This window comes from Dermacentor andersoni, chromosome 1, assembly GCF_023375885.2.
Source record: "Dermacentor andersoni chromosome 1, qqDerAnde1_hic_scaffold, whole genome shotgun sequence".
NCBI lineage: Eukaryota > Metazoa > Arthropoda > Arachnida > Ixodida > Ixodidae > Dermacentor > Dermacentor andersoni.
In genome coordinates, this window is record NC_092814.1 from 326,745,068 (window position 1) to 326,817,156 (window position 72,089).

At 45.8% G+C, this 72,089-nt stretch overlaps 1 long non-coding RNA gene across 2 annotated transcripts; it reads left to right on the forward strand.

The window, feature by feature from the left end:
• Positions 1-3,347: 3,347 nt before the first annotated feature.
• LOC126516529 (uncharacterized) lies at positions 3,348-54,535 on the forward strand. 2 transcript variants are annotated; one of them, XR_011892303.1, is made up of 4 exons: positions 3,348-3,757; positions 25,488-25,552; positions 37,177-37,247; positions 54,282-54,535. It is a non-coding gene; the product is annotated as an uncharacterized lncRNA (long non-coding RNA). The 2 variants fall into 2 exon arrangements; XR_011892304.1 differs by having other exon boundaries at positions 54,287-54,535.
• The last annotated feature ends 17,554 nt before the right edge of the window (positions 54,536-72,089 follow it).

Consider the following 72,089-nt stretch of genomic DNA (forward strand, 5'->3'; position numbering starts at 1 on the left):
AGCTTTTAAACCGCATCAGGACCGACTCCGCGTACACCCCAGCTTGGTTATTCAAGACTGGGCTTCGCGCTTCCCCACTCTGTGGTTTCTCAGGTGACATTGGCGACATCAAACATTTCATTTGGTTATGCCCGCAGTTTGACACAGAAAGAAAAGCGATGGTCGACCCCCCCCCCCCCCCCCCCCTTCCCAAACCTACAAAAGAGCGGTCTTACGCACAGGAGCTTTGAAGACGTTGTTTTCCCCGGAGGGCCCGCGGCATTCAGGAAGAGAGCGCAACGACTACTGATAGCCTTCCTGCGCGACACGGGGCTCATCGACACCTGGTGACACACCCCTGATCTCAACTCGAAGGAGGATACGGCGGAACAATTGCTGGCTATGTATGCCAGGCTAACCCCGCCTGCTTCAACATAACCACCACCACCACCACCACCACCACCACCACCATCATTACCACCACCACCACCAATCTAGATAACTAAAAATCCGCAGGCCCAGACGACATTCCGAACATTTTCCTAAAAAAATATGAGAAATGGGTAGCTAGCTGTCTTTACATAATTGTGGGGAAAGGACACAATAGTTATTTTCATAATATTTTTTTTTTTGCTTGTACGCCGCGATTTTTGGACTGAGTGGATTTGGGAGATTCAAGAAAATGGAAACTGAAGTGAAGAAGACAAGCTGAGAGCAGGTGGCGCGCGAGCTCGAGGAAAAAAGAAAAGCAAGAAGTGGCACGTGGAGCCCGTGCGGAGGGGCTCGCACGTGGTCTGCCCGACTTTTGCCCAATACCCGTGAGTGGGTAAGCGTTAAACTCATCAAGGACATCATCATCGTCAGCTCGAGCAGCGAAGCCACGGTGTCCGCCAGACTAGTGCGCCGCTCGAGGAGAAGAGCTCCTGCCGGCACTCCTGCTACGGCCGTGCTACCAGGATTCGACTACCCGGGCCAGATGCACAGGCCTGTTCCGGAACCAAGGACGAGCCCTGCTGAGCGGCTTCTACCAGGCATCAGTTGCCGAGCGCCGTGTGTTGGTCGAGGCCTACCAAGGTACTGTCCGCCTGGGTCGTCCCTGGGTCGCAGTCCTCGTGAGTTGCGGCCCGTCATCGCAGTGGGGTCCTCAACGTAGGCAGGCACCGCGTGCGGTATAGCACAGCCATGTGTAGGCGACGGTTCCAGCCACAGCAACCGTGCCACATCTTCCTCGATTCGCCTCGACGGTGGTACCGCACAACGAGCAAACAAGCTGTCACCACCAACGAAAAGCGTAAGACGACGTTTACGGCCTTTTAAACTGTCGGCACGCCGAACGTTGGTGTGCTAGTTTTTCGTAACTCCTTGTCCCTCACTGACCTGAGGGTCGCGTCTGTCTGTCGCGTGTAGCTTGACGTGCGACACTGTTCTTGTATTTGCCTCTTCTTTGCCCATCGATATAGTGTGAAATATAAATACAAAAACGGCTTTTTTTGCCTACTAGTACTTATTTCGCAACCTTTCTCGTCCGAGAGCTCGCAAGCTTGTTAAGAACGTCCTTAAGCATCGCAATAAGATTTCAAGACTCTCTCCCCAGGCGAAATTCCTAATGACTGGATGATCAGTAAGGTTATCCCGATATTTAAATACGGGGACCGCTTGTCAGTCTCAAATTATAGGCCAAGAGCTTTGACTTCAACATCCTGTAAGATATTAGAGCACAGTATCCAGACGCATTCAACTCTTCTTATTTAACAGTATTCTTAGTAAGCATCAGCACGGGTTTCGTAAACGTATGTCGACAGTCACGCAAATGGTTGAATGTATTCGTGACTTCTATAAAGTAATTGGTAAAAAAAAAATCACCGCCCTAACACTCCCTACAGATGGTTAACCAGCGAAGCTGAAACGTGCAGCCCCGGTTCATTGAAGTCTTTCCCAATCATTGGTTACCTCTTTGTCTTTCTTAAGAAGATTATGCACACGTTCGGCTGCGATGGAGAGAACGACGTCAGTGACGGTATGCCCGCAATCCAACGTTGTCACTTGCGTTCGATGTCTCGAGTCTGCCCCGTGGCGTGGTTAGCAGCATCCGCCCGCCATTGACGCTTGCGATTCTTCAAAATTAAATTGCTTCAAAATTAAATCTGGCCGTCACGTAAGATAATGAATGGCTTTTACCCCCTTAAGCAATGGCTCCTACCACCGTAAACGCGGCCTCCCCTTTACGACGGCAGAAGTGAAATTCTACGCCGGAATGATGAGCGGCAACGGAGCCAGCTGTGGAAGAAGACGACGACGACGACGAACTCGGGAGCAGTGAGTGACACGAGCACGTTCGCGCGGTAGCGCCGAGGGGCGTCAGTGAGCTAGCTGCGGAAGAGCACGCCGACGCTCGATCCATTGCTGATGATGATAATTTTCTGTACACAGGTGCGGACAGACGCATTTTCGTTTCGCCTAGCCATATAAAGCTTTACTTTAATAAGAACGAAATCGAAGTTACTAAAAAGGACGCCTTAAGCAGCTCGTTGCAATGGCTCATACCCGAAAAAAGTGACATCTAGTGCAGTGAGACAAAAAATACCATCATCAGGAGTGGCTCATCTCCCCGTAAGCAAGCAAAGATGCAATGGCTGAATATGAATAAAGAAACGAAAGAAAGAACGAACGAAGGAAAGGAGGAACGGCAGGAGTAACGAAAGAAAGAACGAACAAAAGAAGAAAGAACAAAGAAAGGAAGAAATAAAGACGGAGAGAAAGAGAACGGAAGAAAGAACGAAAGAACCGTTGGGTAGCGCATTAGTGGCTCGCATGTGTCTTTCAGGGGGTCGACTTAAAGCGCCACACGTGTACTTCACACTGCATCTCGTTATGTCTTGCAAGAGATCTGACCCCTCCGATCGTATAACTTAATGCATTAGCACGTGTGCCCAGCAGGCTTTGACCTTCACGTGTTACAGGAGTGTAACATGCTGCCGAAAGTTTTTTTTTTTTTTAGATCTTAAGAAGGCTTTTGACAAAGTTAATCAGAATATGTACTAATAAAACTCAAAGGTATGTTAGGTGAACATATATTGGTACCTATTGTAAAAAAATTTTCTTACCAACCGTCGGCAGTTTGTAAGTATTTATGACAACATGTCTGCAGTCTGTGATGTTAAATCAGGCGTGCCACAAGGATAAGTCATTGGGCTCGTGTTATTCTTGTTATACATAAATTATTTTATTGCGGAATCTCCTGTAAATGCAAGACTGTTTGCAGACGACTGCATCATTTACACTAAGGTTAAATGCGTAAATGAGCAAGCTGTTCTGAATTATTGCTTCTCGAAAATTAACGAATGGTGTAGTCAGTGGCAGATGTGCTTAAGCCCGGCTAAAACAGTCAAGACCATTTCACGTAAGCGCATGTCATTAGAATTCGTTTACACGATTCTGGCAGCGCGGTTGCGACAGCAAGCAGACGCAATAACCAAGCTACTTTGCATCTGCAGGCTAGCAGCATCGGTCGCCCCTTTGGTTTTCTGTAGTCCCGGTTTCGTGCAGTCAAATACCACGTGCCTTGACCCTTTCCTGGAGAACACACCAAGGCACAAGTCAGCATACCTGGGCCAGTACTTCGGCCAAGTCATCTTACCTGGCCCACCGGAGGCACTGCTGCACCTGCGTCTAGCATACACCAGGAGTACATAAGCAACCACGACGACAGCGGGTGCTCATTCTGGCAGCGGTTGCGACAGCAAGCACACGCAATAACCAAGCTACTCTGCATCTGCAGGTTTGCCATAAGCTCATTATATCTTAGTACTATTGCCTGTGTCACCGCAGCTGCTGCCAGAATTCTGCGGAGCGTATTTATCTGCGCAAGAACCCATTGAATTTAGTTTTACTATTTACTGCAACTTCTTTTTTCTTGTGCCGCCTAAACCTTGGTCTGTTGTCCAGAGCGCAATTCCCTCAAAGGCAGAACTCGCAAAACAAGTGGAGCAACTTGAATCTAAGCTTGAAAATTTGAGTTCCGAGTTTCTTGATGACGTGTACGGAAAATTCTTACTAAAAATTAATACTTCGGGATTAGACGTTGTTGAAATGAAAAAAAAAAAACAAATGGATAATTTGGTGACCAATGGGGAATTCCTCAACAATCTGGTAGAGGAAATGAAGGATGAAAAGGCTACACTGGTAGCTGAAAATAACGCTCTAAAAGCTAGCAACAGTACGCTCACAAAAGAAGTGAGGGGTCTAGAACAGCACTCGAGGCTGAACAACGTCGAGGTGAAAGGTGTTCCTTGTACACAAGGAGAAGACTGCCTGGTGGTGATGCAAACCATTGGCGACAAAAGTGGTTGCCTCGTATCGCGAGATGATCTCAACGTGGTTCACCGTGTGCCTACCTAAACTGACAACAACAAAAACATCATTGCCCGTTTTATCTCGCGAACGAAAAAGTCTGAGTTCGTGACAAAAGCAAAGAAAGCGCGGCTAACTCTAGGTGACATTGGCATATCGGTAAGTAATGAAACGCCGCTGTACGTAAATGACCACCTAACACCTGAAAATAAGGCCCTCTGTTCTAAGGCTTTAACTCTAAAGAAATCTAAGAAATGGCAATTCTTATGGACTGACAACTTCCAAATAAAGGCTCGCAAAACAACTGGAAGCCGCGTTTTTCGGCTCGTCACGGAGGCAGACCTTTCTGTGATCACTTAGCAACCTTCCCCTTTGACAAATCGCATCACCAGACAAATTCACGATGTCATCATATTTTACAACTCACGAGCTAAATAATTATATGCCCAATAATCACAAATCTATCATTAATATTAACGCACGAAGCATACGCAGACACTATGATGACTTTTCAGATCTGATTGCGACACTTCAATTTTCATGCTCAATAATTGGGATCTCAGAAACTTGGCCATGTGACCACGACAAGAATTTGTTTTGCTTTCCTGACTATGAAGCAGAATACTCAAATCGTCCGTACAGCTGTCATGGCGGTGCCGCAATCTATATTTGAAGTACTCTTACGCACAAGAGAAGGCACGACCTTCTCAGCGTACGTGATTGTGAACCAGTGTGGCTCGAACTTAAAAGTGACTTTATTAATGTGGACAACAAAAATCTAATAATAGGTTGTGTATATGACTCGCCTTCATCGTCTATGAATGATTCCTGCGCCGCGCTTCATGACGTGCTAAATATCCTTGCAGACGAGAATAAAAACGTTATAATTATAGGTGATATGAACATTAACCTCGCAGACAGCTCGTCTGCCTACGCCTAACAATATTCAAATTGTTTCAATAGCTTCGGTTACGAATGCTTAACAAAAGTACCTAAGCTGTGCCCTAACTATGCAGATGGTATAATAATAGATGATGCACTTTCAAATTTGCTGTCTCCACCAGACGCAGGCGTCCTGTTACAAAATCTGACTGATCACTACCCGATATTTTTACGCTTTCAGAATAATGAAAACTCTGTCAAAGCCACTTCTACAAAGCTGACACTTGGCAAAGAAGCTTTCATTTATTCACTGAGCCAAGCTGATTGGTCTTCTATAGCAGATATAAAAGATCCACAAACGGCCTTCTCGTTCTTTATATCTGTACTAAAATCGTATTTTGACTGCCGCACCGCAAAGTCAAATGCAAAATTAAGTTTGCGTCCCCACAGAATCCTTGGCTGTCAGATAAGCTTCTAGCCTTGATGCGGAAAAATTACAATCTGTATAAGAAAACGAAACTAAGGCCATTTAACAGCAATTTGACTACGAGGTACAAAACATTTTCCAACCTGCTTGATATCGAACCAAAAAAAGCTAAAAAAACTTTATTACCAGAAAAAATTATTAGAATGCGGAAAATACATTAGTAAGAAATGGAAGATAGTAAATGATTTTTGAAATAGGCGAAACAATCGCGATATATTAAAGGAAATTATTCATAGCGACAGAGCGTACACCTCCTCACAAGACATGCTGATGCTTTTGCAGAATTTTTCTTTAGCAGCGATTCGCATATACCAACGCAATATAACCATTTAATGCGACGCCTACCTCACTGATTCTTTATTTTTTCAACCACACCACAGTAAATAGAAAACAATATAAGAAATACAAGAACAAGTCAAGGTCTTGATGATATGCATTCGAATCACATCAAGCTAATTGCGCACCTATTCTCGGATGTTTTCGCAAGTATTATTAACCTAATGTTTAAAACTGGAATCTTCCCACAGAACTAAAGCAAGGTAGAATTACTCCTGTATTTAAAAAGGGTGACCGTGCCTTGATTACTAAATATAGGCCAATATGCATTCTGCCCTTCTTTAGCAAAGTTATTGAACGGCTGGTAGAAAAGCGCCTAACTAAGTATGTATCTAAATAAATTCAGTATTCTTTCACTATTCCAATTCGGCTTCCACAAGGGCTATTCAACCAAACTTGCTCTTATCGCCCTAACTGAACAATTAAATATGGCAATCGATAAGGGCATGTATGCTAGATCAGTGTTCGTGGGTCTAACTAAAGCCTTTGATAAAATTAACCACCGCATTTTATCCTTTAAACTTGAATCTATCGGAATAACAGGTCCTGCTTTAACTTAGATACAAAATTACTTAAAAAATAGCACACAAAGAGTTAGAATTAATGGCGTTCTTTCTAAATCAATGATAACAAACATTGGTGTACCTCAGGGATCCATACTTGGCCCACTCTTGTTTTTAATATATGTTAACGACATGCCTAATTACCTGCTTTCTTCTAACTGCATTCTTTATGCAGATGACACAACTATCTTAAACTCTGACAATTGTGTTGGGAACCTAGTTTCTAAACTTAATACCGACTTCAACAAAGTGTTAAATTGGTGCAATATTAACCAGCTCAATATAAACTCGTCTAAAACTAAATTTGTTTTATTCACGTCCCACCAACGCTCATTCGCATTCATTCCTTCGCTCTACCTTGGTAATCTCATCGCGCGTAGTATTTCCTGTAACTACATGGGTGTAGAACTTGATTCTAACCTTAAATTTCATCAACACATAGCCAACGTTAGGCAGTGGGCAACATATCGAATGAGGACACTTTTAAAAGCTTGTTATGTATTTAACCAGAAAACACTACTCTTTTTACACTACTCATTTATCCAGTCACATATAAACTATTCCATTGCATGCTGGGGCAATACGTATCGTATCCACCTACAATCATTACAAGTATTACAAAACCAGGCTGTTAGAATAATTACATTTAGCCCTAACCATTTCAATTCCAAACATTTATTACATAACTATAATATTCTTACTGTGGACGAACTTCTTAACTTTAGTCTTGGTACGTTTTTATACCGACAACTAGATAACGCTCGCCGCAACAGTCTGATACCTCAATCTTGTCTAATGAATACTAATCTTACGCGATTTGCACTAAACAAAAACTTTATTTTTCCCAAGGTACGCACAAATTATGGTAAGCAGAGTACCTGTTTTTCGTCCGTTTCCTTCTGGAACACACTACCTTCTACTATTAAGTCATGTAAATCATTTCAATTTAAACTAGAACAAAAAGACCACATTTTATCATCTGCAACCACTTAGATAAGTCTTTTTTTTCCTTTCCTCCCTTCCAAATGTACATTTGGCTATGCGACACAAAGAAAAGTTCATTTGGTTATGTCTCATTATCCATTTACTTTCATAATGGCATTATAGTTCTGTAATTAATCGAGTGTAATAATAATTATTATACTTTTTTTACTAGCATGTCTGCAGCTGATTTGTATTAGTACTGCCAAACCTAAACCAATACTAAGTTTGCTTTTTTGTTAATATTGTACACTATTTGTTGCGACTGTTGCTTATATTTTTACTTATACGCTGTACAGGAGGTCCCATTACAGTCTTTGACCTCGGGACCTCCTCTTGTATAAACTTGTACTCCCTTGTACTGTATCTTGTCTATTAATAATAAAACCTCATTCATTCAAGGCAATCACTTGCGTCGAGCTCATGAACATAAGTACCTAAGCGTTACTATAACATCGAATTTGAGCTGGACTCCACATATGGACACCATTGTAGGATAGGCCAATAAAACTTTAGGATATTTAAAACTTAAGCTCAAGCTTGCTTCCCCAAAAATGAACCTACCCGATAAAAGATGCTTGTGCGTCCAATGCTGGAACACCCCTGCGATGTGTGGGACCCCTATACAAAGGAATCAGTCGCACGGCTAGAACAGGTGCAGACACGGGCACTACCGTTTTACTTCTTTTTCCCGGTACTGAAGGCGTGACTCTGCAACCCATCTTTATAAAGAAGCCAACCTGTCCCTTCTGAGTCAGAGAAGGAAAAAAAAAACTTCTCCTGTTTTTCAGTATAAGAACGAATTAGCATTGGCAGACAAGGGTCTCTACATTGATGAAGGAATGACACGAATTGCCCTTAATAGGCACGACAAACACGCGAGGGAACCACCCATTTCAAGAAACAACAGTCCCAAACATTCCCTTTTGTCGTCAACCGCACATGAATGGAAACAGGAATGGAAACAATACGAAATGCACACATTGCCAATGCTGAAACTCGCGATTTATTTTCAAGCCTTGTTCCACATCGCTTGTAAGGTTTGATTGAAGGTATTGAAGCGCTAATGTGTTACTCCCATTTCCTTTAGATGTACTACTGTGTTCTTGACGTATTGCAATGGATTGTTTTTGTATTTTTGTATAGCGTTATTGTAGTGATACGTTATGATACGCGCCTCGTTTATTGTATTAATGTCCCGAAAGGCAACTGTATTAATTTAGCGTTGTACTGACTTACGTTGACCCCTCCTATCTAGGTCCAATGCTGGACTAATAGTATCTTAAAATAAATTATAAATAAGTAAATACAAGCGCTTCTTGAAGTGTACGTTACATACGCGTCTCACTGGGTGAATCACTTCGCATTTCATTAGGATCTGCTGAGTGGTCTCCGGATTTTTGCTGCAGCATACACATCCTTCATCTTGTTGCGAATATTTCTCGGGTATGTTCTTACCCTTACAAAACCAGCTCGAGCCTCAAATAGTAAGGCACTGTCCTTTATAATATAGTACAGAATTTCCCCTCTAAATTCTTTCTTCCCATTATTGTAAATCTCCACGGTCCTGTTTTCTTTCGATTCTTTGCATCGAATTCGCTATCTCTGTCTCTGTCATTTTCTTTTTGATGACTTCTGGTTGTCTATATACAGTGTGAACTACCCTGTACTTGGTTGCCAACTTTCTTGACTTCTTCTTCCAGTCTGTGTGCACGCTTTTCAAGTACAGATAATTGTGTACCTTCTGTTCCATTACTTGCCCATTACGCAGGTTGGACAAATCAAACCATAATTCGCTATTTTCCAATCGTCTGTCTATATTCTCTTAAGATAAAGCGTGAACGACAATAGAGACCCGACCTTTGAGATGTGTTGTGTTATGAAACGACCGCACACTGCGTCTAGGCGACCCTTCTCGAATAAGCTGGCTTTCAAAACTAAGGACAGCGCAATGTACTATAGATCTGCCAGAAATTTCCGCACAATTGGCAGCATCACTTTTAGTTTAACTTACACCGTCAAACAAGCATTAAAAATAAATCTACTCAGCTTGTCTGTAACGTCTTGTTGCGCAAACCTGATATCGGTATTCGACGCTTTGGCGTCGCTGACCGTTGACTCTGAGGCGCAGCGTCCAGTCGCTCGCGGTCTTTGCTGTGCGTCGCAGAAGATCCCCTGGGCGCGAGCCGTCTGTTTCAGTTATCATTTTGAATCCCCTAGTAAGAAAAGGCGCTCGATTCTTCACTTGTCGCTGACCTTGAAACCCTTTTCCATGAATAATTAACAACACATGGAATCCATCCTATAATGCGCGAAGACACTGCCATATTGCGTAAGAACGTGAAGGCAATTATCCCTTCCTGATATAATTGCGCAATCGTCGGGTCAATTATTGGATGCGAGCTTACGCACTTTCCTTCGCTCATCCATTGAAGCGGCGGCTGCACATCATGACACTGTTACTACTTCATTCGCTGCTTTCGCACACAATATTACTCCTATATTAACTATCCGCGATGTTTCATTTGCTGTGGCGCTCTTCTGCTGTTCAGTTGTCAGTCACGGCGGTCGCTTTCCAAAAGAACGAATTGGAAACACTCGTGTGCCGAGCTTCGAAGACACATCAAGGAACTTATGGCCGTGAAAAAATTATCCGCACCCCTCCGCTGCGTCGCTTCTAAGAGAATCTTTCTTTGCCACTTCCATCGACTTTCCCACTGCTGCTGCTTCTGTGGGCTGCTATCACGCACACCGCGTCGGAGGGTGGTTTAGAGCGTGTTGATAGATGACAGCGCCAGTAAGAGAGAAAAGGCGACAGGAGAAACTCGTTTTCACCCCACCACGTTGAATGCGCACAATGCCCTCTGGAGCTCCATGGCCGTCGCCGCATTAGCCGCTTGACAGCTGTAATTATCCTTGACTCCCCTAAGAGCTCGTGCTGGTGAGCGAGTTGGTTATGCATGCTTACAACGTGGTTGTCTCGTGTCTCCTTTCCTCGTCCGTTGTTTTATTTGGCGCCTTCGCTGTAATCCCCTAAGAAGCATTGCAGAAACTGCAGCGCTTCCCTTTTTCCCACAGTGCGTGGGATCTGCATAATCTTTTCTAAGCGCTGATTCTAATCAATCAATCAATGAATCCAACAGTCTCGACGTCAATTAAGCAGAAGCTTTAGAGCGCGGGCTCCTATCTAAAGACATGAGAAAGGATCAATAATTTTTGTCGGCAACCACTGCATTAAATTTGATGAGGCTTGTTGCATTTAAAGGAACAAGTTAAAATGTAGGGACTGCTGGTAGTCAATTGTCGATTTCGGCCGTCAATATTTTAATAAAAATTGTTGAATGCCGCAAATTTTCACACAACGAAACTATGAAGTTTATAATTCTGCAACTCAGCAATGAAAAACGATATAAAAATTCTGTAAATTGTATCTAATAGTACATCTAAAGCACACAAAATTGATGCATTATATGTGGTTCTCAAATAGACCAATAATATGTTAGTAGGACTTTTGCAATACACTTGCAAACGATGCAATACATTCACGTAAGATGTAAATTGACAAATTAAATTTGCCCGCTTTGGATGCTCTAACGGACGCAATTTACAGAACTGCGATATCTGTTAGTGCAGAGGTACCAATTTGTAAAGTTCGTGCTTCCATTCTTTTCAATCTTACCAATTTTTGAAAGGTCCTTTTAAAAATTCGAGCCCTAAATATAAATTCCACTTCAACAGTCACTAGAAATTAACATTCTCTCTCAAATCCAACAAATTTAATGAAAATTGACCCAGTGGTTGTCTCAGAAAAGTGTTTCTGCGTTTGACATGTATTTGAATAGGTGGCATCGGTGTTGGGCCCGAGCTAAAATTTCTTCTTAACCGTAGTTCCCAGCGATATCGTGCCGAATTATCCGATAAGCAAGACATCTTGAATAATTCAATCAGAAAAATGCAACGTTGTAACGACAGTGATAGATAGATAGATAGATAGATAGATAGATAGATAGATAGATAGATAGATAGATAGATAGATAGATAGATAGATTGATAGATAGATAGATAGATAGAGAGAGAGAGAGAGAGAGAGAGAGAGAGAGAGAGGGGGGAACACGCAATGAACCCATGCTCACGTCATGCCAACAAGAATGGCCTGTTGCCTCTGATGATTGCGAACAGTCAAGTCATGTTTTTAACGTTTCGCTGCATGTTTCAAGGGATGCTTCAGGAATTCCTTATCTCGAGAGGTGGTAAGCAATCATATGTCAAACGGCGCATTACGAGACGATGGGTGGATCAGCTGTGGGATAAGCACAGTGGGAGATGGGAAGGACACTTGCGCCCTAGTGATGGCAACACTATACAGAGTATTTCAGCGAACACTTTCAAAAATATTTAAAGGTTGCCCGTGGCTGATAGCCCAATTCTAGCTCATGGGCTGGTCCACTCGAAGAGGCGGACATGCACAAAAAATCGAAATGCTAATGGACTAGTTAACAAAAAATAACTAATTAAGGTTTTAGGTAATTACCTTATGGCCTATATTGCAATTTACAAATTATATCCGTGGAGTAGGCAAGGCGGATCCACTTGGAACGAATTCTCTGGATTACACCAGTTTCGAGATATTGATTCGCGAACTTTGCGAGAAATTTATTGGTGTTCCAGTTATTCTTGTGCCTCTATGCATAAAACGACGTTTTGTTAAGAAATTAACTGGAACGCCAATGCATTTCTCCGCAAAGTTCGGGAAATATTATTTCTAAACTGTTGTCATCCAGAGAAATCGATCCAAGTAGATCCGCCTTGCCTACTCCACGGCTAGAATTTGTAAATTGCAATATGGGCGATAATATAATCACACAAAAATTAATTAGTGATTTTTTGTTAATTAGTAGATTATGCATTCCAATTGCTTGTGCAAGTAATGCCCGCCTCTTCGAGTAGATCAGCTCATGAACTAGAATTGTGCTATCTGCCACATGCAACCCTTAAAGAATTGTTGAAAGTATTCGCTGAAACACCCTGTATATGTGACGCATACAGGGTGTTTTTTAAAAGAAAGTACAGATTTTTTTTATAAAAAGGCTGTAAGCGCAGCGAACATGGCGTTTTAGCAGACGAGTTTCTAGAGAAGCCGGACCTACTTTGGCGCTAGTAACGTGAGCTAATAACGTGAAATTCAATAATTATCTTTTTATAGTACCTTAGGGGCAGTTTAATCTAGGAAAGAACAGCGCCAACTAAGACAATCACGAGCGGGAGAACGACCAGGACAGCGTCGTTCTCCCCCTGGTGATTGTCTTAGTTGGCGCTGTTCTTTCCTAGTTCAAGTATGCACCATCTAGCCCAAATGAATGTTTTTCTGAACCATGTTAGGAGCAGTTGCTTATTTGGTGAAATTGAAGTTAGCGCACTCTCATTTCTTTTTTAAATCTTGAAAGTTGCACCTGATTCGATATATTTGTCATCGAATTTCCGCGCTAAATATGTGATAAACCAATAAAGAATAATAAATAAATAAATAAATAAATAAATAAATACATCAAATAGAGTGCCGCCGGAGCGCATAAAAGGCGGCCCCACTGTCACACTAGACCGAAATGCACGTGACAACTAGCGAGAGGAAGTTCGAAACCGAAATGTCTCGGCCAGTCGCGGCAGCTACTGATACGACACGCTTCGGCTGGCAAGCATGTGCGGCTGTGTCGGTTCAGGATTTCGACGCCGGCATGCTTTCCTTCAAACTTCGCTCTTCGCCTCACATGCGGCGGCGTTGCCGTCTGACGCGCAACGAGAAGCGCTCAGTCCCGATATTGCCTCGATTAGGCTTTGGAATTTGAGGATGACTATCTCGGATTAGGTGCGATTCTCAAGATTTTTAAAATGTAGGTGTGCATGAAAACGGCACGGCCTCCAAATTATCCATTTCCACAATTGCCCCCTAGGCACTAATAAAAAAAAGTTATTAAATGAATGTTTCGTAATCTTCCGAAGCTCACGTGTTTAGCTGCAAGGCATGTCCGCCTCGCCTAGGAAATCGCCTGCATAAAAAACTTCGTGCTCGCTATACATGCTCATTAAATCTTTTTAATAAAAAATCCACATTGTCTAGAGAAAACATTCTGTATGTCATACGTAAACCTCTGCGGATAATCATTTCATTGCAGCACAATGACTGAATGAAAGGAATCGTTCAATAGCGTTGGCAGTAATTTATGTGCACAAGGAATAGCACACCATGGCCAAAGGTACCATGCGGTCTTCATAGGCGACACGCTGAAAAACGCTGCAAGCGAAGCTCTAGACTAGGGGCCTCGACGAACCACGTTTCCTGTCAATCCGAGGCTATCTGAGCAGCGGCATGCACTCTACCCATTTGACACTTGAATGGCCGCGTGACACCTACGTGCACGCTGAGTTTACAGTTAAGAGAACGTGCTACAGTGCTTTCCCTATTTTGTTTAAGGCGAAAGCCTTTCTAGGCTCATGGTGAAGTTTGTGTCAGCAGACCTGACCGCCGGACTGAACGCCGAAGCGTGATCACGCCATATCAAGTCTGATTAAAGACAGATTAGAGAATGAAAATTGATTGATAGGGACAGTTAGTGAACGATAACGTTATAATAGAGATTAATAGAGGTTAGCAATGACTAGTAATTACTAATAATGACTGAAATGACTTGTAATGATTAGTAATTACTATGAAATGACCAATATGTCTAAAGACGACTTGTAACAACAACAATTGATTAGAATTGACTAGAAATGCTTAGCAATGACCAGTAATGACTAATAATGACTGAAAAGACTTGTAATGACTACTGATGACCACGAAGTGACAAATATGCCTAACCACGAATTGTAACGACTACAAATGATTATAAATGACTAAACATGCGTAGTAATGGCCTGTAATGACTAATAATGACTGAAATGACTTGTATTGACTACTGATGACTAGGATATGACCAATATGTCTAACCAATGTGTCTTGTAATGACCACAAATGATTACAAATTACTAAAGATGCTTAGTAGTGAGCAGTGATGACTAATGACTGAAATGACTTGTAATGACTAGTAATGATTACGAAATAACCAATACGTCTAACAACAACTTGTAACGACTACAATTCATTAGCAATGACTAAAAATGCCTAGTATTGACCAGTAATGACTAATAATGACTGAAATGACTTGAATGATTACTAATGACTAGGATATGACCAACATGTCTAACGACGGCTTGTAATAGCCACAATTGATTTCAAATGACTAAATATGCTTAGTAGTGAGCAGTAATGACTAAAAGGAAGAAGCGAAAGAGAATAACCAAAGAGGAAGAGGCGAATGATAGAGGAGGAAGAGTAGGCTTTCGCAGTTCACCTCTTAAGAAAGATCTTAAGCGACCGTGTAATTTTTCTTTTGCTGCTACCATTGGAAGATTACGAAGCATACACGGAAGAATCCGAATGGCCAAAGCACGAAGACACTTTAGCTCACAGCCACATGAAGCATCCGCCATGCTTCGGGCTTTGGTTTATGCCGTTCCCTGCAAACGGAGGGCATGAGTGTAAAGGCGGAATGCAGAGCTCTTTTCTTGTTTGCGGGAGTAAATGAAGCCGCAGAGCAGCAAGGCGATGTTTCAAGGGAGCATGCATGACCGTTCACTTTGTTGGAAGATAGAAAGAAAATACTGCGACGAACAGCGGTTATCTTGATATATCTCGGTAGCTCTTGCGGGAAACGTGAACGAGCTCCCTTACATTCTTGAGGTGGAAAACAAACGACGATCTGTATTTCGTTTGTTTCGCAGTGCGTGAACATAATTTGAAGGCGCCTATATATTATGAACTAAATATGAGGTATGAATATATGAGGACACGAGCTGTTTTCCGTTGCGTGCAAGGCTTCGGGGGGAAGGTAGGGAAGTGGAGTGGGGGGGGGGGGGGGGGTTCTACTCTGGGCCCGGACGGCCGCGCGCGCCCGGCCTGGTAGCTGTGTCTTGAAGGACATTTGCAACGGGTACAGAGTCCGCGCTGCGCTGTGTTTTCGAGGTGTAGTTCGCATTGATGCGATAGGCAGCAAGAAAGTCAATTCGCTCACTGCTGCTGCCGCGTTGCCTCACTGCAGTGTTTTGACAGTTTCCGCGGTCGTCAAGTGATTTGTGTTCCTGTTGGCTTGTGCGCGCGTGACAACCTGCGCGTTAATTTTGCTTGCGTATGTTTACAAGTTTATAAGGCCGATAAAACTGCTATTCGCATAGCTGTCCCCTAATTTGCAGTCGCAATCTATGCTTTGCCTTTCGGGTGAAACTGCGAATTTTTTCTTTGTTATTTTAACATTTCAACTAAGAGAAGCTGACTTCCTCTATGCTTTACTTTACCTGACTTCAGTGTCTGTCTGCTTCATACACTTTAAAGGGACACTGAAGGCAAGTACTAAGTCGACGTGGACTGTTTAAATACCATTCCAGAAATCTCGCAATGCTTGTTTCGTGCCGAGAAAAGACTTAGTTTACGAGAAAATTGCATCTGAAGGTTCCGAATACTTTTTTCGAAATTCAGATCTTCCGCCACCCAACCGGAGGAATGGTGAGATTGCATACGCCATCATCCCTCTTTGCTGCCGTCAGCTTGTAAAGCGGCGCCCGACAGACGGCGGTACCGAGTCAAGACAGAGCGGTGGATTCGCCGCTGCAGCTGCTTTTTAGTCAAGTGGTGTAGACCATTCGGGCTTCCCGCAACATCACATGGAAGTTGAATTCGCTGCTACTTGCAGCTTGTGCGAGTTTCGCGAGCCAGCAAAAGCAGCGCAGCACTACACGATAACGAAACTACTGAAATGCGAAAGCGTGGGCGGCACAGAGTCGAGCGAAAACGAAACTTTTCGACCGCCCGCGTCGTTGTCAAGGGTAACCTCAATGAGTCCTTTTTTTTTTCTAAAAATAATGTAGAACTGGAAAGTAACATTTCATTTCGTCTTATAATACAATACAAGGATGTTTTTTGCAACGAGTAGTTGAGTACTAGTAACAGAATTTAACTGAGGAGTGCTTTCGCCATCGGGAAAGTGCTTGAATGTCCCGGGGGAGTCTCTAATCATGTCCTGCATTTACCTCAATTTTTCGATTATTGAGCCTCTGTTTGCGATAATATTGACGCCTTAGAGATTCCCGGGCACTAATCTATCACTTTAGCTTGACTTAGTATTTGCCTTTAGTGTACCTTTAAGCTGAGAAAGTGAACCAGAATTTTTTTAGGCTCCCCACGCAATCAGTTAACAGGAACGTAAATGGGAAGGTGGACAAAAGGAATGGTACCGGGTACACATGATAGCAAAGTTTTGTTCAGTCATTTTGCCAAGGTGGTTGCTCTGTTCCAATAGCACCATCACGTGTGTTTGACGTCATGACGACCATGTGTGCTTCCACAGTGTAAGAGCGCGAGTCCCACGGGGAGGCTTTATAACGAGCCTTTACATTAGCGCTAGCAAGCTTCCTTTGATCTGCGTTGAGAACGGTTGAGACTCCCCCTCATCACTCGCGCGAGGGACTGAGGAGTTGTCATCAGCATTCTAAGTGTCGCCCAATGGTACATCCGTTAGGTCGTCGAGGGGATAGCGTTCGTTATCCTCCACAACGGCGTTGTTTGCGGTGCTGTTTTACCTCACGCTGGTACTTCGCAGGAATCTCGGGTTTCCTTATGTACGTGGTACACATTAGCGCCCCCAACGCAAGCTCTTGGTTGCTTCAGGCACGGGGGACTTTGCCTGAGCGGCTATAGTTGACTGGACGGACGATATATCACAGAGGGTCGCGTGAGTGCCCGGTTCGCGTAAGTGGATAATTCTATTTGCCTTAAGTGGCTTCCACTGCTGTGGCCGCGCACGCACAATGGTGTAATTACGGCCTCTCGGTAGGAGAATAAAAAAAAAGAGACCTCATTTGTTACCGCCTATACTTATCCCGACAGGTGGGTTCTTACATCGCTAAGAGCGCACTGCGACATGTAAGCTGAATCAAGAGAGAACCGGTCTTCTCGTGAATTATGCAGCGATATTTTGACAAGCGTGGCTAAAGTAACTGAGTGATGGGCCGTATATACAGAGAGAGGGAGCGCATAAAATGAGAAACCCGGAGCCAGGTTGGTAATTAATGACCGCGCGCGCAAAGGGCCTTCAAGAAGTACGACATGGAGTTCGACTTCGTCTACGGGAAGAAAGGGTCATGAAAAGAAAAGTTCCGCTAAGAGGAGGCGCGATGAAGAAAAATGCTCCGTAAAAGCAACACGCAGTGGTAACCAGTTCCTTTTACAGCCTCCTTTCACAGCAGGAAGGAAAACATAACAAAAGGCAGAAGCGAAAAAAAAAAGTAAACAAGCGAGGAATGAAATGTCCACAGCATTTTCTGCTTTGCGAGGGTCTCAGTATCATCTCCCCTTCCAGCTCTAAGGTAAGCGCCCCCATTGATCCCCTTCCTGTTCTATGCAGTCTTAAAAACTCTATACATCCCTGAGGGCATAACTTTGTCTCTGTGCAACAATAATCTTCATTAGTCTTGCGTTCGTTTCCTTTCATTAAACGCCGTGCGCCCTGAACTTTCCTGTGAAGAACGCTGTGATATAGTATTAGTCTGCCATAGCGTTTCTGACAAAGTAAAGGGTGCAGAGCGTGAAAATAGAGGATATGCGCACAAGATTGATGACAATTATTATCATGGGGAAGCAATTAGATTTAAATAACCCGCCGTTGTTGCTCAGTGGCTGTGGTGTTGGGCTGCTGAGCACGAGGTCGCGGGATCGAATCCCGGCCACGGCAGTCGCATTTCGATGGGGGCAGAACGCGAAAACACCCGTGTACTTAGATTTAGGTGCACGTTAAAGAACCCCAGGTGGTCGAAATTTCCGGAGTCCTCCCCTACGGCGTGCCTCATAATCAGAAAATGGTTTCGGCATATAAAACTACATAAAAAAATAGATTTAAATAGGAGTTCAGATGACTAAGGGTGTATTTGCTTTGGGGAAACATTCAACATGGTTTTCTCCGCTAATAACAAACTTTTTTAAGTCGAAAAAACTTTTCATAAAATGCTTCGCCAGACCAAACTTATAAACGTAGTCACGCAGCAAACCCTACAGCATCACCACTGAGCAGGAGACTCACGCACAAGGCCAGGATCCTCCTTCCATCTGTTTCACGCCTCAGTCCCTCAGCCCAACGCAACGCCAGTGTTCCTTCTGTAATTACACTATCTTTTTTCCCATCATGTGCGCCACCTTATACGTGCTAGGACAGGGAAAATTATGCATACGAGTGTCCCGGGCTGGCGTGGCCCTTACACCGAGTGTCCCGAGTACGTGTAACTGGCCTTATGCTCCGTTGGATGCAACATGTCTGATCAATTCCCTTCCAGGTCATGGAATTTGCACGAACTTGCCTAGTATCGACATCGTAACGTTAACGTCTTCATTTGCAAGCTGGCCTTCGTTATAGTGGCATATTTAGATATTTGTCATTAGGTAAATGATAACGAGAACCGCAAAAATAATCGAATTCACGTACAACAGATACCTTATGCCTACACAGAAAGTGTTATAGTATATAGGAAATGTATAAAAAAAATATCGCAGTTTCGCCCGAAAGGTGAAGTATCCATTGCGATAGCGAAATGCTGCAATACAGCTATACGAAGTAAATCGGCCGCATTAGTTTTATTGGTCATATAAACTTGGAAACATTTGCTTACTAACTGAATTAACAAGCAAGGTGCCAGCGTGCACAGGCAAACGTGAACACGTCACAGACGATGACCGCGGACACTCGTTGTCAAAACGCTGGCGCGAGCAACAGTGGCAGCAGCAGTGAACAAAGTGACCTTCGTGCTGTCTATCGCTTCAGCGCAAACTGAGCGGTGAGAACACAGCACGCACAAAGGTATGATCTGTCTGCAGATCACTTTCAATCATAGAGCAAGGAAACTCAGGAGACGCCCTGACGTCACTCTTTGTGAAGCTAAAAGTGAAGCCGGAAGTTGGCGTTGCCCATGGCGTTGCTCCGCCTATCGGGCCAGCTCTCCTCTCTTGTCTACATTTCTCGCGAAACCACGCCGCGCTGCGCGCAACCGATCTGCTCAGACGCGCGCGCTCCGCAGCAATACTAAATAATCGCGATGTCTCATTGCATTACCGTTGCCGAAGTCATATTAAAAGAAGTTCATAATTAACTTCGCAAATTGGGCCGTGAGGTCGAATCGGCTACTTTTACCGGCTTTTATGAAAATAAACAAGCCTTATAAGGCCAGCCAACTGAACTGTTCTCATCAACCGCAGGTACCGGCCGCTGCCCAGTTCTTTCGGGTTTTTAAAAGAAAGGTCTCCTTTGTCGCTGCGTTCTTGCTTTTCTCTGCTTGGGCTTCCTGGGGCTCCCAGACGGTCTTGCGAGCTAGACGTCTTGCGATACGAAAAAAATGTACGCATTCTCACTCCAATGCAAGAATGCACTAGAGGCACGTACGACAAACCGGCCCATTTGGAGTTTATGAGCACAAACATATTCTCGCTTGAGGAATCGTCGTGCTTTATTGAACAAACTTTGGGTGGCCGCGCATCACTACGCCAACGTGCCGGCGAGGAAGCAGAATGTCATTTCTGACTCCGCGTTTACATTCATTGACTGCGGCCTGATGTGCCTTCTTACCACGGTAAGTGAAGCACCACGGAACCAAACTTTTGCGATAGCCGGCGCTCGGTGCAGAACAGTACGCGCGTAGAACCGGTCTACATGCGACCATGTAACAGCCGTTTGATGTGTTCGCAGGCGTACTTTCTGTGGAGCCTTGCCGATGTTTGCAGCGCATCCGCTAACCTTCACTTCCCTGCGCTTCTCGCGCGCACAGATAAGATACGCCTGCGGTAGAGAGGATTCGTTCCTTAAGTCAAAGCAGCCGCTTCTTTCCCATCTTCCAGGATGAAGCGTCGGCTGGCAGGCGCATGGTGCCGAGGGTAGCTAAATGCACATATTCTGCGTAACGCTCTATCAGCACGTGTATTGAGGTACAACTGTGCAGGTGCATGAACCTCGAACGCGCTCTGCTTAAAAGACTTTGTGCTGTCGCGAGCACTTCGAGGAACAAGCAACAGTTAAGCTACATGTGTTTTAATATGCACAAAAGCAAGTTGTTACTGAACACGAACTATGAGTTCATAACCTACGTTCTACGTGCCGCAAATGCACCATATACGCTCTCAAAAGCACGAATCACTGACCTGCATGGCGTTCATTGTACAGATTTTGCAACGCATCGGTTTCGGCCTGCGATGGCACGTTCGCACGATTCCGCCAAAGGGGGCGAAATTTCCCGAGGATATTCCTTCGTCCGTTGCCATTGCCGTGGCGCGGTACGTTGCGTACAGCGTTGCGTACAGCGTTGCGTGCGCGTTCATTTCACGAACTTTACTTCCTCCTGTCTCACCTGGCCACAGCAACATCCGGGAGAGCCCTGTCCAGAGAACGCAGCGCAACAGAACACGGAGACCAACGCAAACCTGCCCACACGGCGCCTTTACCACGGTACGAAACGCACAGAACCATAACAAAGCCGCCATTGTGGCCCGAAAGGCGTGGCCGCTACAACGAAGAAATAAAAAAAAAACAGCAAGAAAAAGGAGAAGCTGCTACGTCATTTCCTCCACACTTTTCTCCTAGCGGGCGGAGGGGGTAGGGCCTCTCCTCAGTTTCCTCTTTCAAGATACGGCGCGCGTTCCCGCGTAGCGTACGGAGTTGCTGGCGGGGGCGATCACACCGGCGATTTGGTTCGGCTGCACTGCCGAAGTCAACAGACGTGGCCATTCTTGATAACGAGAACCACAATGAAGAACATGAAATCACGGCCGCCGTGTCACTTGTTCGGTGGCACTGCTCTATAGCTTAATTGAGCTGTTACTTAAACGTATTTTTATAGTCAACCTAAAAAGAGAGTGTGGAAAAGGCCCGCGTTGAGCATGTGGGCTCATAGCCACCAATACCCCCGAGTGGCTATGTGCCACTAACTTGCCGGTTCTGCGTGTCTTCATAGTTTCCTGCAGAGTCAGCTGGAGTGTCTCTTTTAAAGAACGGATGCTTTCTAATGTCGACGGGATAATGACAATGTCGTATTGTCAACGCGACAAATGCATGGACAGCTTCGACGCGGAGTGTGGCAATAACGACTTCTTCGTCGTCGCGATGGATAACGTGATCCTTCCCTGTTGCAAGCGCGCGGTTGTGCAAGGTTGACGGGCGGAGAGCTTTGGCACCGGGCGTTGCTTGAGCAGCTATCCACGAATTGTAAAAAAAAAAAAAGAAAAGTCGAACATATGGCGCAAGCACGCACACGTATTAAAGAGGCAAATGTGGAATGACACACCAATGTTTCTCAATTGAAATGTCTCGGCTTTTCGCACTCTAGTGATGTTTATTTCCTCTGCTATAAACTTGCCTCAACACCGTCTGAGGCTGAGGTAAATCACGTCAGTGGCGTTGAAGGTGGGAAGCTTTTAACAGCGTTCGCTCACGTCCTCATGTCTCGCACGGACTCGCCCAGTTCAAGTGTTGTGAATCAATTTACCAGAGAAAGAAACGAACACGCAAGAATAAAAAAATAATGAAAGGAATAAGGACGAAGAAAAATAACGTTCAGCCTCTTGGAACTTGTATGTGTTGATTTGGAAATGCGTGGCGTTGGCGCGGACCAAAGTGTGCTGCAAGCGCCCGTTTTCTCCCCGAGTTTGGGCAACAGTTCGTCGTATATCTTCTTTTGTTCACTACCAAGGGTGCCTTCGTCGACGAAATAAAAGCTGGCGCTCAAAAGGGGCAACTTAAGTGAACGCAACAGTGCGCTCGAAAACGAACAAGAATCGCAGGATGAAATAAGCGCACAAAAAGTGACCAATGGCATTCGCTATACAAAGGGTCTTCCGGTGTTTACACGGAGACGTATCTAGACGAGTGGAAAAAAGAAATAGCGTGCGTTGTGGTGAAACGGAAAGGAGGCTACAGTGAAAACCCAACTTTCAGATTGACTTCCTCCGCCATATATATATATATATTGAATGGAACAATTTCCTGAGGCCTCCTGTAACTCTTACGTTTACTCATTTGTTTATGTATTTACTCATTATTTGTTCTTCAAGCAGCCCTCTAAGTAAAGCGAGCCGTTGCGCTATATTCAGAAGGAAAAAGTTGTGCGCTTTCGCGAACCAGTGTGTGCATGTTTGGATGCGCGCGCTTTACAGTGAAAGTCTGAGGCATTCGAATTGCTTTGACAGAGCTTACCACGCGATGTCAATGCTGAATTATGGGCCCGGTTTCACGCGTAAGCGCGCGGGCCCACGCTCGCCACAAAGGAGCGTGGAAAAGACGGAAACTCGAAGAAAATAAAAGAGGGAAGCGACTGCTTGGAGAACCGTTTCGCAATAAGAGGCTCCGCAGATTGCTTTGTAGCCGTCTCTTTTCAGTCCACTCACTCGTCGTCGTTTTCCTCGCAATGCGACTCCAATCACGCTCACGCAGTGCCTTCTCCTCGATCGCCTCTCATTTCATTCGATCTACTGTATACACGTCCAGTGGAGCTTACGGACTGTTGCCCAATGATAAGAAAAAAAAAAAAAGAAGGAAATGCCGGAACCAAGGTGGTCTTTGTTCCCACCGTGCCGCGCAGCTGCAACATTGACACGTAGCTGCACGGGAAATTCTAGAACTTTTTGTTTGTTTGCTCCTTGTACGTTAGTGCAGTCGCAAGTTCCTGCCTTTTGGGCACCAAATTGCTTCCTGGTGCTCGAATTGCTCGGATGCGAACATTTACTTTTTTTTTACGCCTTACTATTATTTTTTGCGTCGAAGCACAATAACTTCTTTTTTGTCTTTTTTTTTTTGACGATCGAGATGAACTTGATCGTACAAAGGCGGCAATGAAAAGGCGTGAAAAGCTGTTACTGGTTATCAAAACATTGGCTCTTGTTGCTTCCAGATCTCTTCATATGACCAAAGGCCCCACACCTTTTATTGAGATAGCAATTATATGTACATTCAAAGCGCATTTCTGCCATCGGCGTAGCCGTCGCCGTCGGCGTCACTGTGAGGTTCCGCATAAAGTCCAAGGACGATAAAACCGTTGCTGCGCGCCGTATGCTGTATGTGCGAGTGAAAGCTTGCAAGGGTGAGCCGGTGATCGCGGCTCAGTCTCGCGCACGAAAGGAAGGAAGCGCACCGTTTCCCATCACACGCAATGCTCAAGACAGATGTCGATGTGCGGTTCTGGAAGTGCAGCCAGTAGAAGTGGAGGTACGTTGAAACGAATTTCTTTGATGCGCGTTGTATCGTTTGTCTGTCCCACGTCGCTTTTAGGAATGATTACGGGAACGACGTACACGCAGAGTAGAAAATTTTACCAAATGCGGGTTCCACGAGAAACTCGAATGTCAGCCCTGCATTAGCTTGCAGCCGTTGACACAGTACAATAGTATATTGATCGCGTATACTAGTACACGCAGAACACTTGAAGTCCAGGCTGTGTGGCCAGGATGAGGAACTATGCTTTTTCTAAGGTCCCGCATCGTGTAAGCTTTTGATCCAACCTGTGCGTACATAAGTGTTTAGGGTTTGTGAATCTTGCGAAAGAGTATTATTTCGAGACGACAGCAAGACCTCCTCATTTGCCTCACACTCGCTAACTGAACTAGAATCCAGGCTTGCTGAACTACCTTCTGGATATGTAGTGAGGGGAGGTGGGAGATACATGCTCTCTCCTAAAAAATGTGTACAAACAAGCCACCGTTCACTGTCTGTTCAGCGTGCACAACATTCAGCTAGACGAAAAGCGTGTCCGAATGCCTTCGCATTGTTGCTCATGTGGCCATTCTTAGTACGTTATTACCCCACACAGGAATCATTATTTGCTACCTCGTGGGAAAAGTCAACAAGATACCGCTTCACTCCACCCTTCTCTCTCTTCTGCTCTATACATCCCCTGGCGCTATCGTTCTTGCCCCAATAAATGGGCTGCGCGCATATCTGGCCGCACTGTAAATAACGCCCTGAAAGCAAGAGCATACAAGGGACTTCCAAATTTGAACAAAAAAATAAGCAATGTGCTTGCACCATGTGTGAACATTTCGTATAAATTAATCGTAGTAATGAATTAATTAGAATTTAAGAGGAAGTGAAGCAATATAATCTAGAGGGAAAAGAATAGCTCCTAAGCTAAACTGTCCAAATAAAGTGGGAAAATATGTGAGAAACTTCATACGCTGACCTGGGTGTTTTAAGCACACTGTCTGTGTCTGTGTATGTTTCATCGTACGTCCTCGTACAGTCGCGCTCATACACTCTACTGCGTGTTTTGTTGCCATATAACCTTAAGAAATATTTGCCCCAGTGGTTGCTTTGTTTTTGCTAAAGATCATCTTGAAGATATAAATCTTCCTTAGACCGTCATCGATCACATTGTTAATATTAGTGCTTGGTCAAAATCGGCTGGTGTACTAACATGTGCAGTCGTATGCCCGCGGAAGCGTATCATAGGCAACTAAGAGCACCACCGCAGCCATTTCCGAATATCGTGAATTAATCTGAAAATTGAGAATGCCTCATTAACATGACAACCAACTGCACAATGTTGCGTCTTGAACCTACCGTAAGAAGCATGAGGAGATGGTTAGTTTGTCGACGTACCTAGATATGCTGTGTTTATCTGCTAACCATCACAGATAAATAAAGAAGTCGTTTTTAAAGTGCGTAACGTAGCAGTCTGTAATAAGAACCAGCTTGAGAAAAAGTAAAAACATTATTCGACTCTTACGTTCACATGAAGAGGTTTGTTATATATGCATTCGATGTTTTTATATATGCGCCTTCTCATAATATGCGCAGGTGACCTGGAGGTGACACCGGTCATCCACGGACAGGACAACTCCGAGGATGAAGCTGACCAAGAGGTGGGTGTTGACCATTTCTCACCACCGTGGCTTCTCAGCAGGTTTCCCATGCAGTGTCCGTTGTGTGCTTTTTGTCAAGGGGCCATCTTGATTTCACCACATGAGGTTTACACATCTAGAATAACTATATAAAGAACCTACTGTACATGATTTTTAGCAACAGTAAAGCTCAGGTAGTTTGTAGACAGCCTTTTATTAATAGAACGCGTTGCTGAGCTGGTTAAAAAGCGGACATTTTAGACGGGACAGCAAAATAAATAAAAAACACATGCTAACTCACAATAAAGTTATTCGAATCATATAGCGTACTTACAGGGAGAGAAGTAAGGTGCGTAGACGACATCGCTCACAAGAGGCCACGAATTTGACACTTTCTGTTCGCGCCCAAATCTGTCTCCACTCTTGCCCAGAATTCAACGGCTAGAAAGCAAATGCTCACAGGCACAGTACCGACAAGAGCGGAAACTCTCAAAATTGTTTAAGCTGGTTAGCGATTGCAAACATTTTCACATTCCATGTTTTTTAAACGTCAACATACATAAGTTGGAAGTGCCTTTCCGATTTTTGTGAGACTGCATATAGCAGGAAGACGTGAACCGATTTCTGTTGAACCCTTGAATACGTTTGGAAGACCCTTCGGACCATATACGGAACTCTACTGAAGTTGCAGTCTCCAGGACGTCGAGAATCTGGTTTCTTCAATGTGACATTGCGCTCGCTTTTGCGTTGTGCAATCATCCATTGAACAGAATGACATGGTCGCATTCCAAACCATTGCCGGAATAATCGTCGATAATTTTATGGTTTTATTGGATTCTATTTTTAGTTCAAATGATGTTTGTTTGGCTAACTAGCTGCACATTCAGCGAAAAGGCATTTGTAAATGTAACGTGTTGCTCCTTTGCTTTCTAATATTTTTGAGCACCAATTGACTTTGACGTAAATAATTTTCTTTACAATGAAAATGTCCAAGATTTTTATGATATCTAAATTATTTCTTGCGATTTTAAGTAACAAACCCTTAGGGGCGCGCACTACTGCAGTGAAATGAGTTTTAGCTATTTTTAGACAGAATGGCTGAGCTTTTATCGATGAATTCTGCAACGATGACTCTTTCAGTTCTTAGATATTAACATCCTTTTTTGGGAGTAACGCGTACGTTGGATTCAATTAAGCGCATAGTAAGATTGTTAATTGAGCTATAGCGTCTGTGTGCCTCGAATCGCTGCTAATGAAGTCTTGTGCTCATGTGATGGCAGGCCAGTTTTAATAACCAGATTTCGCGCCTTCAGTCATCTAGTTTCGCCTGCTCAATATTGGTATCTGTGTCCGAGAACCTCAATCGGAAACTGACATGAAAAAAAAAAATGGCAGAGACAGCTAAGACTGCTTACGTGCGGGAATGCGAAATGCATATATGCATACAATGCTTTCCCAATAAATCTGAGCGCCAGGTAAGCTCACGAATTTTTGGGGCTCCAAAGAAAGCCTCATTGTGGGAAAAAAGCATGGCAGGACTCATGTAACCTGCGGCGTAGACTTAGTCTACGAAACTCCACTTACAGGCCGAAGGGTCGATATCGGAGAGAGAAGCCGCTAAATCAACAATCGAGCGCGGCAATATGAACTGTGTATCTAGAATGAAGCCATATCGCACCTACCAGCGCATTGTCGGTCCTGCGCATGTGAACCTTTGCTTTTAGTTTCCTAACCCTTTGAAGGTTTTCGCCGTACATGTACGGCAGCGGTTTTCTGTCCCGCAAGGTCTTCGCCGTACGGGTACGGTTCCGACCCTCCGTTTCAAATTTCGCGCCATAATGACGATGAGCGCTCATCGGGAGGTGCTGCCACCTCTTAGCACTTACAAGATGCGTTTGAAGTTGGTGCTACCTTCTTGGGGAGGTAAACAGAGCTCATTGCTAGCTTCAGCGCGTCGCTCAGACTGCGGCAACGCCCCTTTGGCGGTTTCGGTTTCGCCGCGTGATCGCAACAGAGGCGCGCGAAACGTCATTTTTTTCTTTGTCGGCACTCTCTTGCAGGACGGTGGAAGTTGATTTCTATCTTGATTGGCGCTGCTCTTAGCTTGCTTATAGCGCCGTTCGCGAGGTATTCCCGCTCCCAGTGGCAACGCGCTTTCGCGGTTTCGGTTCCGCCGCGTGATCGCAACGGAGGCGCGCGAAACGTTGTTTTTCTCTTTGTCGGCACGCTCTCGCAGGGGCAGCGGAAGTTGATTTCTATCTTGATTGGCACTTCTCTTAGCTTGGTTATCACCACTTGCTCATCAGCGCCGTTCGCGAGGTATTCTCGCTCTCCGCGGCAACGCGCTTACGCGAGAGGGTGCCTCAGACCTCTGCCCAAGGCAGCCGCACGCAGAGATGGCATGTGTGCGCCAACACAACTCCTCGCTTCAAGAGAACAGACACGCATTTTAGGTGTGCAGACTGCGATAAGGCGCAGTGCCTAGACCCGTGTTACAAGGAGTACCACGCTCGGAAATACTATTGAACATTTTGCAGTTCTGAGTGATGCCGACACCAAAATACTGTTCCTAATCATTTTTGACTATTTATTCCCGACTTAATACATTTTGGACATTCAAGATCCGCAAAAAAGTAATTTGACCACATGGGAAAGTTTTTTTCAAAATAATTCGACCCTCAAAGAGCTAATCTACGAGTGCAGTCATGCTTGCATGTGAGCTAATGAAAACGTTTCATATCAGAAAGAACGAGAATGTGTGTATCAGTGACACTTCTGTATTTTTGCGCAGCACTGAAGAAATGTTTTCAAAAAGAATGCTGTCATTTGTAAAATTCAGTTTTTTTCTCTAAGTATTGCAAGACTAAGATATTTGTAATATCGCATGCGCAGCGCGGTCTGGGAACCTTCCTAGTTCTATAAATGTAGTACGTTGTATGCTTAGAATAATATTTATCCGCGAGTTATTTGCAAGATGAAAACAATGCCATCGAATTACCTGAAAAGTTCAGCACACCGGACTTCTTGGCCTTCTTAGCCGTCAGAGCCAGTTTAGCAGCCGAGAAACTCGAACCTATTGGCTCAGTGGGAATACGCGTTTTACTGACTTTCAACTTTGGTTTCACAGTTAGAGTAGACAAACCATGGTTCATAGCGAAAATCAAGCAGCCAACTACCTTATACATCGTCTTTTTAAAAATCACCAACAGTCAGCGCAGCGACAAGAGCTTCTGACTATATTGTCATCATCACTCAGATCAACAAAGCAGAAAGTGCACAAACTTGTCAATTTCGTTTTTTTTTTTTTTTTTTGGTGGTACCTCATGAAGCCCGTGAACTTGGATTCACTTTTAGGAATATGCATGCTCGCCGAACACTCGGACCGCGGAGTGTGACAGAATCTATATTACGCGCTGTTTCCTTAGCGGAAATGCGAAGTGATTCGATTAGGGCGCCCAGATAAACACAGATGTGCCATGGTTTGAAGGGCGAGCTAGTTTTCTGTGAGCCTTCACTTTGAACCCCACATAATGCTGGGAAATTGCTATGACATTCAAGCACCGAGAATGATCTGCCATCGACTGCTTCTATGAACAGTCGTCGGGGTGGACGCTCTTGCAGCGCGACCACCCCGACCTGCGTTAATCATCAATTGTGCCACTGGTTATTCTTGGAATGACAAAGAATTATCAGCGTATAGTCATGATAAGGCCACATGCGACATTGCATGAACGGACAGTCACTAAAAGAGGCTCTCAATGACATTTTACTAGCGAACAAGCAAGAGAGCAACATCAGTAGTCGAAGCTATACAATCGGTTCCTCAGAAGATCAGGCCTGCTACGACCGTAGCGCTGCAGTCAGTCATGCTGAAATTTACTCAGCAAATGAGAGGGCTTGACACCCGACATTAGTAAAGGAGCTGGTAAACCCGGACTTCTCATTCTTTTTTGAGGCACCAAACGAATGTGTTTACTTGGTGAAGTCGGTGGCAGGTCTACAGTACGCCCAGATGAGCGCCAACAGAAAGGTCATTGAAGTATTAATTGAAACTGATGCATCAGTTAGCATAGTTAATTCTACTGATCCCTCAAGAGCGACTATTGAGCGGCAACGTTGTTAAACTACACAGTTATGATGGAAGTTCTCGAGTACAACTAGTGACACAAGTGGGCACGCATGTCTGTAGAATTTCAAACAAGCAAAACAACTGCAGAAGCGCTACTCGTTCATGACGCCGCATCTAATGGAACACTGGCACATCTTGACTTGAAGAAATTTACGGTAAATATCAGATGACTCGATGAAGCCATTGTAGACATGTCAGTTGAGGCATACCGGCTTAATGAATGTATGTGCAGGCTCTCAAACCAATCTCGAGTTGGTCAGAGGCAATTGAGACGTGCCGGCACAGCTCCCGGAGCTGATGTCCACCGGAGCTTAGCTTCCTGCAGCGAAAGTAAGTGAGGTTCCGTTCAGGCTCAGCGACATGACAGCTGATAGCACAAATCCCTATGGGATATCATGAAAAAAAAAAAAAGCAATGGCTAAAAGGAGCGTTACAAGGCTTGCTAGATGCTGAAATTATTCGACGGTCAACATAAACCTTCGCATCTATGACTGCGGTTGTGCCCAAAGATGATGGAACTTTAAAGATATGCGCTAATTATAAGCTTGTAAATTGTCCGACTGGTCTTTCCCCATACCGATGCCAAGAATCGACAATATTATTGACAAGACGGGTGGATATACATGGTTTTCCCGCATCGACCTTTGCAAAAGGCATTGGCAGATACCGCTGCAAGGCCGCAACGAAATGATGGCTTTATTACTCTTTTCGACATTTTCAAATCCGAATGACTCCCTTTCGGTTGGAACAATTCCGACTCATGGCTTCAGATTCCGGTTCATGATTTCAGAAGATTATGACTGGCGCGCTTAGCGAATCCACCGGAATCATTTGCAACGTGTATGTGGATGACATCCTCATTTCTTCGAAACTCGTGATGACCACTGATCGCATCGGTCTCGGGTACTAGAGGCGCTTAGCAAAGCTGTTCTAAACTATAACCTAAAGACGAGCAAGTTCTAAAGTAACACCATTGCTTCCCAGGGTGAGTATCTGACAGACAGGAGAAACAATAGGCGCAAAAGAAGAGTCCGTCAGGCGCATCTCCCAGCTCACCAAACCCTATGACGTATATTCTGTTTGAGTATTCCTGGCTCTCGATGGAAATTTTAGGACTTTTATAAAAGAATAAGCTCTGTAAGCTCTGAAGACCAAATGCCTAGGTTCATGACGACATGAAAACATACTACATTTGTACGAATAATGAATGCGATCAGCAGATCTTGAGGAACTCGTAAAAAGATTACATTATCTGACCCGATGAAGAATATTCCAGGTTTCTCGAAGCCGTTCTGAAAGATAAACACCGGCACTTCCCAATATGGTACTGGCGCTGTCCTCTACCGGCGGGACGACAGTGACCTCTCGCGTTAACCGATCAAAGTGATCGGCTGTTACTCCTACACAATCAACAGGGCAGATGTTAACTTCTCAAGACGGAAAAATATGCATTCGCAGTGGTAATGTCCCTTCGTTATTTCAGGACGTACGTACCTGGAGGCAAACACTTAAGCCTATTTACTGACACCCAAGCACTGTCACACTAAAAAAAAGACTGGCCAAGTGGGTGAGCGAAATAAAGCAATCGCCTTCGATGTCACTCACACACAAGGAGAGAAATTATCAGATGCAGACACCTTGTCAAGACTGCTAATTAGAAACCAGGATGACGACAAGCATGTCACGAATACGTTGGATGAAATGATTCTCAAAAATGCTAGACTGCATGTGTCTGCAAAGAGCGTGGAGAAACACTTTAGGACTGTATCATAATTATACAGAATCCTGTGATCATGGCGGTTCCGGGAGACACATTTGGAAGACTAAACAGATTTCACGTCTACGATGAACAGAATATCTCAGAATATTTGAAGATATGCCATCAATGCAAGCTCCGCAAAGAGAACTTCAGACCCCGTGGAAGTCCAATGGCTATACCAAAACACACAGAAAAACCATTTGAGCATACAAACTTTCTTTGTGGACCTCAGAAAAAAGAGGGAGAAAGTACGAACTACGCAAGCGCTTCTACCGGCCACCCATGAGTGCACACGCATGGCGGTATGCAAGCCAAGAAACAAAGATTCCAAAAGCATTATATAAAATACAGAACGACTGCGATGATTCCCAAGAAATGGAGAGTTAACTGTGCATTTCAAGGAAACTACCGCTGCACCACTCGAGATCTTGGAAAAAGCCAAAACCGTCCATGTAATCGCGATAGCGTTCGTCTTCTACGGAGTTGGTGGCTGATGAGAGCGCCTAGTTTCTCGACACATTTCTTTCATTTAATATCTATGGCTGCTGCAAATACAGTGCAAGAACTGAATCGATTATTTTGCAATTTACCAGCCTACGTCCTGTACTACTCCTGCAGACACGGATTTTGAGAGACGGTCTGAGTGTCAAAGTTACATGAGGGGGCCGAGGACAGCGACTGAATAACGTCATAAAATTCTGCGATGAGATACAGAAGCTGTCCTTGGAGTTGATGGTTTCTAGCCCTGAATAAGTTTAAACACAATTTTCTTGCTTTTTAAAAATACGCAATAGAGGAGGTTAATTTATACTTAAAAAAAGAGCTCTATTTCAATGTCACATTCATCCGGCATAAAAGCTGCAGATTACTGTCGACAGAGAATAGAGGGCTAGGTTTCAATTATCTTTCATGGCTGAACTCCGGGAATAATAAATAAATGCAATGTCACAGCTTATGGAGTTCTTTCTGTATATTTGGGCAGTTATGGAACTGATAAAGTAGTCCACTCTATCCATTATGGTGGCGTTAGATAACAAACATGGAGGTGTTATGCGACTAAGAATAATCTGACCACTAAGAATAACGCGCCTAGTTTCTCAAAGAACTTGATTTCACTGTAAGGGCATGGATACTTCAAAACGAGACATCACCTGAATTAAAGGTATTGTGATTTGGGATAGTAGATTCCGTAACGTCCAATCAATCGTGAAGTCCGATGAATGATGATGAAACTGTCACCCGAAAATTTTGTTTCAAATGGCTGCAGAAGATGTCATGAAGACAGCCAGTTGCAACAGCTCTCATTGGAGCTCATGGTTTCCATCCCTGTGGTACGCTCAAGCGTATTTTTATTGCTTCCTTCGGAAAAAAATTTTGAGAACGGCAAGATGTGCTGTTGATATATCCGCTCCTTTCTCTATTTTCAGTCATCTGGCTAAAAAGAGGCTGTTTACTGTAGAAACGAAATGGTCAAGCTTTCAATTATCATTCATGGCTGAACTCCAACAATTTATACTTTGATCTATCCTTTCTTATCTCTATTTTCATACATTCGTGGTAAAAAATGCTGATTACTGTCGAGAGAAAGTGAAAGACAAGTTTCCAGTGATCTTTATTTGCGTAATTCCAGCTGCAGTACATAAGTGTAACGTCACAAATTTTAGATGGCGTTCTCCATATCTGGGTGATTACAACAGTAATAAAATTGTCTGCGCTCTCCTCCTGATGATGTTATACCACAAATGTGAAGGCCTTATGTCACTAAGCATTTGCGTGCAGTTAACAGTGCCTAGTTTCCCAACGAATTTGCTTTCGCTGTAAGTGCATGCATATTTCAAAACGAGGGAAGACAACACTTAAACATCTTGTAATTTGTAATAGTATATCCTGTAATATCCAATCAATCATGGACTCAGATAGAATGATGATCACTGTGGGACTTATAAAATTTTACTGCAAGCGGCTGCAAAAGATCTTACGAATGCAGTCAGTCGCAGGGTTTCCTTCCCTCTGGCGAGTTTAAACATACTTTTCTTGCTTCCTTAGGTAAATATATAGGGAATGAGATGTTGTACTGTAACCCGCCGTGGTTGCTCAGTGGCTATGGTGTTGGGCTGCTGAGCACGAGGTCGCGTGATCGAATCCCGGCCACGGCGGCCGCATTTCTTAGGGGGATGAAATGCAAAAACACCCGTGTACTTAAAGTTAGGTGCACGTTAAAGAACCCCATGTGGTCGAAATTTCCGGAGTCCTCCACTACGGCGTGCCTCATAATCACAAAGTGGTTTTGGAACGTAAAACCCCATAATTTTTTTTAAATGTTATGCTGATAATATATCCAGTGTTATGTGTTAGTTCCTTCATTTGCTATAAGAATGCTTATTACTGTCGAGAGAAAATGAAGGACAAGCTTTCAGTTGTTCGATGGCCAAACTCCAGAAATAGTACATAAAGGTAACGTCACATATTTTAGAGTCATTATCATCATCATCAGCCTGTTTTATGCCCACTGCAGGACGAAGGCCTCTCTCTGCGATGTCCAATTACCCCTGTCCTGTGCCAACCGATCCCAACTAGCACCTGCGAATTTCCTAATTTCATCACCCCACCTAGTCTTCTGCCGTACTCGACTGCGCTTCACTTCTCTTGGCGCCCTTCTGTAACCCTAATGGTCCACTGGTTATCTAACCTCCTCATTACATGACCTGCCCAGCTGCATTGTTTTTTCTCTTAAAATCAATTAGAATATAGCCCCCCCCCCCCTTACCCGTATGCACTCTGATAAAAACTGCTGTCTTTCTGTCTCTTAACGTTATGCCTATCATCGCTCTTTGCCCGGTCCTCAACTTGTTCTGAAGCTTCTTTGTCAGTCTCCAAGTTTCTGCCCCACATGTCAGCACCGGTAAAGTTCGCTGATTGTACGCCTTCCTTTTCAATGATAATGGTAAGCTTCCAGTGAGGAGCTGGCAATGTCTGCCGTATGCGCTCCAAACCATTTTTAGTCTTCTGTGAATTTTTTTCTCATGATCAGGGTTCCCTGTGAGTAATAAACCTAGGTAAACGTACTCATTCAAAGAGTTTAGAGGCTGACTGGCGATCCTGAACTCTTGTTCCCTTGCCCGGCTATTCATGATCATCTTTGACTTCTGCACATTAATCTTCAACCCCACTCTTACACTCTCTCTGTTTAGGTGCTCTATCATTTGTTGTAACTCGTCTCCAGTGTTGCTCAACAGGACAATGTCATCTGCAAACCGAAGGTTGCTGAGATATTCACCGTTGATCCTTACTCCAAAGCCTTCCCGGTTTAATGAGTTGAATACTTCTTCCAAGGATACAGTGAATAGCATTAGAGAGATTGTCTCCTTGTCTGACCCCTTTCTTTATAGGTATCTTCCTACTTTTCTTGTGTAGAATTAAGGTAGCTGTGGAATCTCTGTAGATATTTTCTAAGATATTTACGTAAGCGGCCTGTACTCCTTGATTGTGTGATGCCTCTGTGACTGCTGGTATCTCTACTTAATCAAATGCCTTTTCGTAATCTATGAAAGCCATATAGGGAGGCTGATTGTACTCTTCGGATTTCGCGATTACCTGAATAATGACATGGATGTGATCCATTGTACAGTATCCCTTCCTTAATCTAGCTTCTTCCCTTGGTTGACTAAAGTCCAGTGTTGTCCTTATTTTATTGGAAATTACCTTGGTGAATATATTATACAATACTGGAAGTAAGCTATTGGGCCTAGAATTTTACAATTATTTAACGTCTCCCTTTTGTGGATTAGCATAATGTTAGCTTCCTTCCAGTTTTTTTGGGATCCTTGAAGTCGATAGACTCTTTGTATGGAGAGCCGTCAGTTCTTCAAGCATTATTTCTCCTCCGTCTTTGATTAAATCGACTGTTACTCCGTCTCCTCCGGCCGCGTTTCCCGTTTTATGTCTTGGAAGGCCATTCTGACCTCATCGCTAGTTATGGGAGGAGTCTCTGCAACCTGTTCATTACTGCTTCGAATGGAAGTATCGTGGCTCCTCTGGGTACTGTACAGGTCACTACAGAATTCTTCCGCTGCTTTTACTATACCTTCTAGATTGATAATATTACCCTGCTTATCTTTCAGTGCATACATCTTGGTTTGTCCAATGCCAAGTTTCCTTCTCATTGATTTCATGTGCCTCCATATTTGACGGCTTCCTCAGTCATTCTCACGCTATTATTTCGAATACCCCTTATTGTCTCCCTGCTGGTCAGTTTTGGCAGTTCCGCGAATTGTATCTTGTCTCTTGTGTTGGACACTTTCATGCTTTGTTGTTTCTTTATTAGGTCCTTTGTTACTTGGGAGAGCTTGCCTACTGGTTGCCTTGGTGCCTTGCCTCCCACTTCAATTGCTGCCTCTGAAGCCAGCCTAGTTAGGGTTTCATTTATTACCTCTATGTCATCTTTATCTCTCTGTTCTAAGGTTGCATATTTGTTTGTAAGTTCCAACCTGAATATATCTGCTTTTACTCTTACTGCATCTAGGCTGGCCTGTTTCTTCTTGACCAATTTTACTCTTTCTCGCTTCAAATTGAGGTGACTCCTAGACCTATGATCACTGCACTTTAACCTGCCTAACACTTCCACATCCTGCACTATGCTGGGACCGACAGAAAGTATGAAATCAATTTCATTTCTTGTTTCCCCATTAAGGCTTTTCCAGGTCCACTTTCCCCATTAAGGCTTTCCAGGTCCACGTTCGAAGAATCGACGCCGTAGTTGCCAACTGCTTGTTCACCAACCTGCTTTTCCCCACTTTTGCATTGAAGTTGCCCATTACTACAGTATACTGAGTTTGCACTTTTATCATCGCTAAGTCAACATCTTCATAAAACTGATCTACTTCATCATCACCATTTACTGGACGTTTTAGCGTAGGCGTGTACTACCTTTTTAATCTATACTTCTTATTAGGTTTGATTACGACTACTGCAACCCTCTCATTAATGCTGTAGAATTCAAGAGTGTTGCCGCTATGTCCTTACAGATTAGGAATCCTACTCCGTATTGCTTCTTATCTGGGAGACCTCTATAGCAGAGGACATGGCCGTTAGTCAGCACTGTATAAACCTCACCAGTTCTAATGTCATTAAGGCCAATAATATCCCAAACACTGCCCGGGTGCAGAGATTCTTAGCACCGTTGTCTGCCTTACAGGTCTGACCACCGCCTTGGCCCGGTGCTCCGCAGCTGCTTGGGACTGAGGGCCGTGGGTTGATCGAATGAGCCATTTGGGAGGTCATTTTAGAGTGCTTTATCTATATTTAGGCTGTGTCTGCATTAAGAAATAGTCCACCTTATCTGTAATTTGAATTTTGTATCAACCGGCGTAAATGATGTCGATTGGTTGTCATAGAAAAGTAAGGACAAAGTTTCGATTTTATGATGCCTAAACTGCAGCAACAGTGCGTAAGTGTAACGTCAAAAATGTTGGAGTGGTTTGTCCATATTCGCACTATTAGGCTATCTGCAAAGCAGTCTACAGCCTTCAACGTGATGGAAATATGCCACTAGAGATTTCCTGGCTGATAAAAGTTCCTAGTTTCTAAACAACAGATTTGTTTTTATTTAAAGCCCATGACTGCTGCAAAATTAGGGCAAGAACAGGCTTGAACATCTTGTAATTTCTGAGCGTACATCCTGTAACATCCTCTTTATTCATTAGTTCTGATGAAATGGGGATTAACGTGTGACTAGTACTATCATTATTTTATTTGCAGGGACGGGAGGCGGTCACGAAGGCCGTGAAATGGAACAGCTCTCTTTCGAGCTCATGATTTCCATCTCTATGGTAAGTTCCAACCTACTTTTCCTGTTTTCATAGTGTTTTTCAACCACAATTCAGGTGGTTGAAAAATATTTGAGAATATACGCGCGAATGGAATAGCTCAGTGCCTGCGCAGCTGAGCGATAGCTTTTGTAAAGGAATATGTAGTGATTGTTTCTGTTCAACAGCTTAGAAATAAAAGATTAAAGTAGAACGTAGGTAAGGGGCTCAGGAATTGGTTATTAAAACGCCGAAATGAACAAGATTATGCGGCAGAAACCTGAAGAGTTGGAAGTCAGTGGTTAATATTACAAATGCAGAAATGATTGTAAAGTGGCCGTTTTCTTACCGTTGCAGTAAAATCTACTATTGCTGCGCTGGGTATCTTGGTCAGGTACCAATTCAATTTTTTTTTGTTCATATAATTTTTTTTGTATGCGGTTGTTAGCCTGACGTGTCGACAGCTTTTTTTTTTTTTCACCAGTTACATCCCAGAAGGTAAGATGACAGGAAGGGGTGTGTCTTCAGCGCTGCCGGACAGCCACACGTGACAGACCATGAAGTCACGCGTTTAATGGCGTCGTTCTTTTATGGGCCACAGATTACACGCATAAGGAGTGGAATAAGCGTAATGTAGAAACAACGCAATAAACATGCTTGTACCAACGACCCGACGGTCTAATGGATCTGGCTTGCGAGCTGTTGTGAGGATGTGCTGCTTGCTGTCATTTGCCATTATCAGATCCAAGTGGCTAGGTTTTCGTCTTGTCCGTGAAAGTGCAACAAATAAGACAAAAAATGTAAAAAATATCCGTATTTATTCCACCCTGTGAAAGTGGATGTAAAACGAAGCTGTTGCTGACGTTATACAAGCATACCGACGTCAGACGAAGTTATAGAAGCACCACCACCAGAAGCGACGTAGGTCACGCGAGCACGCACTTGTGCGGAAGTGCAGCGCAGATCCTAATTTTTCTAGGCCCCCCGCCAAGCGCAAGTGCCTAAATGAATGTTTAAAGGTAAACGGCGTCAAAAGCTGCGTAAAATACGATTTACACATTAACTGCAGAAATGATAGCTTCGGTTTGTAATTTGAATGTGCGAGAAAACAATCCAGTTAGCGGAAACTGCAGAACAAAGCCCTTTTGTAGCTGCCGTTTGAGGTTAGTCTGAGTGGCCACGGCCGCTAGGTGGCGGTCCGGCTTTTGGACACTGCTTTTCAACCTGCGTAGGACATTAGGCAGTATAATAGCAAGAGCTTGGTGGCACAACCCACCGCCCCGTTCCAAAGGGGGTGCTCATAACATACATACATACATACATACATACATACATACATACATACATACATACATACATACATACATACATACATACATACATACGTCCGTCCGTCCGTCCGTCCATCCATCCATCCATCCATCCATCCATCCATCCATCCATCCATCCATCCATCCATCCATCCAGTCGTTAGGAATGGCCTGCCGAGGTGGCAAAATTCGTTTTCTTCTCAGCCAGCTGCAGCTGCGAGCGTTGCGAGCTTCCCCGAAGAGAACCATGGAAGCCTATCACAATTGCTGCGGTGACTCATTTCGTAGGGACCTCGAGGTGCCGCTTCAACACCCCCTCAGCGCCGTTGTGACTAAACGCGATCGGCGGACCAACTATTGTTACTGAACCCGCCACCGCCGATACGGTATCTCTGCAGCAAGAAGAGCTTCCCTAACAAAAGGGTGCTTTGCGGTACGTGGGCCGCAGGATTCGTCTCAGTCTGCTGACACTCGTGGCGACTACAGGACGCAAGACAATGGACCACCGGCGGCCGCGTTGCGGGAGTCAGCTATGGGAACCAACGCGCCTTTCAAGACGTAAGCCCCGAGTTCTGCGAAGCCCGTCTCACCTCGGATGGGGCAGTGAAAACTGTGCGGAATGTGTGTGTGTAAACACCCTACCCCCTTCCCTCAAATCCGGGCCGGCCACGAGGACTTTCTACGCTGACTGGTCGAAGGTTTCCCTCACCTAGGGATCTAGGGAACACGGAGTGTTTATAAGCAGCTGTTTGTCCTGCCAGATCGTGCTCGTGAGCTGTCTGCTCGTCAGTGTGCTCTGTGCTGCGTGTTTGGAGCTTCGTGCTCGCATGCTGTAGGCTTCGTCTTGCGTGCTCCATTTGGGAGCCATGCTCGAGTGTCGAATGTATCTCTTGTTTATAATGTAAATACTGTAAATAAACCCTGTACGCCTAGTTCCTCCCAAGTTCCTCTCTACGACCTTCAACCCTTACAAATGGTGGCAGCGGCGAGATCGTCCGACAACTCTAATAACTGAGTGGCAGCGGTGAGATCGGCCTACGGCTCGTAGATCGGCCTACGACTCGTAGACAGCAACGGCAGCTCACGGACTTTGGCACATGGTGACCGACCGGTATCCTGATCAAGTTGGAGGCGACTTGAGATTGACCAGCTCTTGCAACGGACTGGATACGGCGGAGAAGGACTGGTGATATGGTGCTGCTTCAGTGGGTAAGCGTTTGGTTTTGGCTGTAAGATTTACCAGGCTTCAAATTCTCTGTGTAGATTTGATTCGCTGGGATCATTTACTTGTATTCTGATTTGCGTGGGTATCCCAGCAAGTATTGTGTGACAGCAGAGCCAAAGCTTAAAGTAGTGACCATGGCCCTGTTGTGTTTGAGGAGAGCTGACCTGTTGTGGTTGTGTGAAGAGATCGATGTAGACGTAGAGGAGGACTTGGCGGAATCAGAGATTCGTAAGACCATTCTGCAAAGTGGCAATGATTTGAAATTCATAGATCAAATTGGTAAACGAATTCTAAGTAAAAGACAGGAACGGGAATCAATTAGGCAAGAACGCCAAGCGCGTGAGCAAAAACGGCAAGAGCTAGAAAAAGAAATGGCAGCAGTGCACAAACAGATACCAGATTTGCAGCAGTTAAGCGCACGAAGTCAACAGCGGCTTGAGAAATCTGTAGGCTGGACGCAGTCAAAGGGCAGGAAGTCGATAGCATATTTCGGTGGAAAGCCGAGAGAAGTAGTAGTACCTGTGAGATTAGCAGCTCGTTCATAGGTGAACTTGAAGTGCTAGGAGCTAACGATGCCTTAGTGGCAGCAGAGGCCGGTAAAGAGCAGGGGGAGAGCGACGACGTGCTGTGCCAAAAGAGCACTGTAGAGACAGCTAGGCCAGCTGCGAATGAATTGGCACAGTTACCGCGCGTGTGCATCGCTTGTAATGTTAGCGAGGTTGCTAACGAGGTACAGAGTACTGTTGAACCAGCAGACACGAGCACCCATGTCGAGCCAGATCTGCGTGCTGAAGGGAAGTGCCAGCCAGACGATGCAGTTGAGGGCAGGTCGCAGGATTGCGAGCTGCGTAGCTCAAGGGAAAACAACTGCATTGTTCAGGGATCGGTGCAGCTCTCTGCCAGTCTAGGTTGCCAAGAGTGGGATGATTTAGTTAGGAATCATTCGGACTGTGCGCGTGAGACAGCGATCGAGACCGACGGGCTGTGTGCCGATGCACAGCGTGAGCTGCGCAATGCAGTAGAGGACAGTTCGCAGGAGTGCGAGTTGCATAGCTTGAGTAAAGGCTGCTGCATTGTTCCAGAGTCGGTTGGGCTGTCCACCAGTCGAGGCAAAGGGAGAGTTGATTTAAATGATAATCACTCAGACTGTACGGGTAGGAGAGCGATCCGGGTCGACAAGATGTGTACCGGCCAGCACGAGGCACGGGAAGGCGGCATGAGAGGGAGTTCAAAGCGAAAGCGCCGTAAAATGAAGCGCTGTAAAGACCGAAAGACGGTGACTAATGTAGCGCAGCCAAAGACGGCGAGAGACCCAAAAAGCCGGGGCGTGATGAAAAGAAAGGTGCGGTCGTCATTGACGACGTGTGCGCATCAAGCACGTTCGGGCGACCGGTCAAAAAGAGACCGAGAAGCATGTTCTGCACGGACGCGGACACAGGGCACGGGGCAGTTAAGTTCCTTGTCGTTCCGTCGTTCTTTTCGGAGTGCAGCATGTAGTGCGAAGGAGCGCAAGGTGGCAAGACGAGACAAGGTGGTAGGGAGTCGCGACGCGGTCAGTCGAGTTCGTGATGAAAGCGTGGCGCCAGGACGCAAATTGGCAGGGAACTGTAACGTCTTGAAGGAGCTGATAGTGTGTCAGCCCTTTTGTTGTTCCTGGGTAGCCAGAATAGCTTTCGAACCGCGACCACCTCCAGTACGGCTCAAAAGTATGAGTCAGATGTAAACGTTTGAAACAGGAGGCCAAGAGAGCTTCCGTAGAAGGAAAACGTGTTGTTTTGCTTTATTTTTGAGCATTTTGAAAATTTTCGCGATTTAAGGTTAGTATTTCTTTCAATAAGTAAGGTATGAGCTTTGTTTTGTTTGAGAAGCTCCGAGATTTGAAAGATGCGTTTTATGTAAACATTTAGTCTCGCGAGGTGTTAATTAATGAGTAGATAGGCTTTCTTTTCTTGTGAGTAACCTGAGTGTGAAGGTTATCGGTGAGAGGCCTATGGTAACGCGCGTGTGTATTAGTTAACCTTCTTTTTTTTATAAGTGTTTTCGAATTTTTTCAAGGTTAACAGCGTAGGTTTTCATTTAGTGCATCATTTGCACTGAGAAGAGCTCTTAGATCCATTAGCGCGTGTCCTGTGTGGACGGAAGGAAGCAGGTTTATGACTGGGTTGCTCGTGTGTATTGAGGGCGGCCGTGTTCTGACTTCCCTAATAAGCGTGCGCGTAACGAGTTATTAGCAGACGCATTTTTTAAAGGGTTCTGCGGAGTGCGTGGGTTACGCAAGTTTATTTGCTCGGTTAAGTTACGTGTCCTGTACGGACTAGAGAAAGACACGTGAGTAAGCGCGATGGAACATTTGCGTGCGACGCAAGCACGTGTTTGGAATAGGGACCACAAAGCTAGCGTGATTGTGATTACGTACCTGTGGAGTTGACCAGACTGTTCAGTGGCACCAGTAAGTGCGATAAGTACGCCACTGCGATAGGGTAAGAACAGGCTGTTCGTGAACTTCGGCTGCTTAAGTTATGTTTGGGTATTGGTGGTTGAGAGCCTTCGGTTTAGTTCTGCGTAAACCCTTACTCTTGTGCAGCGCGACGGTCTGGTTTGGTTGAACTCAAGGGGAACTTGAACGCTCGCTTTGGCGGCACGAAATTTTGGGGCAAAATTTGGGGTTCCCAGTTGAGTGGCTTGCATTGAAATTTTGTTAGGGAGCCTGATGGGTTAACAGCTGATTGCGGGCGTTTGCACGCTGAGTGGTACTGTGTTGCCGGGATCGACTCTTCTTTGCCGGTTATCGTGAGATGGTTTAAGGCATTCCAAGTGCGCAGGGGTTGTAGAGAGCAAAGCAGTATTCTTGCTCGCCAGCCATTCTCTTCCTGCCCAGCCTGCCCAGCGGTTGTCAGCACTGGCCAGGCGAGATATTCAGGGCCACGGAGGAGCTGTTAGGAATGGCCTGCCGAGGTGGCAAAATTGAAGTTTTCTCAGCCAGCTGCAGATGCGAACGTTGCGAGCTTCCCCAAAGAGAACCATGGAAGCCTATCACAATTGCTGCGGTGACTCATTTCGTAGGGACCTCGAGGTGCCGCTTCAACACCCCCTCAGCGCCGTTGTGACTAAACGCGATCGGCGGACCAACTATTGTTACTGAACCCGCCACCGCCGATACGGTATCTCTGCAGCAAGAGCTTCCCTAACAAAAGGGTGCTTTGCGGTACGTGGGCCCCAGGATTCGTCACAGTCTGCCGACACTCGTGGCGACTACAGGACGCAAGACAATGGACAACCGGCGGCCGCGCTGCGCAGGTCAGCTAGGGGTACCAACGCGCCTTTCAAGACGTAAGCCCCGAGTTCTGCGAAGCCCGTCTCACCTCGGAGGGGGCAGTGAAACCTGTGCGGAATGTGTGTGTGTAAACCCCCTACCCCCTTCCCTCAAAGGCGGGCCGGCTACGAGGACTTTCTACGCTGACTGGTTGAAGATTTCCGTCACCTAGGGATCTAGGGAACATGGAGTGTTTACAAGCAGCTGTTTGTCGCTGCTAGATCGTGCTCGTGAGCTGTCTGCTCGTCAGTGTGCTCTGTGCTGCGTGTTTGGAGCTTCGTGCTCGCATGCTGTAGGCTTCGTCTTGCGTGCTCCATTTGGGAGCCACGCTCGACTGTCGAATGTATCTCTTGTTTAAAATGTAAATGCTGTAAGTAAACCCTGTACGCCTAGTTCCTCCCAAGTTGCCCTCTACGACCTTCAACCCTTACAAATACATTGTTTGCACACGTACGTCACGCGCGCACGCACGTGCGCGCAAGTGTGGCATATATCCTCATTCTTGTAAGACCTCCATCTAGTACAACCGTGTTATTGAACTAATTGAATTCCTCTAAGTAAAATGCGTCAGAAATTTCGTAAAGTACGACTAAAACACAACCTGCAGACATGATAGCAACGTATTGTAATTCGAATATACGAGAAAATACATAAGTCTGTTACGCGGAATCTCAAACACATAGCCCTACTAGCTGCAGTGGTGGCGGTAGTGTTTTTTGGATGGGTACAGACAAAAAAATTCCAGCCAACCTGAGGCTAACAGCTTTGCTTTAAAATGAACCCGAGACAAAAAATTTCGGGCCGAACCATTCATATCGTGTTGGATTAGCCAGCGAAGCTATCGATCACAGACCGAGCAACTATGGCCAAACTCCGCGTCCAGAAACATTGTGTTGAATTTGGAACTTGCCCCAGTGAAACTCACGCTTCTGCCGCTTGACGCTTACGAGCGGGCTCCAGTGCGCGATCTTCGTCGGCAGCTTACGCTCGACGCCGACGATTAGACTCTCGCGTCTTCTCTCGCTGACGTTATTCGGAGGCAAAGTCACTGGCCGCATTCTCTATTTTGGCACGGACACGTTGTCGTTGGTTATAGCCGCGTCTCTGCTGTCGACGCCTTTCCTCGTACTCGGCTTGTTCTTCCACCGTGCTCACAATGTGTGGTCTTTCCACTTTTCCCATTTTTGTTGGCGTTGCAACTGTTCCAGTGGTGTGCCTCTGCAATGCACAATCCGGTTCTTCCACACCACGGTGGCTAGTGGCTACCGCGGTGCACATCCACGTGTTTTCCCGCCACAACTTCCGCGCCGTTGTATTGAGTTCAGACGACAGCACACGCAGCCGGCAGCAAGGGCGGCCAGCGCAGGTTCACTCCCCCACTGCGCAGATGCTGCGCGCGATGAAATCACGTGTCCTTTCTTTCTTCGGCACCGCATGCTATCGTTCGTTATCTTTTTGTTCACTTTACAGACGTTAGCTAGCCCAGATAACCACCCTACGAGACCACGCAGCGCCGCCATCTTTTTTGTTCACTTGACGGACGTACGTCAGCCAGCCCAGATACCCCCCTCCCCTACGAGACTACGCATACGGCTCATTCATAGAGGCCCGTCAGGTAAACAGCTTCGCTGTAAAACGCAGGAGGAGCGACGGGGAATCAGACCGTTCGGTGGCAACCAGACGCTACCGCTAAGCGAGCGCTGGTGCTTGCGGAATTTCTTTTTAAAGACGAAGCTTTTCGTTGCGAACATCGACGGGTTTCCTGACCGTGGGCGTTGTGGCTTGGCTGTTCCCTTGATGAAAAGGCCCAAGCAGACACAGGGGAGCACGTGCGCCACGCGCGCCGCAGGGTTGCTTGCAGCCCCGCCAGATTGCGCTTGCAGCCGCGCATCCGCTTTCTGGATAATAAGGAAGCCTAAGCCAACGTACACAGGGAATTGTTATGGGCTATTCTCAAGCACGAAGACATAGATGACGATTTCGTGGAGCTGCTGAGGGAGATATTTACAACCGAGTACGAATTGTAGGGGAAGGCTGAAAATGTAATGAAGGGGTGAAAATTCACTAAGGAGTGAAGCAAGGATGTCTTCTACAGCCATTGTTTACGTTTTATATTAAAGGGCCCCTGAAACGGTTCGGACAAATTTTGTAGACGCGTAAGTCTAAGTAGAACATTCGCACCACAATTTAAGTGAAGCGTTACGTATTAATGGAGCTACAAGCGATTACAAGTTACCCTCCTCCCTAGCCATGCTTTTCCTCCTCAACTCGTTGGCCGAGCGATCGGGGCTAAGCTCCGCCTTCACTGGTTCTGCCTGATGCGACGTCACATCGTCCACTTCCTGTTGTTTTGGAGCCCGCCCCCGCCCGCGCGAAACCTCTCCGCTAGCCGCTTGGCCGTCGACTCCAAGCGAGAGCTATCGAAGCAGCTTGCGTTGCGAGCATTCTGTCGTAGCGCCGAACGTGTCTGGTATTTCGGTAATCACACATAGCTGAACTTTTCGACGGAATGGTGGAGGCATAAACTCAAGCTGATGAAGGAACTTTAGCGTAGACGTACGTGAGCTGCCTGATCGGTCTCCACGGTCCAGCCACCCAATGGCGCAGAGCTTAACCAGCCAAAGAAAGAGCTAATATTGCTCTAACTGAATGTAAAACATTTTAAACATTTACAAAAACAACGTGTTAACGATTACGCTCCTGCGAAAAATTTACACCAGCAGCAAAGAAGAATACATTTTGTTACTACTACTGTGTGTGGTTGAGCTCTATGCCACCAGGTGGCTGCACCGTGACGACCATTCACATTTGCGCTTCTGTTCATCCCCTGAAACGACACGCAAGGGGACACGGCCAGGCCCTGTCTCCTTGCGCTTGCGTTTACCCTAATACCAGACTCGCGAAACGCTATTGCGTTAGTAATCTTCCGGTGTAAAGTGAGGCCGCAATCGTGCAAATCCTGGCGCCGGTCGGATTGCGGCAGCCCGATGCGCTGCAGCCAGTCCGCTCGTCTACTGACTTGCAGAGCGACACGATGTCGCAGCTTGACATATTGCCAGTCGCTACGTTTGCAGTCCACAACGCAACAAAGTCGAATCATAGCGCTTGCGGAAAGACAGACCGACACTTACGGCGGAGCTCTCGTCAAAGACGGAGCACATTGTAACACAAGCAGACGACACTTGCTGTGTGCCGGAAGTGCTTAAGTGTACTGAAAAATTTCTCTTGTGCATTCTCTTTATGTTACTTTCTCTTTATGAAAACAAATGAACTAACATTCCAACTATTACGAACATCATTTGTTTACCATAAAGTTGGAAAAATTATTGATCACGCACCCTGGTCAGCCAATCGGATAGCTCGCCCCACTGACGTCATATGGGTGATTTCCGTCGTATGGGTAGGGGCGGCTTAAAATTCCGCCGAGCAGTGTGCTGCGATCGGCAGCGATGTGCATTTTTAAAACATAATAGATTACACGATAATAGATGTGTCAATTAATGATCAGAAGGACCTACTCTAACGACTCAGTACGTTTGTATAAAATCGTCAAAATCGTTTCAGGGTCCCTTTAATGGCATAGAAAGACGACTGGAAAACAATGCAGTCGAATCCACGTGCGACGTAGCTTTAGACACTTCGAATTCAGAACAACCCACCTTATGTATTTTCAGAACCTATAAAATTATTCGGGCGTATTTTAGCGTCTAAAAGCGTTATAAACATGTTGCATGTTGAAACATGCTGATGAGAAGGAAATTGGCAGAAGTATAAAATGTGCTAGAACGTACAAGGAAGGTGTTATCAAATCATGATCGGCAATTTATAGCTATACTTGAAAGTGTACAATCAATACATTCTACCAGTATATGACAGTACCTTGAAGGTTAATAAAGAAGCCTGAGAAGTTAAGGAAAACGCAACCAGCGATGGAGCGAAAAATGTCAGGAATAAATAAAGGGACCCCTAAACGATTTTGACGATTTTTACAAACGCACTCTATCGTTAGGGTAGGTCCTTCTGATCATTAGGTGACGCGTCTAAGCGCTCCGTGTAAAGCGTGTAATTCATTATAAGGTTTTAAAAATGTGCATCGCTACCGATTGCAGCGGCACCGCTCCCCTGAGTTTTCAGCCGCCCCCTCCCAATTGACGTAGTTAGCCCGATTGACGTCAGTTGGGCGGGCTATCCGTAACTGCCGAGGTCGCTTCATCGATCGTTTTTCAAACTTTACGGTGAACAAATATTGTTCGTAGTGTTTGGAATGACGGTTAATTTGTTTTTATGAAGAAGTAACAGAAAGAGAATACACAACGACAGTTTATCAACACACTCAAGCACTTCCGGCACACCGCAAGTGTCGTCTGCTTGTGTTACGTTCTCCGTGTTCACACGAGCTGCTCGGTCACTGTGGGTCTCGAGCTTTCTTTCTCGAGAACCATTGAGCGCCATTGTCACGTTGTGGGCTGCAAATCTAGTGATTGGCGATATGTCAAGCTGCAACGTCTGTCCTTCTACAAGGGAACATGCAAGCGGAGTGGCTGCTGCGCATTGGGCTGTCGGTATCCGATCGGCGCCAGCATGTACGCGTTTCACTTCATGGCGAAGGATTACTACCATAATAGAGAGTTTCAGCGTGTCCAGTATTTGGATAAAAGCAAGTGCAAGCGAATTGGGCATTTTACCGGATGAGCGCAGGCGCGAACATCAATGGCCTGCACGGAGCCGCCACGCGGCGGCTGAGAGCTCAAGCAGACAAATACAAAGTGAATGGGACATTAAACAAGTGTATTCTGCTTTGCTGCCGGTGTAACTTTTCGGCAGGAGCGTAATCGTAAACGCGATGTCTTTCTAAAAGTCAGTTCGGCAGCATGTTACGCTCCTGAAACGTGTGAAGGCGAAAGCCCGCTGCACACTTAGTAAGACATTAAGTTATACGATTGGAGGGGTCAGACTTCTTGCAAGACATAACGAGCATCAGTGTGAAGTACACGTGTGGCGCTTTAGGTCGACCTCCTCAGCGTCACATGCGAGCACTTAATTCACTACCAAAACATGCAGCATGCATGCCGCCAATAAGTGTTAAAAATGCGTAACACAAGCGAGACACAATTATTTTGCATCGTCCCAGCAGGGGAAAGCAGCGCTCGCGGTCGAACGCCTTGCTGTCGCCGCTTCACACGTCGCACCTCGTTTCTCGCTTGGCGAGCATCCTCGGCCGTAGCGTACTTCCGAGGTCTACCGCGCAATCCGCCGGGCGAGCGTCCTCCATCACCGTCTCTCTCCCTTCGCAGTCGACTGTTGCCACAGCCGCCTCTCCAGCGGATGCTCGCTCGGAGAAGGTCACGTGGTGTTCTTTTGTGCCACTCGACTGGACGCCGCATTTTTTCAAGGCCATCGCACAATGAACGATTTAAAGCTTTCGCCTTAAAATGTTTTACACTTGGTTACAGCAATAGTAGGTATGTGTTTGCCTGGTTAAGCTCTGCGCCACCAGGTGGCTGCACCATGCAGGGCGCTCAGGCGGCTGACGTTTACGCTAAAGTCCCTTCATCCCAGCGGTAGTAGTATGAAGATGCTTTAGTTTGCTCCTCCGCCCATCCGTCCAAACGTCTACAAATTTTTTCCAAACTTCTTTAGGGGCCCTTTGAGAGAGAGGAAAAAAGCGGTGTGGATTAGGGTGCGAACTAGGATAACCAAATTATAGTTGACATTAAGAGCGGTAGATGCAGCTGGGCAGGCCATGTAATGCGTAGGAAAGATAATCGCGGGTATATTACAACTACAGAATGGGCGCCCAGAGAAGGAAAGTGCGGTCGAGGACGGCAGGAAATTAGGTGGTGTGATGAAATTAGGAACTCTGCAGTTCTAACTTGGAATAAACTAGCGGGAGACAAGGGTAAATGGAAATCTCTGGGAGAAGCCTTCGTCCTGCCGATGGACATCGAGATGGGCTGTTAATGATAATGATGATGAAACAGATTTTATAATTTTAACACGTAACACTGTGCACCCAAAGCGACCACTTCAAAAAATCGCAGTTTCGCCCGAAAGGCGAAGCATCGATTGCGATAGCACATTAGTGGACAATTATACGAAATAAGGATAGTTGTTCGATCGGCCATGTAAACTTGGAAATATGAGGAGTTTTTTTTTCGAAATGAGCCAAATCCACAAACCGAAACTGGGTGAGATAAAACGGTAATGACAAGAAAAACTAGGCAACTTTCTCATAGAAAAACCGTTGCAACGAAATGGGTCAAATAACGCCAGGCGAACGTGTTCGCAGATCGTATTTCGTATCGAAATTGAGCCAGATCCAGCTGTTGCACGGATCAAAATGAGCCAAATCCATTTGCCCAATAGGAGAGCGCTTTTGGCATGACGTCATTTAGCCATCGCTGCCTCCTTGTCAGTTCCCGCCAAGGAGTTGGTTCCCGCCTGACAGCTCAGAGTGTTTCGTTCGTGTTTTCGCGAGTTCTTCGTTTTTCTGATATCGTTGTTCATGGATTCGGATGGCAATGAAGAGATCGGCGAAAGATCTATCCCTAGACGTCGACGGCGAAGTGACAAAAAGCCGCATCACCACCGTAAAAGCAAGAATGCGCCGTTGCCAAAATGTAAACACGCGAAAAAGACTCTCAGGTGTGCGCTTGTGACAGAAGCATCCACTAAACGTTTCAAGGAGAAGTTTTACGAACTGTGTAGCGTGGAACAAAAGGCGTTCGTTTTGATGTACTGCACGCCAACAGCCGTAAAACGTAGGAGAGGAAAAGAAGCGGAACCTCGTCGGAGCCTTGCTGTTGTTTACAAGGTACGGATAGAAAATGGCCAAGAGATTCGTGTTTGTCGCGATATGTTTTGCGCAGTGCTTGATATTAGTCACAGCACAGTTACTCGCTATATAAAGCACAAGCATGAAAAAGGTGAAGTGAAAGCCGACAGTCGTGGAGGTGACCAGAAGATCAAGCGCTACGGTCGAAAGCGATCAGCTGTTGTGGGTTTCATTAAGCGACTTCGGGCAAGAGAGTCGCACTACAACCGGAAGAAGACAAAAAAGTTATACCTTCCAAGTGAGCTGAAGAGCATCCGAAACCTGTGGCAGATTTATAACCAACAAGCACCCGAAGATGTGAGGGTGAAGTATGGCTTCTTTCACCACATTTTTCGAGCGACGTTCAATCTTTCGTTCAGAACACCGAGGACAGACGTTTGCTCTGTGTGCCTGAAAAATGCGTATGAGATGAAAACTTGTGGAGATGTTTCACAGAAGCAGCGTGTCATAACAGAGCAACGTGTACACAAGTTGAAGTATAAGGCTTTTTATTCCCTGCTGCGTGAGAAGAGGGAAGACTTGAAAACATTCTCATTTGATTGCCAACAAAATCAAGTGCTCCCCAAAATTCCGGACCAGGAAGCCTACTACAGCCGCCAGCTCTATCAGTACCACCTCTGCGTGGTGGAAAACCAGGCAGATGGATCAATGCCCAAAGAGGCCATCCATTCCTACACATGGAGCGAAGATGAAAGCTCCAAAGGAAGCAACCAAGTAGCCAGTGCGGTACATAATACACTTCGAAGCGCTAACTTCGAAGGAATTAGAGAGGTGCGGTTAGTAGCCGATGGCTGTGCTGGACAAAACAAGAACAGTACTGTGCTTTGCATGCTTCTTTGGTGGCTCCAGAATGAGGCTCCAGCAGGTGTCTCAGTAGTTTCCCTTGTGTTTCCTGTCACAGGACACAGTTTTTTACCCCCAGACAGGGTATTTGGCAGAATTGAAAAAGATGTTAGACGACACGAAGAAATCCTGAATCCACAAAGCTACCAAAGGATTTTTTCAAATCACGACACTGTGTTAGAGCTTGGAAAACATTGGCATGCGTACGACTGGAAGGCCTACTGCACGGCGGTGATGAAGTCGACATCCAGCTTGCCGTTCAAGATAACCGAAACGAAGGTCTTCTACATTCAAAGAAATGCAGCTGGTAGGAGTCCTCAAATTAGAGCAGAGCCTCACTATAAAGTTTCTGTGTCAAATTTCGTGTCAGTGCTAAAAAGGGGAAGGTCCCTTGCACAAGCACCCATAAGATGTGCACTGTACGCACACCACGTCAACGAAATGAAAGTCAGAGATGTGACCAGCCTTCTTGTGAAGCATTTCGGAAATTCCTGGCAAGACAATGAAGAGCTTGCGTACTTCGTTAGTGTCTTCAGGCGCGCCCAAGGAAATGATCCTGCGGAAGAATTAGAAGAGAGCTGCTTATGCTGCCAAGAAGACGCACCTGCTCTTCAAGTATAGTTCTATTGTTCTTGAAGCACAGCAAAGCCCTGCTGCCAATGTTATTATAGCTTTTCTGTCATTATTACATGATGCCATTCTGGAAAGCCAATTTTAATAAAGTTTTCATAACAATACCGCCTAAAATCCAGTGTTTCAATTCAATACGAGCCAAATCCAGAGTTCTCACCCTAATATTGGGCATATCTGCCGCATAATTTTTCATTACTTGTGGTCGTAAACTTGCCCTAGCCGACATGTAAAGCATATCATATAATAGCTTTGCTAGCGTTGCATTTAGGTCCGGTAACAAATTTTTGCTTTTTTCTCAACTTTTGTTTACGTGGATTTGACCCATTTCGAAAAAAAACTCCTCATATTCGCCTAATAACTGAATTAACAAGCATGGTGTGAGCGCGTACGGGCGAACAAATACACATCACACTCGATTACCGCGGACACTCGCTGTGAGAACGCTGGCGTGAGCAAGCGCGGCAGCAGCAGCGAGCGAAATGACCTTCGTGCTGTGTATCGTTTCAACACAAACAGCGGCGAGAAAACGGCGCGCACACAGGTATGAGCCGTCTGCAGATCGGTTTCAATATACGGTGCGCGCTGCCGCGCGCCGCGGCGCAAAGTACGCTTTGCTTGCAGAGTAGAAAGCGCCCCCCCCCCCTCTCTCTCTCCCTCGCTACCGCACTGCCTCTACTTTTCGCGGGCGAGATTGAGCCGCGATTGTCAGTTCCCCTTGCGCCCTGTCGCGAGACACGCAGTTGCTGCCGGAGCCCAACTCCGCCCCCTCCCTTCCTTCCATCCCCCCACGGCCTTTCGCGCAATGGAAAACGGCGCGTTTGCTTTCCTCCCTCGAGCCCGCCATATTCAGCCGCGATCGTCGGATGCCCTCGCGTGGTTTCGCTCGCATATACAGCATACAGCGCACGGCGATGGTGTTATCGCCCTTGGACTTTATACGGAACATCACGGCGACGCTGACGGCAACATGTTTCTGAAGTGTCCATATAATTTCTATCGCAATAAAAGCCTCGGCTTACAATGCACTGCCAGCAGGTGTGGTGCCCGAATGAGTGAATGATGCTAGCGAAAACTCAGCAGACTGCAAACCTAAGCACTTAAATTGCAACTATTTATACTTCTCCAATTGTCAAACGATGTAGCGCAGCTTAGAGTACACTGCCAAGTTAATAAGAAGCCTCTGATTACTTTTGCTAGCGCCAGCTAGCAAAGCCTGCGCAGTCATGACACACAGTTCGCCACTGATGAGGGCGTAACTGAGAGTAGCTTTTCGCGTTGTTATAACACATGCAAAAATTCGTCGCTTATAACTTCGTCCGTAAGTCCAACGAACCAATTTTGTTTTTTGAGGTACTGTTGTCCTTGATGTTTTCAAGTGCCGCCGCGCACATGTTATAATTCGCCGATATTTTACGAACGCACTCCTTTTAGTGGGGACCATATTTCAGACATCGGGGCCGCACTTAGTAAAACCTCACCACCCCAAAGGGAGAATTTCGTTGGGAATGTTTCCACATGCAGAACGATTATCCAATCGTTTAATCAAGGGCTTTGAACACAGCGTCTTGTCACCGTTGTGTGAAATCGTAAATAAAGGTCTCATATTTTTTGTCGCAGTCAGCTCCCTTCTGCTCGCTTCCTCTTGACGTAAAAAGGCCTTCTGATATTTCGCGTCATGGTCTCAACGAATCTAAGAGTGTCGTCGCCTCATACTCAGCGAAGAAAGCCCTCCGCATAAGCATCTAACGCAAATGTAGCACTGGCAGTCCGCTTCGCCTATGTTTTCGAGGGATGGTATATATTGCATAGGTTTTTTTTCGTATGACGTTATTCACTGCCCTAACATCCCCGGCATTATAGTGAATGCGGTTTTGTCGTTAGCGATAACGAAAGGCATAAATGGAAGGTGAAAAGAATCGCTACGCAACTAAGTTTTTATTAAGAACCAAGTTTGGCGTAATGTATTCACGTACAGCTGTGAACTTTTCGTTTCTTCGGTATCATTCTTTTAGACCACCGCTCTTAGGCGCCCGTTCCTGCGGCGAGCGTCAGCGCCGACGTCCTCGGCCTCACCGAGTGAACGAGAACAGTGAAGGATGAAAGAGCGAACGCGGCGCGCATCGGCGGATGGAAAACGGCGATAGCAAAGCGGGCGCGAGGAGGAACGCGGAGGAGGAAGTTATGGTGAAAGCATGAGAAGAAAAGCGCAGTGCCGCGCGAGAAAGGCTCTGCGGCAATGATGGCTACGAGATGGCGCCAGAGCAGCACGCGTCAGCAATATGCAAACAAAGCGCTGCGTGTGCGGAGGTCTGTCTGCGGCGGCTGCTGTGAATCGCGCCCACGTGTCACCCGCGCACTGCGTTTCGCGATCTCGCGATTAGCGAGGCAGTCGCGCTACACTTCGCTCCGTTTGCAACGTGCCGCATGGGACACTTTGTCCGCGAACAGCCAATATATCGCGAAATGAAAATATGTGTAGAACTGCGCTCAAATTTCGCCTTAAGGAGTATCGTAATCATCTGTGAATTTCGTGTCGGCAGAAGTGGTCAAGAAATTACACTTTCAGAACTTCACGTGCCCGCCAAGGCTGTCCCCTCAATAGCGAAGGCTGAAGGTAAAGTCAATGTACAAAAATCGCTCGCTCAGCTCCGACTCGCACATGCCGGGTACGATGTTATATACCAAAGGGAACGCAGTGGATGCCGATGTTCCCCACATCTGCAATAGACCCAGCGGGCTGTAGTATGTACAAATAACCCTAGCATACAAATACCAGTACAAAAGTACATGCAAAGTACACAAATATAACAAGAACCGAGTACACCAATGCCGCTCTAGAGGAAGGTTAATCGCTAACCAGATACTTGATAAACGCATCCAAGCAAACCGTTATTTTCAGCGCAGATGCCGAGCTTCGGCGGAAGGAGTGCAACCACCTAGAGGCACTGAATTTCATCACGATGGCCGGACTACGTAGTCTTGCCGAAGAACGAGTCATGAAAACTCAACACTTCCCTGGGAAAAGGGAACTGTCGAGGCGAACATCATGACATCCACGCAAGCGGCTCTGAAGGGAACGTCGGATCGAACCACATCCTTGCTGGTTTAGGCGGCGAATAAAATCTTTAAAATGTTGAAATGTATTTCTGTCTGGCACCCACCGCGGAACCTCAGTCGCCACGGCGTTGCAAAGCAGAAATCGAAGTACTGGGTTTGACCTCCACCGTGGCGGCAGCATTTCAATGGCAGCGGAATGCAAAAATACTGGTGCATTCTAATTTAGGTGCATGTTAAAGAACTTTAAGTGGTTTAAATTATTCTGGAGTCACCCTACTACGGCGTACCTCATTAATCAGATCGTGGTTTTGGCCCCTGCAACCACGAATTTATTTCCGTTTGCCATTTCTTCTTTGTATTGACGGCTTCCTACTGCCGACACAGGAAATGCATACCTAAGCAGCAACGCCAAGGGTTTCCCAAAGAGCAGATAATTGCGGCATATGTGCATCTATGACCACAGAAATGTTGTTAAAGGACGGGGATCCCCTATGTGCAGCGCGAGAGCCAACTCTGCCGCATAAACAGCGCATTTTGCAATTGTCTAAGTAATTTAAAATGCGACCTTTAGTGATTACTGCAGTCTTCCAATATTACTAAACTTTGCAGAAGTTGACGTGAAGGTCGTTAGAATGTGTAGAATTTTATCCGCCGGCTGCATGCCGTGCCAGGTGGCCGCTCTGCGAAGGTCTACTCGGTTTTGTGCAGAGTTTCTCGCCGGTACGCGTCAACGAACTTTTCGCAGTATATTGCAAGTTGCCTAATTGTTTAGCGGGCTTTAAGATTTCACCACGCATGCTTTACGGCCCTCGTATAAGCTTGTCTATGCAAAATTAAGGTCGACTCAATTTTCGTAATGCATGTCTAAAGGTCTTGCTGATGTTGCGACCTTACAGCGGGAACTACATACAGCGGGAAATAATGAAAGTAAACATCAGGGAACACAACGACCATAGAATATCATTGGACATGCTACATAATGCACCATGATCGGTGGTCTTAACGGCCCAGCTTTATGCGCAAAATCCGTGGCTAGTATTATGTGGCAATGGTGGAAAATCACTTGCAAGGACACGAGACTAAGCACCCGGTATAGCCCGGAGGACGTCGATGCGCTTAGGTGAGTATGTGGAAAGCGCTGACGGTGCCCCGCGGAGCGAGGAAAACGAACTCGCGCTGTGCAAATGGATCGCTCCTATTCTGCGCGTGTGGGAAAAAGGTCACGCTCTCTACTGCACGGTATAAGCGATGGATGTATGTGGGAGCAGGATGGGGAGGGGCCGCCTATGCTTCCGCCGTTGCCAACTTACAATTGAAAAGGGAAAAAGAGAGCATGAAAGAAGTGACCACAATATGAAATACAACACATGAGCAAAAAAAAAAAAGTGCCTTTTCTATACCTGAGAGCTGGTTTTTCGGGACAAAAAGTACTTTAGTTTGCTCATGTTTTCATAGGTGTTCCTAAATAAAGGAAAATCGTGCTGTAAGTGCATTAGCTCATGATGTGGATTAGCTCAAAACTTTGAGAATTACTGTTTAACGCAGCTGGACTATAAAGCTTTAGTGCCGCTACTGAAACTACCATGTTGTGCTGTACGATAGGTAATCAATGCACGGTGAAAGGCATGACAGTTGATAAAGAACCTTGTTACGGAAGAAAATTTTCGGGAATTTCTAGAAGATGAGGATTTTCTCTGAAAATACAATCTGACCGTTAAGCCGTCAAGACCCACTAATCAATGAAAACTGTAAGCTCCGAAGCCCAAGGTTGGTTTTTATAGTTGAAACACTGGTAGTGTGGAAATCCCGAGAAAGTATAAAAGAATTTTGGACTGATTTTATTGTATGGACTAGATAGCGTTTGCCCTAGTCCCAAATCGCTGGCAAGTACTCGAGTTCAGTCGACTTCCCGATTGACAAAGCGGCAGTTTGAAATGCGTTGGTGCTTCATCAAAATTTCGACGTAAGTATCTGGAGGAACGGAGCTAACGTACGTATCACAAGGCGCATATTTCATAATGTGCACATTAGGTACTTATAGGAAGTGACATGCTCTAGTAATGTTCCGGCAATCTTGTATTCGTATAATGTGGAAGAATTACTAGAATGGATGAACTGCGTGGTCCCACACTTATTCGTATTTAATGCCATTACTTGCTCCTTGCACCAGTTACTTTGTCTAGACCTTACTGCAGGCCAAAGTTATCCAACTCGTTACATATATAAAATTAAACAGCGCTATAGTCAGCAAGATGCAAACAAACTTTATAAATAAAGGCTGCAGCAGTTTTGGTTCCATCAGCAAATAGTTTTACATTAGATTTCATGGCATCGGCCAGATCGCTAGTATACAAAACCTCCAAGATCAGTTTTGCCAAGCCGTTAAAAAACTGGTACATCATATAATTATGTGATACACGGTGTTCGCTCATAAGTCCTTTTCCGCAACCAAAATAATTTTGTATGATTTATTATCAGGCTAATAAAAGAACCATAACTAGACAAGTGTTATGCTATGGATTCAGGACGTGACTCCCTTCGAGAAGCTGTTACTGCATCCTGAAAACATTCCATTTAGTCGTGTTAATCACGTTGTGTCCTATGTAATTATGTTTTCGCTGTTTACTCATAACGCGCGAAATAAAGAAAGTGGCTCGATTTTGACGGCGTGTCCGCGCACTGCGCTACGCCAATGGTGCCGAAAGAGAGTAGAAAAAAGAAATTCAGGACCCATTTCACCTTGTGAACGTGGTTGGAGAGCGAAGCTGTGGGGTGACCACCCCGTACGATATGGCAATGAGACAAACAGTAAACTTAGGCAAACATTGTATTTTGTAACTATGACAAAGGGCTAAATTTTCAGTTTTAACGGCAGAAACGTTCTTTGTCAACATAATATCAATACACGTTCCATGTGTGGTTATTGGCTGAGTGGCATCGGTGAAGCACATCAAGGCAAACTCGTCGGCGACGAACTGGACAACCCAGCTGCTTTGTGGTTTGGCATTGTCCACGGTGAAATCAAGGGTACCACGCTGTCGGTCACATTCGCGCCTCTGTTCTTTTCGGCGTTCCTCGTATGCACATTGCTCTGCAGCAGTGCGCACATGTCGACTGCTCATATCACAAGTACACACGGTTAGGATTGGGGGCTCAATCCCATCGCTCGCAATCAGTTGTGAAGATTGGAGTCGGGCATGAATTAGAAGGTAGCTGGCCCATGCCGTCGTCTAACTTATCCACGCTGAGGACGTTGTTGAAGGGAAGAACTGCTTCTCATCGAGAACGAGGAATATGGGTTTATTTACAGTATCTACATAAGGATGTTGCAGTTCATCAGTCTAGCATGACTGCGAGAGAAAGTGCATCAGTCTAGCAAGACTGCGAGAGAAAGTACACTGCGCAGCCGCACAAACGGTTTATAAACACTCGGTCCCCCCTCGATCCCAAGGTGAGGGAAACGTTCGTCCAGACATCGTAAACAAGCCGCCTCTCTGCGGGACGGCTTACACACACACACGCACTTCCGCACAGGTGCACGGTCCGGAGCCGACGTCAGACGGACTTCGTAGAACTCGGGGCTTGTGTCAGGAAAGGTGCCTTTTATTCCCTGAGCTGACCCCCGCAGCGTGGCCGGGTGCCTATTGTCTTGCGTCTTGGACGGCGCAGAGGAAGGGTCTCGAACTACGTTCCCTCGGGGACTCCCTCGTTCACAGCAGACCAGGTTGGCGGTGGCGGGTTCAGGCACAAAGCCTGCTTCGTCGCATTTTTTTGGCTCCTGCGACGGAGAGTTGAGGGCGCGCGTATTGTTCTTCACACACAGTCGACTTAGTGACGCCGTGGCTAGAGGTTTGCGGTGGTGTTCTAGGAAAGTTGTCGCTGCTGTCGCAACTGGCTGGAAAAACCCGCACTTCAGCTGGCCGTTCTTAACAACACACAATACTTGGCGGACTCACATATACACGGTAATGACGTCACATCCTCTTCCTTCTACACCCCTCAACCTTACCTCATCGCTCTACTTCTTTCCATTGTTTGTTCCCCGACTGCCAATACATGGAGGACTTTTATATATACAAGGTAATGATGTCACACTCTTCCTTCGACACCCCTCACCCTTACCTCCTCGCTCTACATCTTTCCTTTGTTTGTTCCCCGGTTGCCAATACTTGGCGGACTTTTATATATACAGGGTAATGATATCACATGTTCTTCTTTCGACACCCCTCACTCTTACCTCCTCACTCTGAATCTTTCCATTGTTTGTTCCCCGGCTGCCAATACTTGGCGGACTTCTATATATAAAGGGTAATAATGTCACATCCTCTTCCTTCGACACACCTCATGCTTAACTACTCGCTCTACATCTTTCCATTGTTCGCCAGCTTCCAATACTTGGCGGACTTTTATATGTACAGGGTAATGACGTCACATTGTCTTCCATGGACACCCCTTTCCTCCTTGCTCTACATTTTTCCATTATTTGTTCCCCGACTGCCAATACTTGGCGAACATTTATATATACAGGGTAATGATGTCACAGCCTCTCCCTTCTACACCCCTCACTTTTACCTGCTCGCTCTACATCTTTCCATCGTTTGTTCCCCGGCTGCCAATTCTTGGCGGACTTCTATATATATGCAGGATAATGACGTCACATTGTCTTCCATGGGCACCCCTCAACCTTACTTCCTCGCTCTACATCTTTTCATTGTTTGTTCCCCGGCTGCGAATACTTGGCGGACATTTATATATGCAAGGTAATGTCGTCACAGCAGAGAGAGAGTCGCTTCCAGCCGCCCAGCCGGTCTGATGCGCTGTTGCAGCTACAGTACGCTACCATCTACTACCTGTAAATACAGTATAACGTTTTTCGTTTCTTCTTCGTCTGCGGAAAGAGTTCGGTTTTCGTGCTCCACCCCCCCCCCCCCCCCCCGAAGCCACAACACTACAATCTAAAACAAAATTACACCCTTTGCGCTGTATCATGCCACACAGCAAAAAACGTCATCTGTCTTGTGCGCATTGCCTTTCTTTAACGGTGTGAGTCCGGTGCTTTCCAGTAACGAACGGCATGCACGTTATCAGCATGACATATCATTCCCGACAGGAAAGTTGCGGGCTCGGTGTTTTCAAGAAAGGAAACGCAAGCAAGGCAGATGTGGCAGATACACACCCCAAAGGGTGTAACAAAGAGTATAGGCCGAATCATATATTCAGAGCAAAAGCCCCCAGATTTTCTCTCTCGCGCCCACTCTTACTCGGGCCTGCGCACAAACGGCGTTGTCGCTTCCCAGTCGCCGGTCACGATGCGGCCGACCTTGTTCACCGAACGTGCGCTTGAGAGCAGCACGATACCACTGCCCAAGCGCGCCGGCACGCGTATTTTTTTTTTTTCATATTTTGCGGGCTTTTTGTTTTGCAACCCTGAAAAAGGGACTACGTGAGACATATCGTACATGAAACAAATCAACCTGTGTTTTCTGAAGGTGCCCTACAAATCTGCGTACCATACTTGGGGTCAATAGCCAATAATTAAAAAGTTGGGAATTAAACTTAATGAGCGAGTAATGGGGAAAAGAAAAAACAACCTGAGTTACTATAGACCAGAGCGAATAGTATGCATTCGGTTCAATTCACTCGCGACACGCGCTTTTCATTTTTAGAATCTTGGCTTAAGGTACGTTGGACAGCCTGTATATTTGCACATCTCATTCCCGTGTCTTTGGCGCAAAGGAAGTAAGCATGTGCTCTCGAGCACCCGTGCTGCGCAAGGTGGCCCACGCGGCCATCATCTCAAATAGATAGTTGGCGTTGGCACAATAGAAGTGAACGTGCTAATGTGGCCTAATGGTTAGAGCATCGCGCTGATCTGCTGGGGGTTTGAGGTTCGAACCCGTCATCGCGCGTGTAAATCTATTTGTTTTAAGTGCGAGCTGCTCGGCAAGACAACACGAGCACCCAGAATCCACGGTCAGGAAATTCCGGGAGGGTTCGAAAAGGAAGCTTTGCTTTTAAAACCAACTCCACTCAATGCATAATCTCAGCAACTGTCTGATCGTTGCCTGGGCTGCGTACGCACGCGGAACACCACAGACACTCAATCAATCACGGACACGTTTCCACCTCTAGACGGGTAGCGGAGGTCAGGCAAAGTGCCGAATTAGTTCCTTCAGAGTATTTTTGGCACCGCTAGTGTAGCGGCGTGTGGGCGTGCCATCAAGCGCCCCTTTTCGCATTCCACGCGCTGCGGGTAAAGCGTGGAAAAAATAATTACGCAGAACACAGAGGGCGATGAAAACAACTGAATTCGTTGTTTTAGAACGCAGTAACAGTTTTCCCATCGGAGGTGACGGACTGAATTCAAATGTAAAAACGTGTTTACATATCATATTTAAGTTTGGCGGATTTTAATGTATAAAAGTAATGATATCGTTGCAGAAGAGGACGGACGTCCGAAGACCATAGGTCTCATAATCGCACATATTGCCAGTTTTTTTTTTAAACAGCTTGTCTGCCGGTAGCTGGGACATCCTGTGTATTTAAAGAAGAGCAAGGGACCAAGACGGAACCCTGGGAACACCGGTACCTGCGTGAAAATATCTGCGTCGTAATAACCATTAGTGTTACAGATTGCACGGCGTTAGTCGGAAAGCATTGAATTCATTTTGAAAGATTATGGCCAATTTTTAACACATTCCTCTTATGGAGAAGTAATTTATTACCTTGTCAAACGTTTTTCCGAAGTAATGAAAGATACGATCAAGAATTGAACCTTTGTCTATGACGGGTGATGTGCAGTGATGGAAAGACAGTGGTCGTTTATCACATGAATAACTCTTCCGGAAGCCGTGCTATGACTCTCTAGAAGAAGAGTTGCTGCCTAGAATTGATACCAGGAAAAATTATATAACGTGTTTCATAAGCTTACATTAAATGCTAGCCAGAAAACAGGTCTGCTGTTTAGTGGGGACTGAACTTTCAGAGCTCAAAAGGGGAACCCTCCTTCCTTTCTCATAATATGGAAATAAGTTGCTGATTGTAATACGACGCTCATTCTTTAGAGCAAGTCTAGTGTATAGACAGGGTAATAGTGATGTCAAAAGCTTTATGAATGAGAAAGTCAAGAAAAAAATTCACCGACGATTACGATGCTTCCTAATCGGAAATTGGAGTGCAGCTCTACATGTGTTTTCATTTTGTGATATATTGAGGCCAATAATTTGAGAAAGACATTAGCAGAGTCGGCGATCATCGAAAATCTGATCTGCGGGTCAAGCTCGTCGGCTTTTATGCATGACTTGTTGAAGGTTCTAGTGTAATCGCCGCTGTGGCATGGCTTCCAGAAAGTACTACACAATTCGCGTCGCCCGCACAATCACATTACAAAACAATCACAAACGATGGCAATCGAAACAAGCGCGAACGAGACCAAACCAAGCTAACCAAACAAGCGCGAGCGAGAGCTGACGCGAGCCGACGATAGTAGGAAATGAGCGGTCCGGCTGAGACCCCATACGAGTACGCTCGGGCGGTCGGGAGGGTCCGCATGACACTAGTTTTCCGTGCGCACATCACTGAAAGGGCCGCTCTCTGCGGTCTCGCCGTTCGCGGCTCGCGTCTTTCATCTACCGCTCCGCGTTCACTTTCTCATCTTTCGTTGTGCTCGTTCATTCGGTTACGCCGCCGACGCCGCCGACGCCGACGCTAGCCGCTGGAACGGGTGCCTAAGAGCTGCGTTCTAAAGCAAAACAAACAATGAGAACCGTTGTCCTTCATTTAGGTCAATTTTGCCCGTTCAACCCGCAAGTATGTCGCGAGATCGTACTATAAGTATGGAAAGCTATTTGTTTACGGGTGTGGAAAACAATTTTACTGAACCCTACCTTCTCAAGCATGTTTTGTTGCTTTCAGTATTTTTCTTGCTCCTTGAGCACGCAATAATGACAAACCTTGTCTTACAAACAATGAAAAAATTGTGACGTGATTTGCTTCTCCGCAAGCAGTACACTACATTAAAGCTATTAATGCTAGCAGCCAACCAAATGTCTCTGTTGTTGAGAAGTTGTCTTTAAGCGATGCACACACAGTATTTGATTACTGAGGAACATCATGTAAAATAACAGAAAACTATTCTGCATAAAGATATTGCACCGATAGTACCGATGAACACGACATTTTGAGTGTCTCTGTATACAAAGCTAGATGTGCTTCTTCACGCGAACGAGTACGGAGTGGGCGCGTGTACGTCACTATATGTGCGCATGTATGTGTGTGTGCGGGGGAAAGGCAATATGAGAATTTGTACCCTCTCTGGTCGTGCGCCGAACAAGCGCAATGGCATTAAGATCGAACGTGCAGAGCGCAGGAAGACCGTGACCAGCTAGCCGGAGCTCTCTCATGGGACTGTCCCATACTGGTACTTATCGTGTATTCTGAAAGATGGTCTGAAAGGGCGCACATATATGTGTACACATACGGATGCACGCATACATGCGTTTCAGCTCTTACCAGCAAGGTCGACAGCATCACCGCCTCTTCGACCGAATTTATCGACCGAAAGACGCCTGAAACAACATCGTTGCACCTTCGGCAAATGAAGCATCCAAGGCGTTGGTGCGAAGAACGGTACTTATATAATACATCGGTACACGTTACATCTCTCCTCATGATTTGAAATTGAGCATAATTTTGAATCGAGCATATTGCGTTTCACAGCATGACTGCATCCTTAACTTTACATCTCCAATGAACACCGCGTATGTATTTTGTTGTATTTTTTTCGTTCTTTTTGTATTTCGCGCAGTGCGTTACTTGTACCGGCGTCAGCACAGGCGCAACAACATTCCAACTTGCTGCGACACCGGGATCCGCACGCATGGCGCGTGTATACAGACGCATCGTCATTGCCCGAACGACGAGACAGCACGTTGACTTATTACAATGGCACTACAAGTGAAACAGTCAATAAGGTAGTCATAATAATGTGATCAAATTCCTCCGACGCCAAAGCGGTGCAAGGGGGGGGGGGGAGTGGTTAGGAGAGAGTGTGAGATCATCATTCGATATAGTTTACCCACATTTACACATTATTCGTAGGAAACGAGATAGAAACGAGATTCCAAACTTATTCCATGTTTTGGAACTCTCTTAGCGCTAAAGTAGATTATGCTAGGGCCCCACCATCAACTTCCTGTAACGGATGTGACGTCGGCGCGAACACGTATAACAATCTCTCTTGACAGGGACGGCGCCGCCATCTAAGAGCGCTGAAGCGAGGTACTGTATCATGACACTAACGATCGCCGCCAGTGAGCGCTTCGTCAGAGCAGCGGAGGCTTTAACGCGATGTAACTTGGTGTAGGCGGTGTAGGCCTTCAACCGAGGTGACGACGCAGTTTCCGCACATGGTTTGTCTTTCGCATCGGATTAGCCGGTGTCACCTCGTCACCTACGGAGTGCAGCTTGAACATGCATCAGCAGTGCTTACACGCCGCCTACTGCTTCGCTTGCGATGGCACCAACTAAGAAAACTGCTGCGCTAAGCGGCGCAGAAAGGCAACGACGTCGACGGGCGAAACTCGCTTTCGTCCGGCGAGAGACACGCCAGCGCGAAGCAGAACGCCTTGGCGCGTTCGCGGCGCACATTGAGAACTCTTCCACTCGCATTCCTGAAGCTGAGCGCGTCGCAGCTCAACTGGTTGCCCAAGACGCTACGGAGCCGGAAGAAAATGCTCGTACCGAAGCGACTCGCCAACAGGACGCCGCGCGAAGCAAACCTGATACGGTTGCCGACCCGCAAATCATGCGCCTTTCACTGCAGCGGACCGTGAGTTCACGAAGCAACTTACTAGCAAGCCATTCGGTTTCGCATGTACCGTTTGCGAACGCCTGTGGTTTATGGCGGATTTGCGCAGTACTCCGGCGCGTACAATGCAGTGTCTCCGGGGGATGTTTCCCGCTCGTGAGTCGTTCGACAACTTCCGCTTGTGTGGCAATTGTCGAGGATCCCTGTGCAGTGGGAGGGTGCCGCTGATGGCTACTTGGAACATAATTCTTCATATACAATAAACATGCAACATCTTCTGTCAATTGTTGAGTAGGCCATAAATATGATCGCTATGGCGCAAACAAGGAAGGACGGAAGGGAACACGGAGAACGCCAACTTTCGAATGTTTATTTTTTATTATACCGCATGCAATATATACACGCAGGCGAATGCGCAACATAAAAAAAACAGCTTCAAGCGCCCAACACCCTAATGAAAGCCAGATATCAAAAAACCTTCTTTCTGCATGAAAAAGTAAAACTGATGTGTCACTAATACACGACGAACCTCGCTCTTTAATATGAAACGCCTCTAGTAATTCACGTGCCGTAGTGTCCCTGCTTCTTCCAAGAATCCGTATCTTGTGCAGTCGTGGCTCACACTGATGTGAATTGCAGTGCTTAGGCAAATGTGCTCCGTCTTTACCTTTCAGTGACAGCTCATGTACCCGCGCACGCAAATTTACGCATCGCCCAGTACACGACTCCGGCAGCGCATTTTGTGTACGGCTTGCATGTACTTTAAGACAGCCACGTTTCTTGCTCCCATCAGAAAACATGCGAGGACACAGCTGGGTGAGCTTGTGTGGCGCAAAGAATACGACTGGCACCCCACGTCTGTCTGCAACCTTCTTTAAGTTGTGGGTTACACGGTGCATATAAGCTAAGACCTCGGGCCTCAGCGTTCTCTGCGCTTGCTCAGCCTTTCTCCCGTGTTCGTCGCTCTTGAATTTCTGGAGGAGCGACTCGGCAACGGCAGTAATGAGTGTGCGGAGAAACCCAGCGGAAGGCAGTCGAACCAATCGATTCTTAAAGCTTGCATGCATTGCGTGAGGGTACGACTGTACGAGGGCGGATTCAAGGCAATGTTTAGCAATGGCTCTATTAACTGTCATGGAATGTGCCGACTCATATGGCAGTAATTACTTTGGTGTTCTAGGCGAATAAAGCTAGCAGGTGTGACCCGTTTGCAAGGTGATATTAATATCTAAAAATTGCAAAGAATTGCAACAAGGTACCTCGTGAGTGAAAACCATTCCCTTGCCTCACGAGGTACCTCTTTGCAATTCTTTGCAATTTCTGATAGGCTGACAGTATCGCGAGCAACGCGTTATTTTACTTATACGCCACCAACAAAGGCGTGCTGCATAACTTTCACTTACGAGAATTTTGCTGGCTAAGAATCAATCCGTATTATTTTTCGTAGAACTGAAGAATGAGCGATTGAGGTTCCCGGACTAAGGGACTTGAAAACGGGTCACAGGCCTGGCTTGCATGGCGATGCTGTATGGTGTCAGCGTGCAACTACCCCAAGATACAACGTACTCCCTCTCCCTCCCTCATCCCCTTTGTCTTGGTGTTGTCAAACTTGGAGGTTATTACTTCTTTATTGTTAAATAAAGACAACTTTATTTAAGGTAGCATGACCTTAAAATTGATTTCTTAAAGCTGAAAATATGTTATGTATTTGATGTATCAGGTCATTAAAATATATTTCGTTAATAGTACTACGAAATTTCAAAGAGCCTCTGTGGGCAGAAGGTGTCACGAAACGTGACATTGAGAAATCTTACGAAGAGGTTTCTGAAGGCATTGCGTCCATGGTGGGAGTACAGGTCTTCACAACGATCATAGATACATGGAGGAGCTTCTTGATAAGGAGGATGGAAGTCTAGAAATGCTGCAGTCAGATCTGTCGTGGAAAAATGGAATGGAGCGCCAGGACCTCTTCGTGGAGTACCACCCCAACATTGCTGTAAAGAAGAGTCTTGAAAACAATTAACAACAATTTGATATCTTCATTTTCGGGGAGCTGTGTGGCACTGAGCAAAACATTAGTCATATTAGGCAGGTTTTTTTTTTTGCCAGAACTGTGCTTGCAGCTATGAGAGTCAGATATGAGATATTAGAAAGATATGCAGATATGAGAAAGGACAAAACCCCTGAAGGAGATGCCGACGATGTCATTATTGAGAGTGACTCTCATTTCAAAGAATAACAGCCCGCTACCCACCCACCTGTCTGCCCTCCCACCACGAGCATGCGAGGGTTCTCTTTCTTTGTCTTCAATGTATTTTTTTAGATAACTGAACAGTAAACTTCGTCACGTTCTTGCGGCTAACTACATTTTTGTTATATTCCTACAGTCTGATACGGAAATAACTTCATTTATATTGTTTTGTATAGAAAACTATGCTTCGGTTCTCAACCGATTTCGTTAGAGATCACAGTCCCCGAGGTAGCAGTGTAAATGAGATACATGAGATTATCGCATCTGTGGCATACAAGGCGTATTTTTTATAGGGTATTATTGTGTATTTAACTTCCTCAGATCCGAAAAATTGGGCAGGCTGTATCAGGGACACAGCCGCAGTGGAGTACGTGAAACGCCTTGTGCGTGCTGCAGATGGTATATGATGGTATAGATGGTAATGCGGTACAGAAATGACGCAATGAAATACACACGTTACTGTTAATAAAGCATCAGAAAGGTTACAGGCTTACCTTGCGCTACGGTTAGTGAGAATCTTGCGGCCAAATTTTGGTAATAGTGTTCGCTCCCTATTCGTAGTGCACCCGTTATTTTTTGCAGAGGGCGTTCGGACACTACGATAAAGAAATGACCCATATATGGTGGCATCCGAGACTGCCTTGGGCCACTTGAGCTCGCCGCACTCACAGGTGGTTGGGGTTACTGCGCTTGCATCAATCTCCTACATACGCTTGCGCTCTCTTTGGAGACGGGCACGTTCCGCCGCTGTCTGAGGGGTTTGTGATCCCTTGGTCTTACTGTCTGAGTCAAGTCCACGCTATTTCTGCACGCTACACGTCGAACGCCGGGGTGCATTGCCAAAGAGAGTGAAATGTTTGCAAAAAAATTGTACTGAACTCCTTATCGACTCATGTTTGAGTTTCCTGAACCCGACTATTACTGCTCGGACGGACAAACGTACTGCCGAGGTACGCGTCTTCGAAGGTGGCGCGCGCGAGGTTAAATTTAGCTCCAACTGAGTCACGCGTGGCGCTACAACAGCGCCATCTGCGCATGCGACACATGCGTGATAGATAAATCACATCTTTTATCTCGACAGCTATACCAAAGTAAATTCGTGACACCTATTCGCACATACGAGAACTTGCATGATTAACTTATGATACGCATAAATGGGGGTCCTACAGACGAATATTACAGTCATGCTCGTTCCCTATATTTCCCTTTTTTTAATGAGTCCGCGCTGGTGAAATGTAGCGGGCGCAAATTGCCATACCCTTGTTTTGCTGCCGGCGTCTCCTCACACCATTTCGGGGCCTTGCGTGTCGAACGCTAGGGCACCATAACCGCATAACCGAAAAAGAAAAAGCACACTTGTAGGCCTTATGACTTCCGTTGAGCATTGAGTTTGATCAATTATACCTACTATCACTCAGTGAGCTCTCTCAAACGCAACTACTACCGCTTGGATCGACAAATGTACTGTCGAGCTGTGCGTCTCTGAAGGTCGAGCGAGAGGCTAAATTTAGTTCTGATTGCGTCATCCCTGGTGCGACAACGGCACCATCTGTGCATGCTACACATGCAGGATCGAGTAACGGCTTCTTCCCTCAAAACAACCATATAAAAATTAAGACGCGTGGACAGGGCGGTCGCAAATATATAAGCGATAATGCTAAAACATGCATTTGTTAATACGCTTTTATCAAGCGACCCCCTTTGACCGATTTTGAGGACGTATCATGTAAAAAAAAAATACAAAATTAGCGATACACTACCTTTTAGAGGAAATTCTTATTGTGAAGCTGCCTCTTTCGAGATTGAAAAAACTCGTTGTATCTTTAGGTAACACGGTTATCTGACCGTAATAACACCTTTATGTACAATGACAAAGGAATAAGTCACGTTTGTTCAGGTAAAAAAAATCATCGACGATTACGACACTCCCTAACGCGCAATTTGAGCGCATGCAGCTCTATACGCGTTTTCATTTCGCATGTGAATATTTTGTATTATGATTATATAGGTACACGGTTTATAATAGGAAGAGAACGCTGCGAGTTGGGTAGCTGGCACACATCTGTCTCGTGCGGCAAATTGCAAACGGAGCGAAGGGTGGCGCGACTGCCTCGCTAATTGGGACATCGCGAGAGGCAGCGCGTGGGTAACGCGTGGGCGCGATTTACAGCGGCCGCCACTGACAGACCTACACTCTTAAACAAATTTACGCCCTTTGGGTCGTATATTGCCACAGAACAATAATTGTCATCTGTCTTGTCCACATTTCCTCTCTTTAACGCTGCGAGCCCGGTACTTCCAAGTCACGAACGGCATGTGCGTTATCAGCATGGCAGAGCATTCTCGATAGGAAAGTAGCTAGCGCAGCGTTTTCAAGAAAAGAAACACAAGCGAGACAGATGACGGTTATTGCTGCGTGACAAATATACACCTCAAAGGGCGTACATTTGTTTAAGAGTATACACTTAAAAAATTACACCTTTTGGGGCTTATCTTGTCCCGCAAAAATAATGGTCATCTGTCTTGCCCACGCTTCCTTTCTTTAACGCTGCGAGCTCAGTACTTCCCAGTCACGAACAGCTTGCGCGTTATCAGTGTGACACAGCATTTTCGAAAGGAAAGTGACGAACGCAGAGTTTTCAAAAAAGGAAGCGCAAGCAAGGCAGATGACGATTGTCGTTGTGAAACCAATATACACCCGAAAGGATGCAATCGTTTTAAGTGCATGCACTCTTAAAAAATTTACACCCTTTGGGGTTTATCTTGACCCACAACGATAATCGTCATCTGTCTTGCCCGCATTTCCTTTCTTTAACACTCGAGCCCGGTACTTACAAGTCACGAACGGCTTGCGCGTTATCAACGCGACACAGCATTCTGGACAGGAAAGTAGTGAGCGCCCAAGTTTTTAAGAAAAGAAACGCAAGCAAGGCAGATGACTATACACTCTAAAAACAGTTTGCCCCCTTTGGGGTTTATATTTGTCCCACAACAATAATCGCCATCTGCCTTGCTTGTGTTTGCTTTCTTGAAAACTTGGCACTCGCTACTTTCCTGTCGAGAATGCTGCGTCACACTGATAACGCGCATGCCGTTCGTGACTGGGAAGTACCGGGCTCGCAGCGTTAAAGAAAGGAAACGCGGCCAAGACAGATGACGATTGTGGTTGTGGGACAAATATACACCCCAAAGGGTGCAACTGTTTTAGGGTGTATTATTGTTGTGGGACAAATATACACTACAAAGGGTGCGCCCGTTTTATGCAACCGTTTTAAGAGTGTACGCTCATGCAGCGCTTTGTTTCCATACAGTCGACGAACGCTACTCTGGCGCCATATCGTAGCCATCGTTGCCGCATAGCCCGTCTTGCGCGGCACTACGCTTTTCTTCTCACGCTTTCGTTCCACCAACGACGACAGCGGCCCTTCGTTGCGGGGAAATCGTGCCACTAGCGTGAGCGGCGAGAACACCCAAGGGAGCGTCACATCGAGCCTTGCTCGTAGCCACTCGCCATTGCTCCTTGCAAGAGCAGTAATCCCTCACACGCTCGTAGCGCGGCCTGAATTCAGCACCTGACGCCGCGGCCGAGTGCAGCCCTCCCCAGCACACGCCCCGTGGCCCCCCTCGGAAGCGCAGATGAGATCGCCCATGCGGCCGAGGATGACGTGCCCGCTGGCAAATCAGCGCATGCACAGGTCATCTCCCTTCCACTCCGGCTCTGCTTTCAGCCTCATGCTTTTAATGTAGCCTTTTCCTCCACTTGCCTTCTAGCGCTCTCTTATTTCATCTCCCTTTGCCCTCTGCATTCGCTCTCATCTTTCGCTGTGTTAGTTCGCTCGGTTACGAGGTACGACGCCGGGGCATAGTTTGGATATATGTTTGGTCCCAGATTGCAGCGTCAATTCGTGGTTGGATAAAGTGAGCCCACGAGCGTTTTTTTCTTTGGTGGCGACAATGGTCACGCACAAATTAATATGGACTCTCGCAGTTATCTTGAGTGCCGACAGCAACGAGACCACAAACTTTTGATATACACACTACGTAAACGGGGCGAAAACGACAATATGTAGACCGATACACACAAAGCGCTTTGTGTGTGTCAGTCTGTATGTGTATTGTGGTTTTCGCTCCCTTTACGTAGAAATGCAAAGCCAACATGCCCATACTTCCAGCCTACCAAATTGACATAGAGTGTCGTATGCATCTGGCTTCAACTTCTGGTGCAATTTCGTTCACCCTTCTATTTTATTCTTAAAATGATAAAAAGTGATGTCAAAGATGGTGGGCACGCGGCCTGAGATGCCAGTGACAATGTCAGCACGTAGTTTAGCGTGGTAGCGCCTTCTGATCGGGTGCTTGTTCGCTGAGTACGCGTACGCATAGCTTTCTGTTTGTTGTTGTGTGATCCCCTATCCGAGCAGCTGGCACAATGAAACTTTCTTTCGCTGGTCGCATGAAATCCCGTGCGAATTCTATTTCAACATTCCGCTGTCGTGATGCCCGAAGGAGGACGACCGCAGTAACGCAGACGGCGGTCAGTACACATGCTGCACCATTTCCTGCCGGCTCACCGTTCGTGCGTTTCGCCTCAGGAGCTTTTTATGCGTTACCTTTGCTGTCCTGCCACCATGTGAGCAGGCAGTGACCCGAACCGCTGACTGCAGTGGGCACGACACAAAAGGCAGGGCAAAAAAAAAAAAAAAGTCAAATCAAAGCAATTCGGGCAATGAACTCTAGTCCCACCCATCGCATACGCCAGGTTTCGGGTGTTGAGACTGTCATTAGAGCGGGTCCCGCCGGTGTGCTCCACTAATGCGCTGTGCAGCAATACACACTCGACCGAAGAAGCGCGGGGTACAGCGTTGCGCTATTCATTTCAGTCACAATATTATTTTTGTTCACCTCTGTGTACATTTTGTTCTGTTGCACGACCTGACCCAAATATTGTTCCGGCATTTTCGAGATTAAGCAAGATGGACCTTTGTTTCATTCATTTTACCGATATTTTTTATTTACAACGAATTGCTCTATGCTGTTTCTTTTTCGGTTGAACAAAGCATTCATAGATTGAAGAATAATCGGTTTCTAGGTCTTTTCGCCATTTAACAGTTGAAACTCGTCTGACGTTCTTCTGCAGAGCACTGTGTCACGGATTTGAATCTCCGATGGTTTTGTGCTGTTCGGTTGGTCGGTGGGCGTCTCGCCTGAAAAGACATGTCAAAGCGGCTTATTTAGCGCAAAGCTTTAACAGACAAAGTAGTTCCAGTGAGTGCACTTATGTTCTGCGTAATAAAAAAAGAAAATAGAAATCCAGACTTAAAACTTGTACAGGTAATTTCAGCTACAGTTAAACTTAAAGCACGCATACCTCTAAATGCTGGGTCGTACCTCTAAAAACAAGCGAAAGCCGTAATTTCTCGGGGAGCGAAACGAGCCATACTTTAGTCGGGAAACTTGTATCTTTTTCTTGGGAAAAGGCGGTCTGCTTGGTGAAATTCGTTGTTGACCTTAGTGTGTCTTCTAATGTCCCCAGTGCAGCAATGCGCAATTATTGTTATGTAATCTTCAAATACTAGTGTAGAGCAAGCAGG